Genomic DNA, 72089 nt, shown 5'->3' on the forward strand with positions numbered 1-72089 from the left:
AAATATAGCACCTCACAATTATCTAGATTAAACTCCATCTGCCACTTCTCAGTGAGTTCTGTCGAGTTTCTGAACAATGGTAACTCCCAAGATGTTGGTAGCAGGGGTTTCAGTGATGGTAACACCATTGAATGCTGATTGTAATAAGATCATTCCAATACATGGTATTTTCTGTGTATAAGAAACTTTCACATTATTTTGTTAAAACTACACTGGCAGCCTCATGTGATTATACAACAAAAAGTGCTAGAAAAATTCAACAGGTCTGCTAGTATCTGTGGAGAAAAAAGCAATGTTAATGCTCCTCCAGCTCCACACTGTGTTATCTCTGACTCCAGCATCGGCAGTTCTTACTATCTCAAAGTAAAAGTTATGGTCTGTCAAGCTGGGTTTCACTCTGGGAGTTGACATGTCCATTATTATCATCAATGCTGGGGTCATAATATGAATTGCAAGGAGAAAATACAGGAAGGATCAGAAATAGTTCAAATACAGACTGAGTAAACTCTCTCATACACAAAGCAGCTCAACGGTCTCTCCGCAGAGTAAAGTTGTCAATGTGTCAACAAACCATCTTTCCTGTTGTTTCTTTATCTTTCCTTTTGCATGTAGAAAAGTGAACAAACTGGTGTGCCACAAGGCCTGATAGCTGAAAGAACCTGTTCCCACAACAGAACAGGTAAACAGTCTCCAGTGTGACTACATCAATTAACTTACAGCTTTGAAAGGGAACTGTATCCTTTCCCAGTTTCCAAATTTGTATGGATTATGAATTATGAAGGTGCCCTTTTGTATCTCCATGTCAGATGATCAATTGAAGTCTCAGTGCCATACAAGCACACTTTTATAATCATCTTGTTCATGGTTCTGAAGAAGGGAGATTCACTAGAGTTCATACACCCTCCAATTTTCTTGCAAACCACCGAGACTCCGTTTTTAGTTTCCCCTTTTTTATTAAACATTTACAGGGGAGAATGGACAACTAGTCAGGCTGAGATAAAATCTACCAGATTCAAATACAAATAAGTGCTTTGCATTTCATTCTTATTGTAAATGATAACATTGATCTCATTATTGATCTGCTTTGGTAAACATCCTGCACACACTAACTTGTTATACCACCTTATCACAATTTATTTTACCTACGTCATTTCATGTAAGGTACTAGCTACATTCTTGCGGTATCATTTAACCCCTTTTGTACCAGTTAGGCAGTGACATTATCATTGGGTCTAACCAGTTCGAGATCAGAGTCATACAGCACGGAAACACCCTTCTGTCCAACTTGTTCATGCCAACCAAGTCTCCTAAACTAAACTAGGCCCACTTGCCTGCATTTGGCCCATATCCCTCTAAATCCTTCCTATTCATGTACCTATCCAAATGTCTCTTAAATGTCATAACTCAACCCGCATCTACCACTTTCTCTGGAAGTTCATTCCATACATGAACCACCCTGTGTGTGAAAAGGCTGTCCCTCAGGTCCCTTTAAAATCTTTCTCCTCACCTTAAAAATATGCCCCTAGTTTCCCACTCTAGGGAAAAAAAAATTGCTATTCACCTTATCCATGGCCCTCATGATTTTATAAACTTTTATAAGGTCACCCCTCAACCTCCAATGCTCCAGTGAAAAAAAGTCCCAATCAATTCAGCCTATCCTTTTAACTCAAACCCTCCAGTCCTGGCAACATCCTGGTAAATCTTTTCTGAACTCTGTCCAATTTAATAATATTCTTCCCGAAAGCAGGGTGACCAAACCTGTACACAGTACTCCAAAAATGACCTCACCAATGCCCTGTACAACTGCAACATGACATCCCAACTCCTATACTCAATGGTCTGAGCAATGAAGGCAAGTTTGCTAAATGCCTTAACCACCCTGTCTACCTGTGACACAACTTTCAAAGAACTATGTATCTGAACCCCTAGGCCTCTCTGTTTGACAACACTACCCAGGGCCCTGCCATTAACCACATAAGTCAAGTTGCCTCTTGAGAAATGAATTAGTTCGGGGCTTATTGGATTCTGCTATTGCTGCTGTGAATCAACATCCAGGACTGAACCCTTACTCCACTTGAATTCTGATTTTTTTCAGTTCTCTAACCTTTGGTTACTTTAATGAGCATCTCTCAGGTAGGTCCATCTTACCTCTGGTATCCAGAGAAGGTATTAGTAAAACATCCGGAATTACTAGACCAAAACCCAGGCTGGACATCACTTTCAACTACTGGACTTAGTGGGTGTCCCACATCATCTCTCAACTTACATGTATGAATATAGCATCACCAGCAAAACTGCTGAAATTTAATCTCAGAACGCATATTTAACAGGATCCTGCAGGTTGATGAAGTTCTGTTAAGCTGCAAGTGTACTGCTGTACTGCAATGCATTTTGCCTGTAGCAAAAAGTGACTGAACTATTGTCCAGGTATAACCTTTGTCATTTATGGGTATATTAATGAATCTGACATCCTTGCTAATGTCAGCTGCATTTTGTTAAAAGGGGGTGAATAACATGTGAAGGAGACGTTCCACTCTTCCTAACTCACACTGGGATCCACAGTTGCTATGGTGACTGGTCCCCATTGACATCTCTCCTTGGGTAGGGGTGTTTCATGGCATCTGGGGAGGAATGTTTATCTTGGTGGGCTGGAAAGGGTGGTGTTGATGGTCATGGGCAGGATCTGAAGCATTGCTGCAGATGAAGGAGCCTTTGAAGGGTAGTTCTGAGTACTGGACTGACTGGACTAGAGTCTGCAGCAGCAGAAGGAGGGAGAAGGATCAGGAAACCAAACGATGGAAGCCTGAAGCCACAGTTAGGACAGTTTGTGGACAGTGCGGAATCACCCTGAATCTGAGAATTTGGAATGTGGGCATTGCTGGTAAGGCCAGTTTTTGTTATCCATTCCTATTTGTCCTGAAATTGAATGGCTTGCTAGACCATTTTAGAAGATGGTTTGCTGTGGATCTGGAGTTCTATGTAGGCCAGGCTGGTTAAGTCTGTTATGCCAAGCTTTTATTAACTATTTTATCCCCTCCTGAATTGTTCCTTTCACATACACATTGCTAAAAGGACTTTCTGCTGCCATATTCATAACTATTACATTCATATTTGTACACATATGTCTGAATCCTTCATTAGCAAAACTCCCCGCTCCATTATCAGTGAAAAATTGAATCAGTGTTCCAAGTTGCTCCTTATCTAGTTTTCCATTACCATATCCACAACTTTTTTCTTATCTTTATGTATTATTGTTAACAGACAAAATCTGGTGGTCATATCTGTAAAATATAAAAGGAATTTATTGCTTTGTTCTGCATATTCATGTCCATAGCCACTACTTCATTATAATCTCTTGCTAAGCTTAGACTTACTGTAGACTGGTATTGTAGAATCATACAATACAAAACAGAAGGCTGCAGTAAAAAAAACCCCATCAACTGTCCACAGTAATCCCACTTTCCAGCACTCAACCCATAGCCTTGAATATTATGACATTTCAAGCGCTCATCCAAGTACTTTATAAAGGTTGTAAGGTTTCCGATCTGGCAGTGCATTCAAGATTCTCACTATCCTCTAAGTGAAGCAACTCTTCTTCAAATTCCCCCACAGTGAGATCTGGAGGACAATGGCAAGGCAGCTGGTGAGTCCAGAGCAGAACTCTGGAATTAGCATTGAGGTGATGGTTGATGGAGGGGTGAGCATGGGGATTCAGTACTGGCAGCCATATTGGCAAGACCTGTGGCAGCTTTGGCATTGAGGTGGTTTTGGCTTTGGAATCCTTTGGGTGGCTTTTGCAATGTCTACCCAGGATTGGCGACAAGATTAGTCCTTGGAGCAGCTTCCGTGGAGTCTTGTGGCCTAGTGCGGATTGCTTGCTTCAGCGGAGGCTACTGGCCCGGTATCCCAGCAGCCCAGCTTGACAATCTTGCAGTAGTACTGTCTTTTCCTGAACCTAGGAGTTGGAAACTGAACTAAGATGGACTTTTTCTTAAAAATTAAGATACATTTTTTCTTATCCATGTCTTATGTTATTAATATAGGTGCCATGGTGTGGTGATTTAAACACTTTTCACTGTTCTTTTTTGTTTAAAAAATGCAGGTGGCAAAAAATGACTATTCTATTTCACCTTTGTCAAGCCTGCGTACCAAGAATCAGACCATACCCGTCTTAAAAAAATGCTCCATGTCTCTGCTTCCACCACCTTTCCAGGAAGAGAGTTCTAAAGACTCATGACCTTATGACAGAAAACATTTCAACTCATCTCTGTTTTGAATGCACAGTAAGAGATCCTTTCCACATCTACCATATCAACTCCTCAGGATCTTATAGGTTTCAATCAAATAGCCTCTAACTCTTCTAAACTCCAGCAGAATCATACCGAGCCTGTCTAACTTTTTCTATTAAGACAAGACCCTTGTTCCAGCCATTAGTCTGGTGAGCCTTCTTTAAAAAGTAAGCTATGAATTTAGGAGAAGTGATGGTCTAGTGGTATTATCACTGGACTATTAATCCAGTGACCCAGATAATATTCTGGGGATCTGGATTTGAATTCTGCCACGGCAGATGGTGGAATTTGAATTCAATAAAAAATCTGGCATTAAGAACAAAGGACAAAGAAAATTACAGCAGAGGAACAGGCCCTTCAGCCCTCCAAGCCTGTGCCGATCCAGATCCTCTATCTATACCTGTCGCCTATTTTCCAAGGATCTGTATCCCTCTGCTCCCTGTCCATTCATGTATCTGTCTAGATACATCTTAAATGATGCTATCATGCCCGCCTCTACCACCTCCGCTGGCAACGCGTTCCAGGCACCCACCACCCTCTGCATAAAGAACTTTCCACGCATATCTCCATTAAACTTAACCCATATCACCTTGAAATCGTGACCCCTAGTAATTGAGTCCCCCACTCTGGGAAAAAGCTTCTTGCTATCCACCCTGTCTATACCTCTCATGATTTTGTAGACCTTAATCAGGTTCCCCCTCAACTTCCGTCTTTCTAATGTAAATAATCCTGATCTACTCAACCTCTCTTCATAGCTAGCGCCCTCCATACCAGGCAACATCCTGGCGAACTTCCTCTGCACCCTCTCCAAAGCATCCACATCCTTTTGGTAACGTGGCGACCAAATACGCAGTATTCCAAATGTGGTCGAACCAAAGTCCTATACAACTGTAACATGACCTGCCAACTCTTGTACTCAATACCCTGTCCGATGAATGAAAGCATGCCATATGCCTTCTTGACCATTCCATCCACCTGCGTTGCCACCTTCAGGGTACAATGGACCTGAACACCCAGATCTCTCTGTGTATCAATTTTCCCCAGTGCTTTTCCATTTACTGTATAGTTTGCTCTTGAACTGGATCTTCCAAAATGCATCAGCTCGCATTTGCCTGGATTGCACTCCATCTGCCATTTCTCTGCCCAACTCTCCAATCTATCTATATTCTGCTGCATTCTCCAACAGTCCCATTCACTATGTGCTACTCCACCAATCTTAGTGTCATCTGCAAACTTGCTAATCAGACCATCTATACCTTCCTCCAGATCATTTATGTATATCACAAACAACAGTGGTCCCAACACGGATCCCTGTGGAACACCACTGGTCACAGTTCTTCATTTTGAGAAACTCCCTTCCACTACAACCCTATCTCCTGTTGCCCAGCCAGTTCTCTATCCATCTAGCTAGTACACCGTGGACCGTATGCGACTTCACTTGCTCCATTAACCTACCATGGGGAACCTTATCAAATGCCTTACTGAAGTTTACTTAAGATTCTAACGATGACTGCGAATCCATTGTCGATTGTTGGAAAAACCCATCTGGTTCACTAATGCCCTTTGGGGAAGGAAACTGCTATCCTTACCTGGTCTGGCCTATATGTGACTCTTGACCCACAGCAATGTGATTAACTCTGAACTGCCCTCTGGGCAATTAGGAGTGGGCAATAAATGCTGCCTAGTCAGCAACACACTCATCCTGTTAATGAATAATAAGAAAAAAATTACATCCTTCCATGAATAAAGTGACTGCACATGCTTACAAATGTAGTCTTACCAGTGCCCTGTACAAATTAAGCATAATGTTTCTACTTTTGTATTCAATTCTCTTTGCAATAAACCATAACATTCTATTAACTTTCCTAATTATTTGTTTTACCAGCTCATCAGTCTTTTGTGATTCATGCATAGGAACACACAAGATTTCTCTCCATGTTACAGCTTTCAATCTCTCACTATTTATGTTTTTTTTTAATTTATCCTGCAAAATGGTCAATTTCACATATATCAGATTTGCCAGATCTTTGGCCACTCACTTAACAAAACTCTTTCTTTTCATAGCCTCATGTCCTCTTTACAACTTACTTTGCTATCTACTATTATGTCATGAACAATCATACCTTGAGTCCTTTCATCAGAGTCACTGAGAATAAGTTGAGGTCACAATGCTGATCCCTGAGGCACACCAGTAGTCACACCTTGCCAAGGTGAAAAAGATCCATTTATGCCTACCATCTGCTTCTGTTAGCCAGCCAATCTTCTGTCCATGTCAATATGCTCCTTCTTACACCATGGGCATTTATATTCCACAATAACCTTTGATGTCACACATCATCAAATGTCTTCTGGAAATTTATATACAGTACATCTACTGATTTATCATTACTACATTGTGAGTTCTCACGTGATTTCCCTTTTAGTAACTCATACTGACTCTGCCAAATTACTTTGAACTTAAGTGCCCTGTGATAACATCTTTCATAACAGATTATAGCATTTTCCTTATGCCCCATATTAAGCTAACTGGCTTGTAGTTTCCAGTTTTCTGTCTCCCTCCCTTTATAAATAAACGGAATTTATTTTCTATTTTCTAATCAAATGGAACCTTGCCTGAATCTATAGTTTTGGAGAATTAAAACGAATTCATTGACTATCTCATGAACCACTTCTTATAAGATCCATCACGACCCAGGAACTTGTCAGCCTGCACCTCTAACAATGTACTCAAATACTACTTCTCTGGTAATTATGATTTTACAAGTTCCTCTTTGCCTTCTGCTTTGAGGTATTGCTGCTTCTGGAGTGTTATTTGTATCCCCTATAATGAAGATGAAGCAAAATATCTGTTGAATTCATCTGTAATCTCTGTATTTTTCATTGATTATTAAATATCCATCTCACTTTCTGTAGGACCAATGCTCACTTTCCTTTGTTAAATGTTTTTTGCACTGGGCAGCTTTTCTCAGTATTAATTACAGTGTCTGAATTCAATGTTTTCATAGATTATTAGAAGTTTAATTCTGTTTCAATGATTGTCAGTAATTCCTGTTACTATTGCCATGGCTTTTGAAGACTGAACACACTGACACCTGGGCAAGTAGCCATGGATTTGCTAGGGGCATTTTGGGTGAGACTCATAGGGATGGATGCTGAATGAAATTTGGGAGCTGAGCAATTGTGGTTGGAGAACCAAGATGGGTCTGCTATTAGTCCTGCGCCCACACCGCCAGTCCTCATGAGGTTCATCCTGGTTCACAATGCTGTGCAAATGTATTGTGAAAAGACAAAAATCCTGGACAAATGGATCCGATGTGCATTTAGAAGACGGAAAAGTATCCAGGTTAAGTCTTTTCTGAGCCTAAACAAAAGTCCGGGCACAAATGCACGAGCAGTCAACAGGCTCCTGTGAACTCCTCCATCTGCTATTTAAAACAAATTGGTTAAAGTTTATATTAAAATAGGCATAACACCAGTCTAAAACAGTCACGTCAGGAGTGTCACAAAATATGTTGAAAATCTCATGGAATAATCACCACAGTAATTTTCAAATTGGAAGCTTTAAAAAGTTTCACTTTCAGTCAAGAACAGATGACAGTTTTACACCAATTTCTGATTTAAGAATGTGTTTCTAGCCTTCACTGTTGTTCTTTCTGGCTCTAAACAGAAATATGAAGGAACTTTCCATTCCATGTACAGGAACATTCAGAATGACGGAAGGAAGCAGCTTGGACACATTTCTTACATACCTCAACATTAACTCACAGAAGGTTGTGCCATCCATGAAGACAAACGGGACAGATTAAAGCACTGGCTATCCCGCTTAGTGTGACCCTGAACAGCATTCAGGCTGAGTTCTGCTCCTGTCACAAACCCATGGCCATTTTCATCCAGAAGGACAAGGCCAGCAGATACGTAGGAACACCACCATCTGCAGGTTCCCCTCCAAGCCACTCATCATCCTGAATTGGAAATATTTCGCCATTCCTTCACTGTCACTGGGTCAAAGTCCTGGAATTTCTTCCCAAATGGCATTGTGGGTCAACCTAAAGCACGTGGACTGCAGTGGCTCATGAAGGAAACACATCACCAGCTTCTCAAGGACAACTAAAGACAAGCAATAAATGCTGGCTAGCCAGATACACTTACATCCCAAGAATGAAGAAAAAAATTGCTTGCTGTGAGCTCCAAAGTGATAAAATCAAAAATCTAAAACAATGGCCCTGAAATTAACAAACAGATTAATTTAGTTTAACTTCTTACTTTATTTTAAGATTTAATCTAATCAGATTAAAAAAAAATTCACTAACTTCTGGTGCTGTAGTCTCCTGGACAGGGGCCTCCAATGATGAATCTTTCCAGGAATCCTCGAATTCAACAGCATAGAAGAACATCATAGAAATCATGCACCTTTTTAAACTGCTGAGTGCTGTATTCTGAGTTTTAAGCTTCCAGCAGAGACTTGACAGTTCTGCGAAAAACTAAATAAGTGAGAAAGGTTGGCAGCAGTTGTAGGGTGATAGGTGGGGAATGCTGATAGTTGGGTGAGGGAGTTAGGGTGCCAAGTGAATGTGGGACATAGGTAATATGTAAAATGATGAGTGCTTACAGTAGGTTGGAGTGGTGTCAGGTCAGGTGAGGTGAGAATGTTGAGTGTGGGGTAGGGAGGGTGTTGCCTGGTCTGATACGGTCAGGTCAGGAGTGGGGATTGTAAGGAATCTGAGGGGGTGTCACTGGTAAGAAATTAACAGAGAGTCAAAGTTTCAGCTTTTTCATTTTCTACCTTTGCCTGGATAGCAATTGAGCTGAAGTGAGATAGAACTGTCAGAATTCTCAAACTTTAAGGTTCTCATCAAAGGATTCTAGACACAAGAAAACTGCATTGGAATTTTCAATTTCCTGTACATCTCCTCTAGAGTCACTGATACACAACTTCAGTTTACTCTGCTAAAACTATTTGTCCATCAGAATATCTGGGTCAATGTCTTTAAACAATGTTTCCTAATTTACTCAGAATAGTAAATTCCATGCCAGTTAAACAAATTATCAACATCAGTACGAACAAACACAGTTCAACCCTAGACATGAACAACAGCAACATGAACAGCAGAATCCAACCCTGCAGTCACAGGTGAAGTTGATGGTGTCTCAGCAGATCAGATGACTGAGTGAATCCTTTCCCACAGAGGGAGCAGGTGAAACGCTTCTGCCCACTGTGGGTGCGTTGGTGCTTCAGTAGGTACCTCTTACTTTTAAATCTTTTCTCACATTCAGAACACTGAAAAGGTCTCTGATCAGAATGAACAAGTTCATGTTCAATGAGGTGGGATGACTGAGAAAATCCCTTCCCACACACAGAGCAGGTGAATGGCCTCTCCCCAGTGTGTGTTTGTTGATGTCGCAATAGGTGGGATGAATCAATGAATCCCTTCCCACACACTGAGCAGGTGAACGGCCTCGCCCAAGTGTGAACTCGCTGGTGTGTCAGCAGATCCTTTTTGCTTTTAAATCTTTTTTCACAGTCAGAGCATTGAAATGGTCTCTTATCAGAGTGCGTGAGTTTATGTTCAGTGAGATGGGGTGATTGAGTGAATCCCTTCCCACACACAGAGCAGACAAATGGCCTCTCCCCGGTATGAGCACGTTGGTGGGTCAATAAGGCAGATGACTGAATAAATCCCTTCCCACATATACAGCAGGTAAATGGCCTCTCTCCAGTGTGAATACGCCGATGAGTTTCCAGCTCATAAGGATAACTGAATTCCTTCTCACAATCTCCACATTTACAGGGTTTATTCCCAGTGTGACTGCGCTCATGTCTTGACAGGCTAGATGATTGGCTGAAGCCTCGTCCACACACAGGACACACATATGGTTTCTCTCCATGGTGGACAGCGTTCTTTGCTTCAATGTTCAAAGGCTGATGATGTTCAGGTCCTGATGAATCAAGCGACTCTGTCAGATCTTGATGTGACATTTGGTTTATGCTTTGTCTCAACAAATACTCCTTCTAATAGACTGTAAAATTAATTACAATTGGGGAAAGGGAGCATGAAAGAGAAGTCCCAAAACATTGTAGTAACTTTTGAAACTGAACTTATTAAAATTGACCATTTGTGTGTCTGGTACTAGGACAGTGGCCACCGAAGGTGATGGATTGTCGTCACTACAAGGATTGTAAGGGTCCAAGAAAGCTCATCACCATGCCAAATGATCATGAGGTACTGGTAATATATATTACTCCGACTATTGGTGTGCATATTTCACAAATTCATTATGAATCTATATTCGAAAATAGATTAAGAACTCCCAGAAAAAATATGTACTGCTAGAATTGTTTTTAATATTGTAGACAGGATGTATCTAGCAACCCGGCAATATCAGTTAAAATCTACCTTCCACAAGATTAGCAATTGTTGACCACTTTTTAGTTGAGATAATTTGAAGTTAAAGCCAGTAGCTTTTCCATCATCTCTATTCAATGGAAAAAAAAACATGCAAGAGGACATCTTCCGCATTCAACGCGTCACCTAATTCGAAAACCGGCTCATAAAATTTGCGTTTAAAATACTGCAAATGTTGGAAATCAAAAAGTGAGAATGCTGCAGCTACGCAACAGGCCGGGTAGCATGTGCAAAAAAACAAGATTGAATTGTTTCCAGTCGCCGACCTACCGTGAGGCTGTAATAAAACACACATGGTACTTAGTAATGTCAGTCGCCGTTCCCACAAATCAGCACACCTCATAAACTACTCTATCTAACATGCATCGTCACCAGGCGTTAAGAATGCGCGTGCGCCTCAGGGCTAACCACAAGGCATTCTGGGCAGTTCCTTTGTTGTGAATCACACACAATAGAAAGGGGAGGAAAAACCGAACAGCGGCGGCTTGAATCAAGGAGGCACCGCACCAACTTTTTATTGGTGTTCCCCTGCACTCCCAACTCCTGGTCCGCGACGCACATCCGCCGCGCCGGCCTATTTGATTCGTGGCCTCAGAGCCGCTGACACTCGAGATCCCTAAAGCTCCGCTCGCTCCCGTGCAAGCCCGGTGACACACTGCGCTTGCGCCGTGCTGTTGGGTGTTACTTGAGAGGGGCGGGCCTTAGCGTTTGCGCAGTTTGGACCTTCGGTAATTGATAGGGCGTATTCCCCCGCGCCACGCATTTTGGGTAGGTACAATCGCCATGTTTTGAATACCGCGGAGCAACGTTCATATATAATAATTATAAAAAAGTCGATTAAATTGGACGTCTTCCGCACACAATCAATTGTCACCCAAGTTGTTCGTTCGTTTCGAAGTTAAATATTTTGGTTTACAAATTTATCGATATTTCTTCGGATATAACAAAGTGTGGAGCTCGAGGAACACAGCAGGCCAGGCAGCGTCAGAGGAACAGGAAAGCTGACGTTTCGGGTCGGGACCCATCTTCAGAAATTGCTGCATCTGGCAGTGTAATATTGACGAGTGCTGATCGATTGCCCTGAGAATCAACAGAAAGATAGCTCAAAGCGTCGGCGAGGTAAGGATGAAGCATGTTCTGTAACCGGTCGTAGTGCTTGAGGGGTGGAACATGAGTCCCGGTATCATAAAGAGACAAATGGAGAAAAATCAAAACCTGCAATTTATCTTGAAGCCAAACAACAAGGATAAGGTGAGGAAGGAAAATAGGTAGTTTGAGGGATTTGTAGATAGAAGAGGGGGGAAAGGAGGAAAGCATATTCATGAGAAACCAAAGCCGTCTATTCGGAATTTTGCAATTGGAGTTTAACCTTTGTAAATTGCATGGACAAGTTTCATGGACTCATATTCTGAAATATGGAACATTAAGAGGTGACTTAATTTGGGGGGAGGTTAAGATGATTAAATATGTTGAAAGCGCAAATTAGAGAGAAACTAGCTCCTCTGGTGAGGAAAAGAGAACATCACTTTGAACTTGGAGCTGTTCTAGGATGTTGCCAGGAGGCACTATTTCACATCAAAGGAAATGTAAATGTTGAACAACGTCACCTCGGAAACTGATGAGACTGCGGGTCAATCAGAAATTTCAATGCTGTGTATTTCAGATTTTTGTAAATCAAGATTACTAAGGGTTACAGGACAAAGTGGTTAGATGAATTTAAGATACAAATCAACTATAAATACCTAGGCCAAATGTCTCCCTCCTGTTTTTGTTTCTACTTAGTGTGATGAATTTTGTGAGTTCAACAGGGAATGAGAAAAGCAGGCAGGAAATTTGAATCAAGCACCATGTCAAGATCTGACATAATACTCAATCCATCCAAAACTGAATTTCAGCGGTCATTGAATATAGAAGGAGGAATGCTTGTGGGAAAAAAATTTCAAACATCAGTTTAACATGGAAATCAGACAGACACAGCTCCATGTAAGAGTGTTTTAATAGACTGATTAGAAAAAGTCCCATTCACATCGAAGAGAAACTGTTTGTATACTCATTGCACAGACAAGGCTTCAATTGATCATCCAATCAGGCAAGACAGAAGGACACCAGCATGGAAATGTGGGGCCTGTGAGAAGCGATTCAACCATCCCTCCCAGTTGGAAAATCATTGATGCAGTCATACTGGTGAGAGGCCATTCTCCTGTTACATGTGTGGGAAGCAATTTAGTAAGTCATCTGGCCTTGTGACATGTATTCACACCAAGGAGAGGCCTTTCACCTGCTTCTTGTGTGTAAAAGGTTTCATTGAGTTATCCAAGCTTCAAGCACATCAGCTTCTCACACTGATGAGAGACCTTTTCATATGTCCTAATTGCAAGAATAAGTACAAAAGCAAACAGGACCTATTGACACACCAGTGCACTCACACTGGGAAAAGGCCATTCACTTGCTGTGTGTGTGGAAAGAGTTTCTCTTAGTCATCCAATCTGTTGAGACACCAACTTGTTCACAGTGAAGAGAGACCTTTTAAATGTTCCATCTGTGAGAGGAGCTTTAAAACCACAAAGGATCTACAGACATATCAAGGATAACAAGGTGTAGAGCTGGATGAACACAGCAGGCCAAGCAGCATCAGAGGAGCAGGAAGGCTGATGTTTCGGGCCTAGACCCTTCTTCAGAAATTGGTCCCTCTCAATTGTGAATACCGAAGAAAAGTATTCATTAAGGACCTCTCCTATCTCTTTAGGCTCCGTGCACAAATTCCCTTTACAATCCTTGATCAGCCCTACCCTTTCTCTGGTCATTCCCTTATTCCTCATGTACGTGTAAAAAGCCTTGCAGTTTTCCTTGATCCTATCTGCCAAGGTTTTCTCATGCCCCCTTATAGCTCTTCTAAGCCCTTTCTTCAGCTCCTTCCTGGCTAACTTGTATCCCTCTACAACCTTTTCTGTTCCTCTTTTCCTAAACCTTACATAAGCCTCCTTCTTCCTCTTAACCAGTCGTTCAACCTCTCTCGAGAACCATGGCTCCCTCCTCGACCGCATCTTCTCTGCCTGCTAGGGACAAACATATCGAGCACATGCAGTATGCATTCCTTAACCAATCTCCACATTTCTGTGGTGCTCTTCCCTGACAGCATCTGTTCCCAATTTACGTTACCCAGTTCTTGCCTAACTGAATTGTAATTACCCTTCCCCCAATTGTAAACTTTACCCTGCCGTATGTACCTATCCTTATCCATGACTATCGTGAAAGAAACAGAGTTATGATTGCTATCGCCAACATGCTCTCCTACCAACAGGTCTAACACTTGGGCCCGGTTCGCTGCCAAACACCAAATCCAAAGTGGCCTCTCCTCGTGTTGGTCTATCTACATACTGTATCAGGAATCCTTCCTGAATGCACTGGACAAAATCTGCTCCATCTAAACTATTACAACTAAAATGTTTCCAATCAATATTTGGAAAGTTGAAGTCACCCATGACTACAACCCTGTGACTTCTGCACCTTTCCAGTATCTGCCTCCCAATCTGCTCCTCTACTTCTCTGCAACTATTAGGGGGTCTGTAAAAAAACCCCCAACAAAGTGACTGCTCCTTTCTTGTTCCTGACCTCAACCCAAACTGACTCTGTAGACATATCATTCTCAATTTTCATTCTAATACTTGGGTTTTGTTTCTGTTGACAAATTCCAGTCCAAACAGAGGAGTTATTGTTCTGGATAAACAACTGAAGTTCTACCTTGCAACACCAATTGAGGGGTGAATGATGTCTGATGCCTTGAATTTTATGTTGAAATGAGTGCAGATTATTACTCAATCTCTATATTCCAGGTGTGATGGAATCTGTGGTTTCAAAAGCATGTATTATTTAAATCAGATTCTAACTGGATCTGAAAGGGAAACTGAACCTTCAGATTTCTAGGCACACAAAAATTGAAATTCAGAAAATAAGATACAGAAAATAACCATCAAGCTCAGATCCCAGTGATGGAGTACAGGCAGATTGAAGAAGATGAAGATATTGGCAAATGCAGTTTTTGCAGCTGTTTCTACTCTTTGAAGTTAACATTGATCCACTGCATCAAGAACAACATGAACAGAGTCGAGCAAGATGGTCAAGTCCGTGCCTGCGGATCTTGGGCTGGTTGTGTATTGTTGTGTTAGTTGGGGATCAGACTAAATCCTTGAAAATAAACTAGAATTCTAACAGAGGAAGTTTGTGAATTTGAAGAACTTTGCAGCTGCAACTAGTGGCAAATACACTGAGTGGACTAAATAAAAACTGAAAACTGTGGATGCTGTAAATCAGGAACAAAAACAGAAGTTGCTGGAAAAGCTCAGCAGGTCTGGCAGCATCTGTGAAGAAAAGAAATCAGAGTTAACGTTTCGGGTCCGATGACTCTTTCTCAGAACAGGGTCACTGGATTCAAAACGTTAACACTGAGCGGACTGCCTGGAACGTCTGAGACTTAACTTTGTATATTTTCTGTATAATTTGCCTGAAGGTTAGCGCTTAGTCTATGATGGTTTTTGTTTTCTTGATATGGCAAAACTTGCTATCTTGTCCTTTGGGTTTTTCTACTGAATCATCTGGAAATTCAGTACTTTCACATTATTGGTTTCCACACAGATTGTAATAAAATTGGGAGTTTGTCTGGGAAAGATGCCAGAGGCAGAAAAATGGGTTTTCTAGCATTTTACAGTATTCGAACAAGATTTTATAATTAGTTTTGTTGTTGTCATTAGACAATCAATAGAGATATCTCAGGCCCTTTTGGAAAGAAAGGACTTACATTTTTGTGCCTTGGAACAGTTATCAAAAGATAACTGGAACAACATAGCAGAATAAACTGGCATTTGTCTACAGTCGGGAGCTAAGAAGAAATAGAGACAATTTCAGAATTAGCTCACCCTTTTGAAACTTAAGGGAGAAAAAGATATTCTTGCTAATACCATGTAGATCTAGCTAGACTTCAATAAAAAAAATAAGATAAATAAGGCAGTATAGACATGAACAAGTCTGATTTAGCAAGAGAAAAACTAGAAAATGATAAATTGGAATCACACCAAGAAAACATCAGTGATTTAAAAAGAGAGAGACTCATTAGTTAGTAAGTTTTTCAGGTGACACAAAAATTGGTGGTGGTGTTGATAGTGATCAGAATGGTTTCATACGACAGTCAGATGAACTGGTAAATTGTGCAGTACAATGGCAGAAGGAACTTAATCCTAATAAGTGAGATGTGGTGCATTTTGGGAGGCCTAATAAAAAAAGGATTTACTCAAAAATTGTTAGGACCCTAAGGAGTAATGAGGAACAAAGGGTGTACAAGTCCATAGATCCCTGAAGATGTCAGCACAGGTAGATAGGGTGATGATGAAGCCTAATAGGATGCTTACCTTCATTAGCTGGGGTGTAGAATATAGGAGCAAGGAGGTCTTGTTAAAACTTTATTGGTTGGTTAGGCCATAGATGGAATACTGTGCGCGGTTCTGGTCACCACTCGATCAGAAGGATATGATTGCCCTGGAGAGACTGTAGACGAGATTCACTAGGATGTTGCCTGGATTGGAAAGCTTCAATTTTGAGGACAGACTGGATAGGCTGGATTTGTTTTCTCTGGAACTGAGGGTGTATCTGAGGTATACAAAATTATGAGAGGTAGATTGTGAGATTCTTTTCTCCATGGCAGGTATGTCTAAGACTAGAGGGCATAAGTTTACGGTGAGGTGGTTGTTAAGGTTTAGAGGGGATCTGAGGAAAACATTTTTCATTCAAGGTAGTAGAAATATGGAACGTGCTGCCTGAGAGGGTGGTGGAAGCAGGTACTGTTGCAACATTTAACAAGCATCTGGATGAGCACTTAAAATAGAGTAAAGGGAAGACCTTTCAGAATGGAGATAAGGAGAAACTTCTTCAGCTAGAGAGCGGTGAATATATGGAACTCACTGCCTCAGAAGGCCAGGTCATATTTTAGACAAAGATAGATATATTCTTGATTGTCAAGGGGATCAAGGGTTACGGGGAGAAAGTGGGAGAAAGGTTTCTTAACCCCAATCAGCCATGATTAAATGGCAGAGCAGACTTAATGGGCTGAATGGCCTAATTTCTGCTCCTATGTCTTATGGCCTTAAAATACCAGGGCATTGTAGTCTATGGACTAAATGCAGGTAAATGGTTTGGTATTTGTTTCAGCAGACATGGTAGGCTGAAGGGCCTGTTTGTATGCTGTATGACTCTAACACTCTGGGTTACAGAATTCCGGACATTCACTACCTTCTGGGAGAAGTTTCAGTTTTAAATGAGTGTCCTTTTATTCTGTAACTATTCTGTTCCCTAGTTCCAGATTCCGTAGTAATGAAAAATCTTGATATCTACCCTATCAGGGCCTGTCAAAATTTTCTTTGTTTCAATAATAACTTTCAAAGTTTAACGAATAATGGCTTAATCTGTTTATCTGTTCCTGATAAATTGATTGCATAATCCCACGAATCAGCCCAGTGAAACTGTTTAACTGCCTCCGATGCCAGTTTATCCTTTCTTAAATGTGGGCACCAATACTGTACACAACACTCCAGGTGTAGCCTCACCAAGACTCTGCACAGTTGTAACAAGACTTACTTATTTTTAAACTCCAAACCCCAGCAATAAATTATAAAATTCCATTTCCTTCTTAATTTCTTGATCTGTTAATTGACAATGATTTTAGCACAATGGCAGCGGGTGGGGTGGTAGGTACGGGTGGTGAGAAGCGTATGGGTGTTACCCTGAGTTCAGGAAGCCAATATATAGAAGAGGTTTGGTTAGAGATGAAAAATGATAAAAGAACTTGCGGATATGATGTTCAGGCATATTAACAGTGGTAGGTAAAATGTAAAGGAAGACCTAACAGCACCTCGTCAAAAGGTGTGGCAATGATCATGAGGGACTTTAAACTAAATATATTGGAAATATTAGATGGGTAAAGGTAGCCCAGATGAGTTTGAATGCAGACTACATTGTACTTCATGTTGTGCAATGAGATCGGATGAATTACTGATCTCATAGTGAATATACACCTAGGCAGCAGTGCGCATAACACAACTGAATTTTGAGGGAGCGTTTGAGGGAGAATGGAATGGGTACAAGACTATTAATTAACTTAAATAAGGGGAATTATAAAGACATCAAAGCCTTTTTCATATGTTTACTTGTTTAAATATGTAAGGTGTAAACTTCTGTAAACATTTATATACTGTCTATAAAAACAGCAAAGAATGGTTAAAAGTTTAAGAGAAAAATTAGAATATGAGAGATAGGCAGCTAGAAATTTAAAAACAAAGAGTAAGAGTTTCTATAGATATTCAGAAAAGAATAATATTAATAAAGTAAGTGTTGGTCATATAGAAAGTGAGTCTGGGAAATGAATGTTGGAAAATAAGGAGATGGCAGATTAATTGAATAAACATTTTACATCAGTTTTTACTACGGCGGATATGAGTAACATCCCAAGAGGGAGGAAGAAATCCAAGATAATTACAAAAACAAGGAAAGTGACCATGAGTAAATGTGCAGCAGTGGGCTGATAAATCCTAGGTCTTGATGGACATCATCCTGGCATCTTAAATTAAGTGGCTACTTGATGCATTTGGTTTTATTTTTTCAAAATCCTCTGAATGCAGGGACGGTTCCATGAGACTGGAAAATAGCAAATGAACACTACCTCCAATCAGAAAGAAAGAGAGAAATAGGAAACTACAAGCCAATTAGCTTAACATCTGTCACAGGAATATGCTAGAAGCTATTATTATAGACAATATTGCAGTAGAAAGTTCAAGATAATCAGGCAGTTTCAACAGAATTTTGTGAAAGGGAAATCATATTTAACCAGTATGTTGGAGAGTTTTGTCCACAGCACATTTCTTCTTCAAAGAGGAACTACTGGAAGTACCATACTGAGATTTCCAGAAGGCATTTGATAAGATGCCACATCAAAGGTTATTCCAAAATGGTAAAAACTCGTGGTGTAGGGAATAACCTATTGGCATGGATAAGAAATTTAGCTTACTTACAGGAAACAGAGTATGTGTAAATTACCAATTTTCTGTTTGGCAAGATGCAACAAGTGGTATGCCTCAAGAAAATGACAGAGACTTTGATCAAGTATTTCATATGTCTTCACATTAGAAGGGAGAAAGAATCCAGGAATAGTAGAACATTGACCGGCATAAAGGAAAGAGGAACATAAGACAATCACATTCATTGGAGAAAAAGTACTAGGGAAACAAGTTTGGACTAAAGGCTGCCAAAATCTTCATTCTAGAGTCTTAAAGGAGTTGGTTGCAACAATTCTGGAAAGGTCCAGGTGGATTGGAAAACCACGAATGTAATTTTTTACTTTATTCAAGAAAGGAAGAAGACAGCTAGATTCTTCCCAGCCACTGAACAATGAGCCTTGGTGAGAAAGTTCGGAAAATAGGGTGAGATAAGATGCAAAGGGATTCTCAATATTGAGACCAAAATGTCCCATTTTCCAACCAAGTTTTGAACAATGAGTCATAAAACTACTACTGAGCAGTGTGAGTCTACTTGCCTTCATTTGCATGTATTAGTATGTCATTATTAATTCATCTCACTTTGTTTATTGCAATTTCCTATTCACCTACTAGATAGCAACAAATCCTATCTAGTTTCTAACATAAAAGTCAAAAGTGGTTACTTGGCAGCTCCAACTTGTCACTTCTTCCTCTGGCCGTCCATCTTGGACACCAATCACCAATATCTCAGGACACACTCCATGGGCGGTGACTACCCATAACCCCATCCAAGAAAGTTGGCATCGACATGTACCAGCCCCACTGCAGCCTCATAACACAGCTCTGACTCACTCACAACACAGTTCTTCATCTCAGTACCTTACTATACAGTCCACCATCACCTTTTATTGAAATGCTGCTGCTGGACACTTTGCACTCAGGGACAGACACCCAACTTCAGAATCGGATCAAGGTATATCTCAGGGCTCCTTGCTTTCTCTCTTAGCATTTACTCAATTTGCACCTGCTTGGGTGTTCACAACATCCTTGCCTCATCTTGATTTTTTTGCACTTTTATCTTCAGCTTAAAGGTTCACAGTACTTCCGCCTTCCCTTTTAGCAGAGGCAAAAACCCAGGCGGCTTGTCATTGTTGGCAGCAGTGATCAGTCAAAGGGGTGTACATGTTGCTGTACATCACCATGCTACATCAACCTCACACCTGCACCATGAGCCAGCAGGTCACGTGGCAAACATATATTGTCCGTGCATTGGACACTTTGACCAGGTTATGTATTAAAAGTACTTTACCCAAGTGTTCTTGCTGGTGAGTCAGACAACTTGATTCAACTCCATTTTATTAACAAAATATTCCTTATTAAAACACCATGTGAGCAATTTCCAAATTTCCACAATATTTATTCTCGATCTAGCATTATCTGACTGAAAAAGGATATTACCTGCAATGATCCGTGTGTTTGAGCTGGGCTGTTGGAATCTCCTTCCTCTCCAATGCAGGGCAGGCTTTCTTCCATGAAACTGGGTCTTGCAGGTCAGGGCAGATCTTCTCTTGGATCTTTTTTGGGTTGCTCCATGGTTTTCTGCCACAAATTTTTCTATGATTATTTGCCGAGTCTTCTTTGAATCTTCACTGAGGGGGGTGACGTCCATGTCTGTGTTCTTATCCCCTCATCATGACTTTTGAGAATGTTCTGTGGCCTTTAGCAAATGGAGTCATAAGCTGGGCTCAAATCATCCAATAGGGTTGTGCCAACACTCTTCACTGGTGTAAAGTGCACATACTCAGTCAATCAAGATGCCAATTCCCTTGAACCTTTGTAACTTCTTTGATCTTGGTTTCCACTCTTCTTTGTAGCAGAAAGCTGCTGACTATTGTTTCATTTAATTTGATCAGTTATCTGTCAAGCCTAATTTCTCCGGCTGTGAGTCAATTTAGAATGTCTAATTTTGGGCCCGTGGTCACTTGACTACACACTGCACATGCTTCTGCCAAATGGCCATGTCTCAAAGTCTAAGGGGTGTGGGTCTCAGACAAGTCAAGGGAGGTTCATTTCATTCAGGGGATCTTGGCACAGTAAGTTGGGTGCAGCCTTCAATTTCAGCCCAGGGGCTTAAGCACAGCCAGTTAGCCACTTGAACTGGTCAGGACCAGGCATCCATAATGCTAGTGTGTACTCTGTAGGTCCATACGTTCGCATCTAGCTCGCTGAACCTTGCTGTTCAAGGCAGCGGTCAACTAGTGCATGGAGAAAACCAAATTCTTGCATGCCAGAGGCAACATTCTGCAAACCAGCATTGATGGAGTCCTCCAAATTTTGAGAATTTTCCCAGTGCTCCCAGCAAATGTGCCTGCTTCTCCAGTTTCTACTTGTGCAGTACAATGGAGATCTGAATTGACCACCACACGAGGTCCTCTTCTGCCCTGGGTACCTTGGGCACTGGAATTCCTCCAATTGCCAGCTACCTGGGACATTTGTTCCTCAGCTAGTTGTCATGGCAGTGGTCTTCACACAAGCTGGTGCTCCCAGTTCTATCTGGCTAAAATACCCCTCAAGGTGTCGGTATTTGAGCTGTTGGAGGGTACAGCCTTACCAGTGCATCCTCTGAGGCTTCTTCCTCAGGGGTGGAGGAGGGAATGTCTTGCAGGATCAGCACCTTAGCTGTGGATACTTTGCAGTGTCCACTTACATCTGCAGGAGACAACAGAGTAAAAGTGCCATGAAAATGAGGCAGACGTTTGGACATATTAAGAGAATATTCACAGTGGTGGTAATGGGAGAGAAGGGCAATGTTTCTTGCTTGTTGTTGAGACATGGAGGTTTCAGCATCGCCACATGAGTGGGCATGGTCCTCACTCACCAGGGTTTTCTCCCCAGAGGGGTGAACAGCTGAATATTGAGCACCCCTACCATTCATCTTGGATTTCTCCACCCAGTGTACATTTCATAAATCAATATGATCCATATTATCCTGGAATGAGACAAAGGGAGAGATTAAGTGAGTAGCTCAGTTGCTGGTGCGGGGTGGAGGGGTTGGGGCAGTGGTGAGGTGTCCCGGGTGAGTAGCCAGCTCAGAGGCATGTAGGATTAGGAGGCTGGGGCTTGAGTGGTTGAGACTGAGTGAGGCAAGACCTATGTAATAGTGAGATTGAGAAGACATTGACTTTGTGATATTATTGATTAATCAATAAAGACCCAAGTAATGTTCTGGGGACTGCGTTTGAATCCCACCACATAAGATGGTGAAGTTTGAATTCAATAAAAATCTGAAATTAAGAATCTAATGATGACCATGAAACCACTGTTGATTGTCGGAAAAGCCCATCTGGTTCACTAATGCCCTTTAGGGAAGTAAATCTGCCATTCTTCTCTGCTGTGGCCTACATGTGATTCCAGACCCACATAAACCCACAGATTCTTACTGCCCTGTAGGCAATTAGTATTGGGCAATAAGTCTTCGAAAATCAATTGCATACGGTAAATATGGGCTGCCCATTTGCACACAACATAAAGGAGAAACTTCTTCAGCTAGAGAGTAGTGAATCTATGGAATTCACCGCCACAGAAGGCTGTGGAGGCCAGGTCATTGAGTACATTTAAGACTGAGATAGATAGGTTCTTGATTATCAATGGGATCAAAGGTTACGGGGAGAAAGCAGGAGAATGGGGTTTAGGAACTTATCAGCCATGATTGAATGGCGGAGCAGACTTGATGGGTCGAATGACCTAATTTCTGCTCCTATGTCTTATGGTCTAACATGGAACATTCACAGCCCACTGGTGTAGAGGATTCCAAAGATTTATAATCCTTTTAAGAAATTTCTCCTCATCTCAATTCGAAATCATTAGCACTTTACTTGAGACTGTGCTACTGTTCTGGATTTCCCAGTCCAAAAGAAATAATCTCTCAGTATCTTCCCTGTTAGAATCCTGTATGTTTCAATGAGCTGTATCACTCCAACTATCTTTGTATCATCAGCAAATTTGAATGTAATACAGGCTCACCCTTCATCTACATTATTAAAATGTATCTAAACATTTGAGGCACCAGAAAAGATCCCTACAGCACCTCAGTAGTTGCATTTTGCTAACTTGAAAATAACCCATTTCTGCTTATTCTGTTTCCTATTGGTTGACCAATTCTACGTCAACGTTAGTATATCACCATCAACATGAGGAGCTCTTTACCCATGCCTTTACATGGCACCTTATCAAATGCCTTTTGGATATTCTAATGCACCAAATTTACTGGTTTTCTTTTATCTACCCTGCAATGATTACATCAGTGCTGTATTCAATTCTGGGTGTAACGCTTTAGCATCAATGTCACTGCCTTTGATAGGATGAAAGAGGAGATTAACCAGAATGGTACCACAAATTACAGGCTTCAGTTCTACGGAGAAAGATAGAAGCTGGAGTTGTTCTCCAGCTGAAGGGCAAAGCAAAAAAAAGTTAAGATAACTTATGGTAGAGGTTTTCAAAAACATGAAGAATTTTCATTAATAAAATTAAAATCATTAATGAAGAAACATTAATAATGGAGAAAAAGTGTTTCCACTGGCAGAAGGACTACTAACCAGGTGACTCAGATTTAAGATAATTACCAAAAGATGTTTTTAAAAATCAAATGTATTATGTTCTGGGATGCTTTACCTGAATGTGGGTGGAAACTGCATTGTTGAAGCATAGTATCATTACAGTAAGAAGTCATTCAGAAATCTAGAGCCATAGAGTCATGCAGCATGGAAACAGACCCTTTGGTCCAACTCATCCATGCCAACCAAATTTCCTAAACTAAACTAGTCCCACTTGCCTGCATTTAGCTCATATCCCTCTACACCTTTCCTACTCATGTACCTGTCTAAATGTCTTTTAAATATTGTAACTGTACCTGCATTTACCACTTCCTCTGGCAGTTAATTTTCCATATTCAAAACATCTCTGTGTGAAAAAGTTGTCCCTCAGGTCCCTTTTCAATCTTTCCCCTCTCATCTTAAAAATATGCTTTCTAGCTTTGAACCCGACCTTGTGTGCGTGCTGATTCACTGGAGGAGGTTTTTGCCTAATGCCACTGCTTGGCATTTTACTACAGCCCTGTAAAGACTTCCATTTCAGATAATGATCCAATTTCCTATTCAATGGCATTATTTAACCATCTCAATAACACTTTACAGTGCTGCTTTCCAGATATTAACCACGTACTGCATAAAAATATCTTTCATTATGTCAAGTTCTTTTGAATGCTACCTTAAATTTTTGCCCTCCAGTTTTGATCCTTCCACTACTGGAAATAGTTTTTCCATATGTACTCTGTATAGACCACTCATGATTTTGAATATCTCTACAAAATCTTCTCCAAACATACTTTTCTCCAAGAAGAACAACCCTGGCTTCTGTACTTTTAATTGTGTACTGAAATCAGAAAAGAACTGTTTTTAAAACAAGGATTGCTACATGGTTTGAATGCAAGTAACTTGACACTAATTGTGAATACTATTTGTACAGCTGTGGGTTTCAGCAATGGTTACATGCAAACTGAAGCTGACGGTTTGTGTACAAATGGAGCTTTGGATGGCAACAAGTAGCAGATTGATTTGTCAACGAGTGATCAGTTAGCATAGACGAGACTTCTAACTGGCAACAACTATGCAATGGGTTCTCATGTGGTTAAACAGTTTGGGACTGTGAACAAGATGGAGAGAGGCCTTTGGACCTCCATCAGTTACCACCAGTTTAAGAGCGATCTCTCTCTGCAAATAATCCACCTGAAGCATGATGATGAAAATAATTTTATCTTGTCTTCAGCAGTTGCTGTAAGCTGTGATGATAAGTCAGAGAGTTTTCATAAGTGAACCAGCTACTCTGTACTTCTTGCTAATCAATGGAAGCATCCAGAGAACAACTGAAAAGCAACTTCTGACCAGCAGAAGAATCATAGGAATCATCTCAGCGATCCTTGTGAACTGCTTACCTAGTGATCCCTTTGTTTACTTCCCTGTACTTTTACTGTCTGTATCTGTATGTGAATAAAGGGGAGTTTATAAGGAGATTAGAGTTTTAACTAGTAGAGTCATATGCTGATGGTTCATAACTATTTACCTGTAGCTAGAATCTAATTACTTGTAATAAATAGTAACTTTTGTTCAGTACAGAAACCTAGAGTGTGCTTTGTCAACTGGGTCTGGAAATCAGGTGAATTGGCGAATCTGCATATTTTTTAAAAATCTTAAACTTTTGTGATAACTCTGGGAATAGCGGGTCTTGATTTCCACTGCCCCAGCGAGGCATGACACGATTGAAGAGTAACATTCATGACAGCTTTGGATAAATAAGGAAAGACTATGAAGAAAGATCAAGGGAGTGTGACTCATTTGATAAATACGGTGAAGAAGCTGGGCAGCCATGAAGAGGTGAATGGCACCTTCCAACTGTGGGCCATTTATATCTGTCTCTGCTGGGTAGATGAAACATTCCTTGTTCCAATCCTACTTGGTACATAGTGAGATCATTGGTGCTGCTCCCCTCTCTCATCTGAAATTGGAAAATTGTATCCATTTTGCTTCCAATTTCCAGCTTTTTTTCCCATTCATGTCACTCATCTCTGACTCCTCCCTTCCCTTCCTTGACATTTCTGTTTCCATTTCTGGGGATTGACTCATCACTGATATCCGTTACAAGCCCACCGACTTCCACAGTTACCCTGACTATAAATCATCACATCCTCCTTCCTGTAAGGAGTCCATTCCATTCTCTCAGTTTGTCTGTCTCTGTCACATCAGTTCTGATGATGCCAGCTTCTGTAGGGGAGTCTCCGACACGTCCACCCTTTTTCTCCACCTTGGATGCTCTGCCAAAATGATTGATAGGTCTTGCTGTCATGTCTGACCCATTTCCCATATTTATGCCCTCATCCTTACCCTTCCCTCCCACAGTAACAACAGGGACTCTCCTGTCCTCACTTTCCACCCATGTGCCTCTGCATGCAAAGGAGCATAAGCTGCCAATTCTGCCACTTCCAGTAAGATTTCACCACCAGACATATATTCCCTTCCCCTCTCTTGTCCACATTCCACAGGGACCATTCCCTCCAGGACAGACTCATCCACTCCTCCAACAACTCACCACACCCCAATAGCACCTTCTGGAGAAGCGGTAATTTACCTACAATTTATCTAAGCTGTCGAGAAAAATGACATCAAACTTCCACTTGTGTGCCACCTCACGCACCACTGTGTTCTTATTCCAACATTTCAGTCTCAGGCCTGCTGCAGTGCAGTGCAGGGGAATTTGTGACAAAGGTACACAGAAAGGCCACACACACGCATCAAGTCCTGAATTTCAACAGCAACCACCCCAACATCCACAAACGGAGTTGTGTGATAACACTATTTAAACAAGCGACAACACACTGCAGCAACCCGGAACTACGCCAAAATGAAGAATACCTCTACCAAGTATTTAAGGCCAACAGATACCCGAACAGCTGGGTCTGATTATGCCTATCACACAAACAACAACAGGAATATACAGTATGCCCTGACACACCCATCACGTTACCATACATCAAGAACATATCCAAACTGACCACAAGACTCCTACGACCATTGGGCATCAGAGTTGCACACAAACCTACATCAACCCTATGCCAACTGCTAACTCGAACCAAAGACCCCTTACCCACTATGGACAGAGCCAACGTAATATACAAGATCCCATGCAAAGACTGTGACATACATTACATTGCACAGACAGGAAGGAAACTGGCCACAAGAATACATGAACACCAGCTAGCAACAAAAAGACGTGACCAATACTCACTCGTCTCCATTCACACGGATAAGGAGAACCACCTGTTTGATTGGGACAACATCAAGATCCTAGGACAGGCCAAACAGGGACAAGCACAGGAATTTCTAGAGGCCTGGTTCTCCACCAAGAAGGCCATCAATAAACACGTGGAATTAGACCGTATATATACACCATTGCGAAGAAAAAACGGAAATGAGGTAACCAATTCCAACGGACCCCAGAGTTTAAATACCAGGCGGGAATCGGAGGCTGCACTGATGATGCTACCCAGCAGGGTAATGAAACATGTGTGAATTATTGAACCAGCTCGGTGAACGAACCAACCACAACTGAGTTTAACAATTTCATAGAGTGGACACCTTCCTCCATGTTTGTTACCCATCCCCACACCCCTAGGTCCTGTTATGTGTGGGTTTTTCCAAGCACAGCCATCATATTTTCAACTATTCACAGTTCCCATTAGCATTTATTTTTCCACTGGCTTGTCATCAACTATCCCTTTGTCTGTTTCTTTTTCCCTCCCATCTCTGGGCACCTTCTCGATCTATTCAAATCACTCCATTCTATCTCAACCTCACATAGATACCCCAAAGCATAAATACCACCATTTTCCAGCTGCTTTTGGTTCTGACAAAAGCCACTAGACCCGAAATACTGAGATAACAAGGTGTAGAGTTGGATGAACACAGCAGGCCGAGGAGCAAGAAGGCTGACATTTCGGGCCTAGACCCTTCTTCAGAAATTGGCTTCGCAGTGGGGTTAAAATTGTTTCAGAGATAGTAGGAACTGCAGATGCTGGAGAATCTGAGATAACAAGGTGTAGAGCTAGATGAACACAGCAGGCCAAGCAGCATCAGAGGAGCAGGAAGGCTGATGTTTTGGGCCTAGACGCTTCTTCAGAAATTCATGATGCTGCTTGGCCTGCTGTGTTCATCCAGCTCTACACTTTATTATCTCAGATTCTCCAGCATCTGCAGTTCCTACTATCCCAGACCCAAAATACTCACTGTTTTTCTCTTCGCAGATGCTGCCAGACCTGCTGAATTTCTCCAGCACTTTTTGGTTCAGATTTCCAACATCCTCAGTTCTTTGTTTCATTAGGTTAATACCTGAAGGCAATGGCAAATGGCCCTACCCAGAATGCTCCGCGAGATAGAATAAACTTTTTGCATCAGAGGGCAGTTCTGCGCAAGCGTAAGACTTGCCCACCTCCGAAAACCGCCAAACCGAGTGACGCATGCGCGTTGCGACACCAAGTGGCTGAATGCGAGCGAGTAAATAATCCAGGTGGTCGGCTTTGTGGCCCCGAATCGGAGTCACTGGGTCACCCGGGGAAGGGGAGAACCATTAAAGAGATGGTCCTGTTCCTTCCCGATCCGAGCCGCCGTCTCCCGGTTTCTTCTCCCATTTTCACCGAGTCCGATTTACAACAAAGGGACGGCCCTGAAACCCATGTGCATAGAGCGCGTTGGATAGAGCGATTTCCGAACCATGCGGAATTGTGGGAACGGCAACCGCTATTAGCCCAGCGTTTCGTGTAGTATTACGAACATACTAGAATGGAGATTCTGAAGAAGGGTCTGGACCTGAAACGTCAGCTTTCCTGCTCCTCTGATGCTGGTTGGCCTGCTGTGTTCATCCAGTTCTACACCTTGTTGTCTCAGATTCTCTAGCATCGGCAGTTCCTACTATCTCGGCCAGAAACTGTTGGGTTTAACCCTTAAGTACCTGTGAGTATAATCGCGGCCATAACATTTCAGCTATAACATTGTAAAAGATGGTACATTACGGGGATTATAGGATGCCAAACCTTATTCTCAAAAAGTATTGGTTTAGGTACAAGTATTATTGAAGAGGCTTTTAAACCAATTGTCTATGTACAGGTTTTATAAAATTAGTTTTATCGATTGTGGGTTTTTATGACAACACTCTTTCTTTCAGTCATATTTTTCTCTTACCTTCATGACAGATTCCCATTTCATTTAGCTTTATTTGCACAATTTGCCTTTATAGTTTTGTTCATTTTCACTCCTTTTTGCTGTTTTACATTAATTTTACAGAATACCAGAAGCAAAGCAACAGAGGACAAGAAAACTAGGCCTAACACCACATCAAAACCTGAAAGAGCCCTTGAAATTGTCAGAACATGAATATCATCAGCCTTTAAATGTGGCTAAATATTTGTGCATTCTATCTGTGGAAAAAAACTAAAGTGAGATTGTTCAAATGGAGTACTGTGGAAAGAGCTTTTTATCTAAAAGTACATCACATGACTCGTACCCATTTTCTGTCAGTGCACAAGGCCTCAACTGATTGTCCAACCTGGAGAAACACAAGAACGCTCACACTATGGAGAAACCGTGGAAATGTGAGGACTGTGGGAAGCAATTTAATTACCCCTCAAAGTTAGAAACTCATCGGCGCAGTCACACTGGGGAGAGGCCATTCACGTGTTCTGTATGTGGGAAAGGATTCACTCTGTTGTCAAACCTCCAGACACATCAAAGGGTTCACACCGGGGAGAAACCATTCATCTGCACTGACTGTGGACAGGGTTTCACTACATTATCCAACTTGCTTAAACACCAGCGTATTCACACAGATCAAAGACCTTTTAAATGTTCTGACTGTGAAAAGAGCTTTAAAAGCAGAAATGAACTGTTGACACACCAACGCACTCATACTGGCGAGAAACCATTCCCCTGCTCTCTGTGTGGAAAAGGTTTTACTCAGTTATCACACCTTCTGAGACACCAGCGAGTTCATACTGGGGAGAGGCCATTCAGCTGCTCAGCCTGTGGGAAAGGATTCGCCAATTCATCTGAACTTCTTAGGCATCAGCCAGTTCACACTCGGGAGAGACCGTTCACCTGCTCCGTTTGTGGGAAAGGATTCACTCGATCATTCACCCTGCTGAAACACCAGCGAGTTCACAACTGACATAAGGGATTGGATTCTGGAGTTCTTGCTGTCATTCGTCATTGCCTGGAATGTATTTTACAAAGCTGAATGTAGTGCAGGAACAAAGAGATCTAGAGAGGCAAATTGCACCCCTTCCCCAGGGTGCTTATGTGTTTTTTACATATGGAGGACAGAACTGTGTAAAGCACTCGAATTATAGGATGGCCACGGTTCTAACATAATTTCATTACCTTCAAATACCTATACATATGTAATAAGACAGAATTAATTATCTTGTAATAAATCTTGTAATCTGGTAAAAGTGATCATAACATAATCAAATTTCACATTCATTTTGAAGTTGAGAAATCTGAGTCTAACACTTGGCATTTCCAAGAGTGTGTAGACAGAGTTACTAATAGTGCAGCGGGAAAATAGGTTAAAAGATAAAATGGTATGAAGCAGCGGGAGGTGTTAAGGAAATATTTCAACACCAGGCAAAGATATATTGCATTAAGAAGGAAATACTCTTTGAGAGACAGGCACCACTAAACTAAAGAATTTAATGTAGAATAAAAATAGAAAATGCTGGGGAAACCCAGCAGGTCTGTGGAGAATGAAACAAGAGTAAATGTTCAAGTACATATGAATGTTCTTCAGAACTAAACGGAGGAGCAGAAAGTGATGGGTTTTAAATGGTAGAAAAGGATGGAGATGAGCAAGTGGAACAGTGGTTAGAGGTTGAAGGGATATTGTTGATTACAAATGGAAAAATGAGCGTGTATGATTGTAAAGAAAAGAGAAGTTCTGAGTGGGTGCAAATAGTAGAATATAGGTCAGCTATGCCGAAAGCAAAACCAAGAAAAGCAGGTACTGGGTTGGAATGGGTGGTTCGCAGGCAGAGGAAACAAAATGGAGGACAGAGCTCATGGTCTGAAATTGTTGAACTTGTATTTGAATCCCGAAGGCTGTAATTAGCCTAAATGCAAAATGAGGTGCTGTTCCTCCAACTTGGACTGGGCTTTGCAAGGATACGGGACTCAAACAGAAATGTAATCGTGAGAATAAGATGGTGTTTTAAAATAGCAAGTGACTTGATGGTCAGTGTTATGCTTGTTGACTGAGCAGAGGTGTCCTGCATAGTGATCACCTTGTCTGCTCTTTGTCTTGTCAATGTGGAGGAGACCACATTGTGAGCAGTGAATACAGTACACTGGATTTAAAGAAGTCCAAGGAAATCACTGCCTTACCCGAAAGGAGTATTTGGGACCTTGGACAGTGACGAGAGAAGAGGTAGAAGGGCAAGTGTTACACCAGCAATTGTATGAGAAGGTGCCATTGGAGGGAGATGAGGTTTTCATAGGATGATAGACAAGGATGTCACAGTGGGAATGCTACTTATGGAATATTAACATGGGAGGGTTGTAGCGTTGTGCTGGAGATGGTTAAAATGGTGGAGGGTGATCCCTTGAATATGGAGGCTGGTGGGGTGGGAAGTGATGACAGGGGAACCATATTATTGTTCTGGGAGGAAGGGGAAGGGATGAGGTCAAAGAACAAGTGATGAGTTAAGCATGGTTGAGACCACTGTCCAGCACAGTGGAAGTAGGTCCTCAGTTGAGGAAGAAGGGGGACATACCTGAAGGTAACTTCATCAGAACAGAAAGAGAAACTTTGGTGTGGCCATGGGTATTCACATGAGTTTAAATAGTGCAGGTGAGATCAGGTTCCCCAAAAGTGCACTTTATGCTCCATTTCCTGGACTAATGAAAAGGAAAACTTTCAGAATTGGGGTGGGACTTTTCCATTTTTAGAGGTCCTTGGAGTCTCACCAACTCCATAAACATCTAGCCCTTTATGTCTTCTTGACTACTTACTTCACTACGTATCACACATCATTGAAGCCCCAGTGCTGATCCCTATGGCACTATTATTAGTTACAGCTTGTCAACCTAAACCAAAAATGACCCATTTGTCCCTATTCTCTGCTTTCTGTTATTTAATCAATCTTCCACCCATGTTAATATGTTACTGCCTAAGCCACGAACTTTTAATTTGTGAAGTAATCTTTGAAATGGCACTTTATTGAATGCCTTTTGGAAATCATGGATCTATAAGTTCCCATTTATTCATCTTCTTTGTTATTTTCTAACTAACAAATTAGTAAACGTGACTCCCTTTCAGAATTGAACTGGCCAAGTGTAACAACAAATTATAGTTATCTCACAATGACCTTCACTATTTTGACATGGATTATAATCATGGAAACTTTCTCGGTGATGACAATGTCGTCGACAACAGAGACTAGCTGCAATGCTTCGTTAATAATGCTGATGCTTCATGTTGGTAACATTATAACAAGAATGCATATTTTTATTACTGTATCTGAATAGTTGTGAGTCAAAGGCTAAGAGTAGATCAAGTAGGAAATGAAAACAGAAATAGCATCACTCACAGACTTGAAATGCATTTTGAGGTATTTTGAAATCCAAACTGGAATTTCGTACTAATTCTGATTCAAGAGAAATTCAAGCGTGAATGCTCACGGGTATAATCCTGTTGAATTGATGCCTGCACCATGACAGGTAATGACAGCCACCCTGGTTACCAGCAAAGTAAATTGTCCACTTGGCAGGAGGAAAACATCTTTCTGTTCTTTGTCTTCAGGATGAAATCTTAAACTAAGTCTCTGTCTGCTCTCTCAGGTGACCATTAAATTCTGTGACATGATTTGAAGAACATCTGGTGTTCTGGCCAATGTATCCCAACAAGGTAATTACCATTAAAACAAAAAGTGAAACTTTGAAGAAAGAAGCAAAGTTTAATGCTTTGAATCCAATATGACTAATCTATGGGACCCCAAAGGTCTGTGTTGCTGTTTATGGTTTTTAACCCTGTGCAAATTTTCAAGTTCTTTTCTTACTTCATAGCATTGACCAATAGCCTGCTTAGAAAATGTGTGGCACACTGACCATGTTGTGCTAGGTGCTACATAAATCAAAGCTTTTTCCCTGCGTGATCCATTTAAATGATCACTGACGAAATATTAGATCCCAGTTGGAGTGTTGTTGACCAATGACATTTTAATAAATTAATTAAGATCCTGGGGGATTGGGGTACGTGTGAGATTGTCAGGTCGCCCATGCTTAAAGATATAGGTTCATTGTGAAGTTAGTGTGAAGGAAGAAAGATTTTTCATTATAACACAACTGTAATGAGATCAATGCCTAAATGGCTGCTGGAAGCGTGTGGAAACCATGGAGAACTGTGATGGTTTTTTTGAAGACAAAGTGGACATTGAAAATGCTAAAGAAACAGTGGCAGCCTTGAAATTTTATGTAACTGTTTTCATGTTATGAACATGCCCAGTGCTTGATGATACATTTATTTTAAAAAAAAAGGTTGATCTTAATGTCTCTCTGTCTTTTAAGAATGAAGGATGAGTGGAAACCGACTTCTGAAGTCAATAGAACAAGTTTGTCTGTACTTGATAGAATTTGATGGCACGAGCAGTATGCTACCTGGGCATATACTTGACTGACAACATGAACACTGCTCTTTCAAATTATATTGATGTAATTTTGTTTCTACTTTACCACAGGTTGGGATTTCTCCTTTGGCGATCACTATAGTTACAGGATCAATGCAAGTTGCTTGAAATGAGATTTGAAATGACAATAAATCGATTAATAAGATTGATCACAGACATAAGTACCTAAATGACTGATGATTTGATGTTTGTAATGTGTATAGGTATTCGTTTCAAAGTGTTTGTCAATGTTGTAAAAATTGCATATTCATTTGGTTTGGGTAATTATGTGACAATTGAACATAACTCAGTTGCAATCAATGTGGTATTTACAGGTTTGACTACGACCATTGTACAAAATAATGACCATCCTTTGCACATGTTACACCATTGATGTAGCATAAGACTAAGCTTTGACTGCATCATAATTTGGAACCCTCCTCCTATATCTTTCCAGCAGTCATTGTCAGAGGCAACCTACATTATCTCTCAGTATGGCTGAAAGTTTTCTGTTAATCTTAAGGCTGGATGGCTCATTTTGTCAATGTTTCACACAGTATTTTCCTTCAAATGAGATGCGTCAATTGCACTCAGTCCATGTTAGAGAATCCAAGAGCAAGTGTTCTCCTTGGGTATATAAGTCAGGATGGACATTTTTCATTCATGTGTCTGATTTTGCAAGTATCCACTTTTCAGGTAAGCATTTATTGCTCTGTGTAAGGAACAACATATTTTTCCTTTTGGACTACAAACTCAAATGGAAATTGGACACTGCTATGTAGCTAAAAGATACCAGGTGAGTTCTTTTTTAATTCTGAAACTTTAAGATCAAGTAGGATTGTGTGGTGTACATTTTAGGTGTACAATTAATTTTTTGGAGTAATGAGGTGCATACTTTGTGACAATGGCACCAGCAATCATTGAGTTAAGGAAAAGCTGCCAAACAACAGCCTTTGGTCTAGCTGCAGTTTGTTACAGTGAATGCAGTGGAAGACACATCCAGGAGCCTACAAACAAGGAACATTACTTACCATTTCTCTCTGTAACCGAAAAGACAAAAATTCTACAGACTCTTTAGAGAAAAGAATTCTAATACAAGAAAAGACTTCGGTCCACCTGAACGGCTATTAAAATGAAGATTGACCATTGGCTTTGCAGACAATATTGTGTGACCATCACTGGAAATTATCAAAAGAACTGTGAGAAACAACTCCCTTCTGCTTTGGAGTTTGACTTAGAGCATTTGTCTTTATTTTTCCACCTATAATGTTTCTAGCAAACCATCTGTTTTTTCTGTCTTATTTGTTAATTAATCTGAGTTTTAACGTTTTAAAGCTTGAGCCGCATACTGGCAAATTAGTTATTGTCCTGTGCATCACGAAATCTACTGTGAATTACTTCTGTCCTGAATTGCAGTCCATAATGCAAATCAATTATCTTGGTTGTTTTATTGGATTTGTGATGGATTATGGAAAGTGGGGCTTGATTATAAGTGAGTTATGACGTGATTACTATTGAGAACCTGAATAGGATGACGATATAGCAACTTGAAAATGTGTAAAGCACTGAAATTTTATTTCTAAAACTGTAATATGAGCTTCAATCTTCGTCTATCCTGGGAATGGGGTGGGTTCAGGTCAGATGGAATTTAATCCCACCCAGTTGATTTCAGTCATAAAATAAATTGGGGTGCAAAATGGGCGTCCAGCAGATAAGGTTAAAGTCAGATCTATAATTAGTCTAATGGCTAGACTAAGTAGTGGGTGATAGATAATACAAAATGTGATTACTTTGAAGGATTTGTTAAATACGGGTTTACACTTTACACTCTAATAGTGACATGCTGTCAAATTTCAAGTAATGCTTTGAAAGGAAAGTTGATCTGAAACCATCCTTGGATAATCTTTAAAGAAATCAATTGCCTATAATGCCATAAACAGTATCTTTTTTTCCCAATAAAGTGAGACTTTGAGGCATAATTTACGTGAAATGAGAATCCAGTAAATAGTATTAGTCAGGGCAATGCCCTCTTAATGTACCGCTGTTCAAACAGACGTACTGGATTATATAGTTGCAAATAATGACTAAAGCATCGAACTGCGAGATTTTGGTATTGGTACTAACGTCAGCAATACCTGACCAATGAAGGAATTTTAAAGCGTTTCCATGAGAATGTGCTGATTAAATTCAATATGTCTTGTAGTAAGTCATTTTTCTAAACAGTAACACTTTGCTGTAAAATATTTCTCAATCTAATGGTATCCTGGTGTAGTTTCATTAATATATCTGAAAATTGGTTTATCAGAAAAAAAATCAATCATCTATGAATGAGGAAATAACACCTTACTGAAAATGTCTTTAAACAGCAAAACCCCAAAACTGGATGGATAGCAAAGTCAGTCCCTTTGTTCTCCTGGGTATCTGGAGAATGAAAGGATGGAATATAGCCCCTTTTAGTTGGTACTGGGGGAGACTGACGCAACCCCTACTCCCGGCTGTATTTATTATTTACCAACATCAGTGAGTTTGAGAAATCAGCAAGGACAAGTTCACGTGAAAGAATTGTAGGTTTCTGGAAAAATAATCCCCTGTTTAACCACCGTGCTGATGTTCCCATTTGGCAGGTACACTACACATAAACGTGTGTTAGACTGAACTTACAGATTTGATTTTAGTGGTCAGTTGTTATTTTGCCAAGTATGAATATTCATAGCTTTGTTTATTTGATTTTGAAATTGTAGAAATTGTTGATTCCTGTTGAAATTTTATGTTAGTGTTTTTGTATTGAGCATGCTTTCTCCTTATTGAAGTAATTTTTAAAGCAACATAGTTGATCCTGATAGCTATATTTTAAAGTTACTGCCAACAGAAAGATTTTCTTGATGAAGATAGAATGCATGAAAATTATTAGTATCAAAGTTACAAATGTAAAATGATATAAAGTACATACATATTTAACTTAGCGACATCCTTGTTGGTTAACAGGCGACCTGTGATCAAGCACCCAATACATGCAAAGTACGTCAACTGGCAGATGTGGTCAAGATTGATCCCATGGGTTTCTCAGCAACCCACCCAGATGTTAGTGATGAATTTTGTTAAAACAAGTTTGGAAGAAGAATAATTAGATGTGAAATGTTAACTCCTCTTCTGTCTCCACAGATGCTGCCAGACCTTCATTTTCTGTTTTTATTTCTCATCAAAACTTTTGATTCCTTCACTAGGTAATCAGTTCTTCACTTTCAAAGACACTTCCTCTAAATTTTCTCAAACATCACTCCAAAGTGGACCACTTCAATGACTTTTCTTCCTGATAGTTCAATCACTTCCCCGAGTCCATTTTCCAATGGAATTCCTGATGCTGCATGCCCAGTGTCCCTTATGTACTAGAATGGCGAAGATTTTGGCTACTTTGTATGAGGCTTGTGCTTCAAACTGTTTCCTCAGAGAATGAAGTGTTATAGTGTCCTATTGCTCATCAGATTCAACTGCTGGCTTTCAGACTAGTTTTGACAAATGCAACACATTTCAGTAACACTCTGCAACCTTGGAGAAGGTGCAACAGGTTTATGAAACCCCTGTTTGTTGCCAAGAAGGTGAGATAGGTAAAAGTGATCTGAAGGGCCAAAGATCATCTCAATGTTGGGAGAAGACAGTTGCTCAATGCTATCTGACATCGAGGTCAGGGTGTCAGGGCTCTTCCCTTTTCCATCTTCCTTCCCTTTCTGGTCCCCAGCGTCTGTACACTCCATTTCATTTTCCCTCATGTGCATATTTAGCTTTTAAATGTATCAGTTCTTTTCAGCTTAACTATTCATTTGAATTGTTGACAAATAGAACATACTTGATTAACAAAAGAGATGTAGTCTCCTCAGGGTCTCCTGTTACAGAAATCCCACAGTAAATTCACAATTGTGATCAATGATTATGATGATTTTGACTGAATCACAAATAGATTATGGCACAGAAGAAGGCCATTCAGTTCAATGTTTATCCACTGATATTCTTTTGAAACTATTATGAGATTCGTATGCAGGAAATCCAAGATGAAATCGTTAGCAATTCAATCCATTTTGTAATGTGAGGGTGACCTTAGGAATATTGGACAAATGGTTTCTAAACCTGACATGGCAATAGCATAAGTTTATATATCTGAATAAATACTTTTGATCTTTCTCCAGGTCGTTCATCTGTCCCAATTTATGCGGTCCTTTGGGAACAGGCCATGCTGCCTTGTACCTGTAAAGGGAATGTTCCAGTCTTGGATGTACCAGTATTTTGGGGGCTATCCAACTATGAAAATTTTTACAACTTCGTCCATTGAAACCATTACTTAGTACAAGAATCAAGATCAGAGACAGAACAACTGATGTTGTGACCTTTGACCTCGGAATCAGACCAGAATGAGTATGTGTATCAGATTCTCAAGAAGATAGGCGTGAATTTTCATTGACGTTCATCTCTCTGTAACAAGTTGTCTGTTTCAGGTGTTCTGCATTTAATATTTAACTTTTATGGAAAGGGTAATACACTAGTTATTTTACTGGATCAATAAGGCCTAGACTAATAATCCAGAGAAAATGAGTTCAAATCCCAGCATGGTACCTTTAGAATTTAATCCCGTTTATTTAAATAAAAATCTGGAGACATAGAGCTGATCCAAATAAAAGTGACCAAGCCCTCTTAGGTGGTCTCCCACATTTAAAACTCTGCTATCCATGTCTTAGCTCACAGCTAAAACTCTGCTATCCATGTCTTAGCTCACAGCCAAACCTCTCGATGTGAAACTGAAGCAGTTAACTCACTGTCCATTAGTCTCTGGTTATCGGGATGGTGGATGTGAGGCCCCTGAACCTCTCTGGCAGGCTTTACAAGGCTGCTTCTTGGTGTGTATCCCAGTAATTCCAACATCCTGTGGGAATTTTCTACATTGCTCCCTGTATCTGTGAACCTACATTCATCCTGATAATCAATTCTCTTTACAGTCTTGCACCTTTCCATGTCTATCATTTCCTCAAGCCTGAAAATCTGAACAAACTCTGTGCTTCTTCAATGTTTGCCTCTTGAGAAACTGAAATTTTGATCTGGAAGTTATGCCTTCAGGTGGATGGACACTGACGACTTCTCTCCATAAAACTCTTGCTGCTACACCAGCACTCTGCTCATTTAACTTGTTTGACCAAGCTTTTGCTCACATGCCCTAATCACTCTTAAAGTGGATCCTTGCAAAGTTTTTGTTTTGATAATCACTTCAGTAATGTAACTTGGATGACAAAAGTGCTGTGTAAAGTTAAGTTGTGGCTTAATCTCCACCTGCACTTAACGTTTTCAAATGACTGCCTGTGACCAAGCCAGGAGTGATTTTAATAAATGGAAAGACCATCTTGGTACCTTGGTGAGTACAGGTCCTGTGAAGTGTCCAACTCTCAACCATTGCCCCCGCCTCCCAACATACACTCTATTATTGTGTAGCTCCAAAAACCCATTTGCTAGATGCCCTTGATTCTCAGAATGTTCAGTGTAATTTAAACAGTTTGTGCTCCTGAACAGCTCCTTTTAAATTGTGTTGAATTCTTTTAATGGAACCCAAATCTCCTGTTGGCTTTCCTTCCAGGAAATATAATAAATTGAAATGCACTATTAAATGACAATGATTTTCCAAAAATGCTTAAACTGAAAATACATGAGCCTTTGTGATAACAGCAGCTGAGCATCAGGAGAGAGTGGCTAGAGAACAAAACCTTCTGAGGGATGGGGATATCCAGCACTGACTGAGTTTCCACTACACTGAGCCTGGAATAGGGAGGGGGAGATCAGCCCAGTGTGTGCAGTCATCAGCTGATTCCTGCTAGGGTTTCTGAGCAAATCGCTGTTCACATTGCACAGATCTTTCAGACATGCAGATCTTGAAGAGAGATAAGCTACCAGAGAAAGAGTTGTCACTTTACTAGGAAAAACGTACTGCTATTTCATTTTCTGCATTATATCTCAGCATTACTGCTACAGACTATATCCAAATCCAGTATCAGAAACTTAAAGAACAACCGTTATCTGTGTTATCCATTGGTAACTAATTTCTACTCAATGTCCATTTGATAAGGGATTGGGAACATTTCTAATGAATTTGTTCATTTTAACTTGTTCTCCATATAGAACATGCTGGATGGGACAACTTATTGTCCATCTTTAAGCACAGTAGTCTCTTTAGTGATAGAACTCCCACTGTGGTGAACATGGAAACAGGCAAGAGTAGCAACTATTTGTTTTGTGTTAATTCATGGGATGTGAGCTTCGTTGTTCATGAGAGTATTTAACTATCTATTCCTTAGTGGTGTTGAGTTACCTCCTCAAACCACTGCAGTCTGTGTGGTATAGGCACACCCCACAGTGCCATTACGGAGAGAGTTCCAGGATTTTGGCACAGTGACAGAGAAGGAATAGCAATATACTTCCAAGTTAGGATGGTGAGTGACTTGAAAAGGAACTTGCAGGAGGTAGGGTTCCTAAGAATATGCTGTCCTTGTCCTTCTATGTGGTGAATTCATGACTTTGGAAGGGCTATTGTAAAAGCTTTGATGAGTTGCTGCAGTGTATCTTGTAAATGGTACATACAGTTATTACTGAGCATTTGTGGTGGAGGGAGTGAATGTTGAAGGTGCTGATCAAGCAAGCTACTTTAACCTGGCTGATATTGAGCTCCTTCAGTGTTGTTGAGTCCATCTCCAATCAGGCAAGTGGAGAGTAATCCATCACGCTCCTGACTTATGTCTTGTGGACGGTGAAAAGGTTTTGAGGATTCAGTGTTGAATTATCTGTCACAGCATACTTTGACCTGCATCTAGTCCAGTTTAGTTTCTGGTAAATGGTAACCTCCAGGATGTTGATAGTGGGAAGATTCAGTGATGGTAATGCCATTGAATGTTATTATTGCCAGTGAATGTTTTCGAAACAGAAGTTATACTCTGGTTGTTTTACAAATTGAAATTGCATTGACCTTCACAGCACTCCATCCATTACATCCTGCCATCTTGAAAAATAATCCCTTTATTCCTACTCTGTTCCTTAATCCTCAATCCATGTTAATATATTAAGACAGTGTTCAATGACATATGCATGGCATGTGTCCGCAGAGGACACTGGAAGTGCAAAACAGTGAGGTAGATTCCAGAGACCAGATAGCTACAACATCCCAACCAACCACAAGTGCGTACCAAACAGTGTAAAGGTGATGAAATGTCTTGCCAAGCTACATGGTAAGATGATGTGTCTAAGACTAGAGGGCATAAGTTTAGGGAGAGGAGCAAACGGTGCCTGAGAGGATTGTGAAGCACCTGGATAAAATGCCAAGGCATACTAGTCTATGGTCCAAGTGCAGATAAATGGGATTAATGTAGTTTGGTTTTTATTGGTTGGTATAGATATGGTGGGCTGAAGTGCCTGTTTCTATGCTAATTAATTGTATGATGGGAGAAACAGAACATTGTTACATGATGTCAGCAGACATTCAGCATGGATGAAGACAATCAGAGTGCAACACAACAGAAGCATTTATCATTGTCTGGATTATATGTCTGTGGATGCAGGGACAGTGTAGATTATGTGCAAAACTGGATATTGGTGCAGGTGCAATGATGCTTCACATTCAGTGAAATGAATATATCCACAGAAGTGGCATGTTAAGGTTCAACCAACCACTGCTGAAATTACCACATACAGCATTCCAAGATCTGTTTCTGGAATCTATTACACTTTAAGGCTGCTGCAATAACTTACACTGATCAGCACAGATATTTCATGTTGTGGTCCCTGTAACGGTGACTTGTACCTGGCTATGTAATGTGGCTTGCACCTGAACGTACTAAGTGGCCCATGCCTGCTTACAAGATGGAAGACAGGAGCTAAGCAAAACTAAGCAGCCTGCTCACACAGTGAAGTACAAAGGTACCTTTGAACAGAACTGCTAGAAGGTCAGTAAAGGAACGCTGTACATTTCCATCTGAGACAGTTCTGAAAAAAGGATGCCTTTGGATAGATAAATGACCAATTCTAGCTTTATTAATGAAAGAGTGATTGTCCCAGTAAATGAATACCGTCAAGTGCTAGATTAGGTCCTCAAGCAGCTGCAAGCTAAAGTTAACAGCTAAAGTTATTTTGTAGTAAATAGTTGTCTCTTTGAAGCTACGAACAATATTCAATAGTTTCTAGCTAAAAACGCTCTAATCATAGAAGTTGGTTTCAATACAAAACCAGGATATAATACAAGCCTTAAAAACATTTAAGCTTAGACATAAAGATTAACAAGCCTTAGAAGACACCATCTCTTATGCCCTGAACAAGATAGATTGATCACAACATATAAATTAAAAATGCTGACAGTAGAAGTAGATGTGCAATGTTACACTTATAATTAACTTTATAACAGAAGTTAAACTTATAGCAATTAGTTAAAACTAACTGACATTTTATTTTATATTATGTAATTGGGACAGTGAGAAAATAAAAGGAATAACTAAGTGTGATAAAAGACAGCACCAAAATACAATGGGTAATAGAATTTGAGACATCCTTACAGATAAACAAGCCTGAGAAAGACCCAAAGGAGTATAGCCATTAAACTTTTGGAATGCAAATGAATAGGATGCATAGGAAGATCCCAAAGGCCTAGAGATTACAATGTCTAGCTAATACCATAAGATCATGGGAACCTGGGGCTGTCCATGGAAGTGTCCATCACTGATTAGGTGTCCCACAGGATTGGGTGTTTGAATTAAGGGGAAGGACGATGACTACATTGTATTTGATTACTGTAACACAAAATGTATAAAAAATGCTGTATTTCTTTGAAAAAGCAGAGGGTGTGTCATTGATCTATCTTCTGAAGCCAGATTCGGGAAAGATCCTTTGACCGTCTCCCTGCATAAACCAGTTTCTGCTTGAATAAACATCTTCCACTTGCTTGAATCCTGCCTGCCTCCTGAGTCTTTTTCCGGATTGGGAAAAATGCTCCTACGTTCATGGTATCATATAGAGAAGGATGAAGACCGCAGAGATCCCAATTGTAAACTCCATGCTTACACTGGGAGAAGATTATCTCTGTTTATATGGTTACAATTAAATGTGAGATTTACTGTGACCCTGCAGTACACTACTTGTTCACTGGAGACACCTTCTCCATTTCTTTGGCCGATTGAGCCAGAAAACCCCACCCTCTGTCCCATTATGACTGCGCACATCATTCACTGATCCGTAAGAAACAGCTAATCCCAAACTGGAACAATGTGACTGGGATATCCAAAAGCAATGAAATTATGTGATCCCTGTGTCCTGGAGATTACTCACAATTGTGGGTGGACCTTACAGGATCACAGAGAATATTACAATTTTTTTAAAAAACAAGAGGTTGCATTTAGCTAGTGCCTTTCACACTTCAGGATGTCCCAAAGTGCTTCACAGCCAATGAAGTAGTTTATTTGAAGTTCATTCACTGTTGTAACATAAGAAACACTGCTCCCACCAACATAAATACTACAATGAACTAGATCATCAGTGAGAACGTTGGTGGAAAGATAACGTTGGTTCCACATCACCTGGGAGAACCTCAGCCTACTCTCCTTCAAAATACTGGTTGTGGGATCTCTAACATATGCTTGAAAGGGCAGCAGGATCTTAGTTTAATGTCTCAACCAAAAGACAACACTTCTGGCTGTGCAGCATTCCATTAGTGCTGACCCACCAACTGTGCAGTATTCCTTCGGTACTGATTCTCCAACTGTGCAGCACTCTCTTAGTACTGACCCTTGAACATGCAGCATTCACTCAGTACTGACACTCCGACTGTGCAGCACCTTCATTACTGTCCTCCAACAATGCAGTATTGGCCCTTAAACTGTACAGAATACCCTCAATACTGACCCTTTGACAGTGCACACCCACTCAGCGCTCTCCCTCCATTACGGCAGCACCCTTCAGTAAAGACCCTCAGACAGTGCAGCATTCTATTAGTACGATCCCTCAACATTACTCCTGACAGAATGGCATTCCCACAGTTTTGATCATTTGAGTCCCTTTAATACATGAACTAGTCTCTGGGTTAATTTGCCTCCCTATTTTGCTTCCTGTTACCTGGGGGGGTTATGAATGGTTTTTACTCAAGCAAACATTCTGTATCCAGGGAGGAGAGAAGGCAGGAATTGATGATGGCAGATTCTTCCCAAGCGAAGATTATGGAAACATTCGTGCTGGTGTTGGCAGATGTGATTTGTCAGTGAGTTAATTCTTGATCAGCAGGACTTGTGAAGTTGTTACACAGAAGGGTGTTTAGACTGAACAGTCTCCTTCCAATGTCTTGTCTTCAGCAGCCTTGGATTTGTTACAAATGTGTAATTGCTCTCTCCTTGATGTTGTGCACCAATCGTCTCTGTTTGTAGTTTCCCACATCCATCATTGCCAGCCAGAGAGAGACTGTCTTTTCACCTGGTCTTTGAAGCCTTTGTGACGTGTAGCTTCATCTTGCATAGTTTACCATACTGAAATCCTCATGTGTGATAAATGTCATGTTCAGCGCAACAGGTATTGTAAGGAATTGCAAATTAGTCAGTGGGACTCAAGCAGAACAAATTAATATGTAACTAGAAACAAAGCAGATTGCTCAACAAGAAGTTATTAAAGCATCTGACAAACCTAATGACGTTTTAAAATTTCATTTTAATTTAAATTAAAATTAATTTAAAATTAGTTTCGATAACTACTTTAATCTCTAGGAATGAAGTTCTGGATAGAACAAGATTCAATTGAAGAATCTAGAATCTTTGTGAATAAATACAAAATATTATTAATGATCCCCACAGATTAGTTGAGAGATGTGAATATGGAGATTTGAAGAAAAGTTAAGAGATCAGAGACCACATAGTTGTACGTCTTTCTGATGAGTCTTTGTCAAACTTATTACAGTCAAAAGAAGACGTCACTCTGGAGAAAGTCATTCAGTTGGTATGATAAACAGAAGTGCAGGTGTAGAACAGATCAATTCTCAAAGAAGTGGAAAAAATTTTGTACAGATCATCTATGGAATCTATTTATTTCCTTAAGATCAAGACAACAAAATAAATTAAAGAGAAAATACAGTTGGGTGACAATCACAGGATGTCAGGAATCGCAGCTAATGCTGCAGTACTGTAAAAACTTAAAACACATGAACAGAGTCCTTCTCTGTTTGAAGCAAACTGTTTTAACTGCAAAAAATAGCTCATTATCAGAGGATGTGTAAAATCAGAACACCGACACTGAAAAACCATAAAAATAAAATCTTCACTCATAACATTATTAACAAAATCCCGAGCTATTAAATCACAGAGTTCCATTGATGATAAACCAAATTAATGGTTTTGATTAATGATCCTGATCAAATATTTATACACATAGATATTTATGTCAATGAGCTTCTTATGAATTTAAAATTATATATGGGAGCAAGAGGAGCAATCTTGTCAGATAGAGAACGATAGTTAGCAAAACAATGCATACAACCAAGAGAAATCCAGTTATGTCATCAAGGTGGAATAGAGCTAAATAATAGAAAGTTAACATATTCTATTAACATGTTCTATATTCTATTTGCATAATCAAAATTTTTATTCTTGAGCAGAATAACTTGTATTGATCTGAATCTTGTTCAGAAAATTGAAGAATTTAGTTAACAGAAGGAACTCACCAGATTGCCTCCAAGAATACAAGTATTTAAAATATGATTGATGAGATTTGCTTATGAAACACTTTATGGACAAAGTAAATTGTATACAACATCAGATGCACTCTCTAGAGCAAATATATTAAACAATGAAATGTTAGGTTTACTGAAGAGATTTATTGTACACTTAATCTACTTCAGCACAATGGCCAGCAAGTCAGAATATATTTAATAAATTTGTCAGTAACAGATACAGGATCAGGAATCATCAAACTCCATCAATATTGTACAGTGCAGAGATGAGCCAAACCAGCAACCTGGCTTATAATCATATAAATTACTTTGAAGCCAGAAACACTATTGTCAACAGAGCAAAGAAGGTTGACTCGACTGATACCTGGAATGGAAGTTGAGGTGGGGGCGTGGGTTATTATTTCAAGAAATGTTGGACAGTCTAGGCTTGTATCCATTGAAGTTTAAAACATTGACATAGATGAGAATTTGACAAGATTGGTGCCTAAAGGATGTTTCCCATAATGGGAGAGTCTAGAACCAGAGGAACACAGTTGGAACTCTATTTCTGAGTCGGGTGGATTGACTATTTTTAAGGCAGAAGTAGCTAGATTCTTGGCAAAGAAAGGAGTCAAAGGGTTTCAGGGGTAGGCAGGAATGTGGTGATGAGGGGCTACATGATATTATTGAATGCCGAGGCTGCCTCGTGGACCCAAATAGTCCACTCCTGCTTCCAATATGTATGTCATAGATCTACAATGAGATATTACTTAATCCAGCTTCACTCAGAGAAGCCAGATCATGGTTAAATGGACATCACAAATGGAGAGCAAGGGCTTAGACATTGTGTTTGGCCCAGAATTTCTCAGGAATTTGAAATAATTGCGCAAAGGCAAGTATCCTGTCTCCAAGTAACCCTTTATTTACATGCGCACAGCACATGAGAGCTGACCAAGCAGCTCAGAGCCAGTCCTTGGAATAAGGGAACTCTCTGTATCTCCTGTGCACATCTGTCAGCCAGGGCTCCCTGATTGGCCTGGGTTAACAACCCAATCAAGGATCTCATAGTTAATGAGAGCCACCTGGCCCTCATTCTAACCACTACAGAATGTTATGAAGAAATTTGATCCAAATATTGGTTTTTCAAAGATCATGTGGACCCATCTGAATCTTGTTTTTTAAAATATTTTGTAAAAGAAAAGGCATTGGTTACAACAGTAACAACGTTGCATGTTCAAGGAACAAGGAGCTTGGACGGAGTTATACAGTGTGGAGATTTACTGAGGAGTTATGTGGCCCATTTTGTGAGCAGGATAAGGTTACACTTTTTGTTGAACTCAGTGAGAATTTGCCCTGCCTGAGAAGCAATAATCCATTGCTCTTTCTCTTTCTTTCTTTGCAACTCTTGTCACTAAAGTATATGAGCTGAAAACCCACCAGGAGTCATCTTTACAATGCGTGGAGGATTCCTGGAGGGAACTCATTAGAAGCCAGTCCACCATTCGAAGCAAAGGGAATTCAGTCAAATACAACTGTTCCAGGAAAGAATGACTGAATGACTGAAACTTGTGTGTCTGGAATAGCTTAAGAATCAGAACACCACCTGGGACAATCTGTGACTTATTGTTTCTTCATGAGTTTTAACTATTACTTGGCCAAAGTACTTTAAAGTTAACATTTCTCACTTCTTTTCATTTTTTGTGTCTGCTTTGACTTGTGTCTTTGTGTGTGTGTGTGTCTGTGTGCATGAGAGAGTGTGTGTACATGAGAGAGAGAGAGAGTGTGTGTGTGTGTGTGTGTGTGTGTTACATATTCCAAATTATTTGTTTATCTTTGTTTGCATATGTTAGTTTAAATGTTAACCAGTTACTTGCTGTTGGCTAAAGAAATTTGGATGATTTGTTCATTATATTGAATGTGACACAGTTTGAGACCTATACAATTGGCCATATCTATGTGCAGTGCTAGAAGAGGTAGGTGAGATCCTAAATGAATACTTTATGTTGGTATTCACTGAAAAGAAGAAATTGATGGAGGATGATCTCAGGGAAGGGAGTGCTGAATTTCTAAGCCAATCTGCTATTAAAAAGGAAGAGGTGTTGCATGTCTTAAAAAGTATTAAAGTAGAACCTCATGTTGGTGGTAGGGAAATTATTTGAAAAGATTCTCAGGGACAAGATCTATACATATTTAGAAGGAAATGAACTTTTTAATGATAGAAAGCATTGTTTTGTGCAGGGGAGGACATGCTTCACAGACTTGATCACGTTTTTTGAGGCGGTGATGGAGATGATTGATGAGGGAAAAGCAGTTGATGTAGTCTACATGGATGTCAGTAAAGCCTTTGACAAGTTTTCTCATGGCAGATTGGTACAAAAGGTGAAGTCACACGGTATCGAGGTGAGCTGGCAAGATGGATACAGAAATGCTTAGTCATAGGAGACAGAGGGTAGTGGTGGAAAGATGCTTTTCAGAATGGAGGGTTGTGACTAGTGGTGTTCCACAGGGATTAGTACTGGGACCTTTGCTGTTCATAGTCTACATAAATGAGTTGGAGGAAAATGTGGCTGGCCTGATTGGTAAGTTTGTGGACGATACAAAGATCGGTGGAGTTGTAGATAGTGAGGAGGATTGTCAGAGGATACAGCAAGATATAGATCAGTCGGAGGCATCGGCAGTAAATGGCAGGTGGAGTTTAATCTGCACAAATGTGAGGTGATGCATTTTGGAAGGTCAAGTACAAGTGGAAATTATACAGTGAATGGCAGAATAATTAGGAGTATTGATATGCACAGGGATCTGGGAGTACAGGTCCACAGATCACTGAAGGTGGCAGCGCAGGTAGATAAGGTAATAAAAAAAGGCCTATGGCATGCTTGCCTTCATTGGAAGGGGCATTGAGTGTAAGGAAAGGCAAGTTATGCTTCAGTGTTATTGAACTTTTAGTTAGGCCACACTTAGAATATTGTGTACAGTTCTGATCACCACACTACCAGAAGGATGTGGATGCTTTGGACGGGGTACAGAAAAGGTTAACCAGGATGTTGCCTGGTGTGGGGCTTTTAGCCATGAAGAAAAGTTGGTTAGACTAGGTTTGTTTCACTAGAATGCAGGAGGTTGAGGGGTACAGTTCAATGGTGAAACTGAACATTGAGTCAGAACTATCAAGTTACTTTTGAAAATCAAGGAAGATTTTCAAACTACAGATCCATTGCAATTTTGACTGGTGCTTTCTGGATTATTGGTTTGAACAAAACTCAAAATTTAACTTCCTATTCTACCTAAGCAATTCTTTCTAAGGTTACAAGTCAAAACATCCAAGACAAAGGGAAATCTTACAGAAAGCAACAAACCAGGAATAATAAGAAGATATATCATAGCAAGAATTTACCAAAATTGTGGGAAAATCAAAAGGTATGGATTTGTGATAAAAACTGAGAACGTATTGTTGGTCAGAGCAATAAAATTCAACAAAGACCTTACATAATATGGAAAAGCATAAGGTACTATAAGATGAAGTAATCTTATTTCAATATATGAAGAAATCCAGTTATATATTGGGGCAAACCGGATAGTATCCTAAAATCTGAAAGGAATAGGAAACCTCAAACCTTCAGCAAGACTAACACCCAAGTCAATAACCAAGTAGTACAAGAAATACTATACTTATTCCATGCCAGAAGAAACCACATTCAGGGAAAGTTGTTAACCTCCAAACTGACTGAATTTACAAAGTCAGACACTTACAGGGAAATGGGGTAGTAAGTAATTGTTAACACACAAAGATGAGTGTATGTAATAATAAAATAAAAATTGGGACAAAGCTTTGGGGGGAGATATTGTATGGTCTGGAAGAGTTAGTATCTGGAGAAGTGTGATTAACACAACCCACTGTGATAATGTCATACAGACATGTAGAGTCAATGTGACATAGTCGGTGGGGAGGACTTCTAGAATGAATGGTGACAGTAATAAAAGTGCTCATGTACAGAGAAACTGCAAAGAATCACATTTTGATAAACTAAAAGATTGGTTGTCAGCTATTTCCAAATCCTATAAAATGATAACTGATTTAGACCAAAAATTTGGTTTGGTATCTCTGGATTAGTCAAACTTGTGCAAGCTTGTCAAATGACCACACCAAACAACCAGAGTGAAGTTACGCCATGCTGGAGCATGGAATCACATCTGGCTAAGTCCTCATTTAACATCAAGATCTCCCTGTGAAAGGATGATATAACCCTGCAAGTGCAGCTAAACCCGTGAAAAGTTAACAGGGTCATTGATTGGAGAGGAAGTGAAGTTGATACAAGTGGAAAACTGTGGCAGGAAGTGAAAAGTGGACGTCACTAAGAAGTTACTATCCTGTCGGTTCTGAAATGCAAGGCAAACATCCTGCAAGTTTGACAAGCTGCCATCCCCTTCATTGAGGAAGAGGAGGTCAATAGCTCTCTAACCCCATCTGCAGAAGTTCAGTTAACATGGTTCAAGACAGCTCAATCAGAGAATATTCCCATCTCCAGTCCAACCCTAGCAAAGAGGCTGGGCTGTGTGGCGTTCACTAGAAGTGATGGATGGCTGGAGTGAATCAAAACAAGGCACAGCCTTGTCAAACTTGCGTAAGTGGTGGTGGTGCATTGGTTTTGGCAACAAAGATAGACTGACTGCAAAATAGTCTCACCTACATCTTCAATGAGGATGCACCTTGAGACATTTTAACTCAGATGAACCTGGACAATTTTACCATATTTTCCCAGATTGCTTAAAGATGAAATGTGTTATAGTGGAAAATGAAGCAAGGAATGTACCACTGTAATGATGTATGTCAACATGATGGCATCAAATATCTGCTACCTTTTGTGATAGGAACGTCCAAGAAGCCTGTTTCTTTGTGAATGCCAATATATTACCCATGCAATATGAGGCTAACAAAACTGCCTGAATGACTGCTAGCATTTTTTGAGACATGGATCAGGAACATGGATAAAATGTAGCAATGGAAGTAAATGAAGACATTACATATCATTACATACACAGTCCTGCACATTCTGACACTGCTGATATTGAGCATCAAGCTGAGGTTCTTGCCTTTCAATGTCACAGCCAAGATTTAACCAGTAGATCAGTGCCTGTTTCGAAACATGAAAGCCCATTACCAATGGTAGCTGATCTCTCAGATTATTAAGGCCATCAATAAGCAGCTGAAATGCAACCCAAATGTTCTCCAGTTCATGATGAAAAAAGTTATTGAAGATGGTGACAAAAGCCATAATTCCAAGTGCTTCCACTACACTGGATTCAAAGGGGCTATGACTATACAAGACGAGGAGTAACAAGGAGTGGAGGAGCAGAGTGAGGCTAACCGACCTAATGATGATGCATGGAAGTTCCAGCAGATACAACTAGCGAATTTTATGCTGAGTTGGATGACATTGTACACTGCACAGCAGAACTGACAAATAAGGCATTTGAAGATGCAGTCAGTTCTTTAACTGATGCCCTGTGATTTAACTCATCATGATTTTACTGTATAAAGTTTATAGTAATAAAATACGCTTCTTATCATTTACCTAACCCCACTCTTGTAGTCTTGAATGAAAAAGTAAATTGCCCCTATCCACAATACACCACAACATATTGAGGGTTAAATATTGGCTAGGAGACTGGAAAGAGCTCTCCTGCTCTTCTTTGAAATAGGCACCATGGGATCCTTTACATCCTGCTGACAGGTGGACCACGGTTCTCATGTCATCCGAATGGCAGTGCCTCAGCCAGTGTAATACTCCCTTAGGATTGCACTTGAGAGTCAGTCCAATGATTTGAACTGAAACCTTTGAAGTGAAAATCTATCCTCATAACTGATCTCATCTCTAAAACTGTTCTGTAAATTTCTTCTACATTCTTTTCAATTTTTCTTATGGTGTAGTGCCCAGAATTGTAAACAATACTCCAGCTGAACTCTAATAAGTGGCTTGCATAAGTTCAACATAACTTCCTTACTCTTGTACACTGTAGCTCTATTAATAAAGTCTGGGATACTGTAATAACTGCATCTCTTTATTTCTTTTTTTTTTGTCTGTGGACTAATATGAATAAAAGACTGTTTAAAAAACAAAGGACTATAGATGAATTGCTGCACTTTTAAAAACAAGTTACTGAAACTCATTCTGTGTTGTGCTTACACTGTTGCTTTTTAAACAGTGGGGAGAGGACAGTTAAGGTGCTAATCACTGGGAGATGTATGGAGACTGAGATTCATCTAACAATAGATTGCTGATTGTATTGTACAATTGTGACCAGTTGTGGATGCCAGAAGTTATCAGCCTGACAATACCTCTATGATTGGCTTCTGGATGGATGAACAACTTGAGTTTTTACCATTGAGCAGAGAAACCTCTGAACAGCTGTTGAAGCTGATTCTAAGCCTCTCTTTTTCTCTCTTTCCCTGCAATAAAAGTAACTGAAGCCTCAAGAAAGTCAGTTACTTCCTCCCAGCAGTGTAGTAAGCTGTTGCCTTCAATCAGTTGCTACGAGACTTTATTATTACTAGTGTACCAATTGTTTGGTGTCTCTTGTGAAGGAGGAAAAGAACCTGAAGAAAGTGATTGGAGAATGGATAACCCTGGCAAGCGAAAGGAACATCTCATCAAATCCTGTGGACTAATGCTATTGAACTGTGTTTCCCCAATTTTCCCTTCAATCATAACACCAATGTTTTTTCTTTGTTGATTTCTATCTCTATGTGTTCATCAGGGTGTTTAAAAAAAAGGATTTAAGAGTTTTGACAAACAGATTTGTGTGTTATTAGTTCATAGTCTTGTTTACCTGTGACCAGAATGTGTTTATTTATAATAAACAGTAGCCCTTGTTAAGTACAGGAGCCTAGTCAGTGTTTTCTGTTCACATAATTTTAACACGTAGATTGGGAACTATTTGTACATAAATTAAATCATTAACTTTTATGAATCAATGGCATTTCCCAAGTGGGTTATAACAAAGCTGTATGCTTCATTAAGTACAATCTCCATTTGTCCAGCCACATTCAATGATATTTGCACATATAGACCCAGGTTCTTCTACCTCCTTAAGAATTATGCCCCTTATTGTTATTTCATATTATTCCTGCTGAAATGTGTCACCTCACTTTTCCACACTATCTATTAACTTATCTACATCTTTTTGGAGTTCTACACTGTCTTCCTCATAATGCTTCTATGACTGATAACATTCATGGAACAGGCAGTTCCATAAGTTGCTAGGTGGCAACATTCAATTCAATCCAGCATTACGGAAGGAGTTTATGGCAAGGTTTTCAATTGATCAGTTCAAGGGGTAGAGGGTGGCAATGTTCACTAGGGAGGAGTTAAAAGGCTATTTGAAGGAACTGACAGTCAGTAAATTGTGATAAGTGTGGATAATGGACTCCAGGTTTAATGCAGAGAAGGTCCCGAACTGCACAGATTCTGTGTAGGGGACTGTGAGTTAAGTCCCGAGAATACTTGGGTATCTCAGTGCTTCTAGAAATCAAACCAGCATCTAGGAGGTTTTTGGAAGCTTGGTGTTGCAGTCTGGGATTAGGGAAAGTCTTGTAAATTAAATTGGCTCACAAAAAATGTCAGTATAGCTGCATTGAAAAACTACAAGTAGTGTCTGCTAGATGTAACTTATCAAGGTAGGAGCTCAATGAAAAGCACAAGGAAGGGTTGAGCTTCGTGAAGCTAGCAGTCAGTGAAGAGCTGGAGCTGTTCCTGTGAATAAGTACAGAAGTGCAATTTTTGGAGTCCAGGGAGCTTAGACCATAGGACAGGAAGGTGAACAACTGAAGAAGAACATTGCATATTCTAATTAAGTGCCCTAGATCTCATGCTTATTCTACTTTAAAAATTAATGTTATTGGGCCTTAACCAAATCATACTGAATGTCTGGAATCATCACGTAATATGGTCACCTCATTCAGGATCACAATATAAAATTGGCTGTTATGTCTGGAATCATGACACTGGGTGATGTGGTATTAGTCTTTGGGTTTGGCTGAGGGGAGTAAAACTGAGTGATGAATAGCTAGACCAGTTGTACATTTGGTACCATCAAATGTGATGCTCTGGTGTCTTGGGGCAGGAGAAATTGTGTTGTACTGATGGAATAACAGCTGGGAGATGGTGGTTATATTGCTGCAAACAAGGGTTGTATCACTGTTACATTTATCTCGTGAGAGCAAATCATGGGAGATCTGATTGTGAAAGTGCGTAGGCCTTCTTGCCTGCACCCCAAACTTTAGAATGGTTGCAAAGAGCCTGGTATATTTACAGAGATTCAGAGGTAACATACACTAGAAATCATCTCTGAGAATGGAGCCAGGTTGATGGCAAAAACCAATTTAACAGCTTTAAAGAATCCTCAGAAATCTACGATGATACCTGTTTCCAGCTGTGTGTGTGTTTGAGAAATGACATTGAAATTTGTTTAAAAAATGTCTATTTTGTCTATTTATGAGTAATAGTAGTGATTTGCATTGGTGAAACATACTGCACTCGATCAGATGTGCACTTGCTATGCATGCATACGAAGCAATGGACCAAGTGTTGGAAAATGGGATTAAAATAGTTAGGTTCTTGTTTTGACTGGCAGACTAGATGGGCCAAAGGGCTCTCTTCTGTGCTGTAAACCCCAATAACTGTGTAGTGTCTTTCCATACAGTACTTAGTAATTGCCTCATTTCTTCAGGTTTTTATTGGAATACAAATGAAGTGACTTGTGTTTTATTTGTTCATTTAGCTTCCACCTTTGGTTCCTTTCTTTCAACAAAATATAAAGACCACATATTTTTATTTCCTTTACTTTTGGACTGTGCGCTAGAAAAGGAAGATACTGTTTTAAACTAAGGACTTTGTACAAAGAGATGGCAAAAGATTTTTCATGTTTTCTACAGCACATTATGACTTGTATACAATATTGTTTGTGAAACAGAGAGAGCAAAAGCAGATAGCACGGAGCTGATGAATTCTGAACTGGGGACAACTGCTTCACAACAACATAGGAGCAAATTTAGCTTTGCTTATTATATTCTCTGTCACCCTCTCTCCCCTTCCCCCACCCCAGTGTGACTGTCTGTTCTTTCCAGTCTGGCAGTTAGACACACCATTATTCTGCCTTTCTCACATTCCGATCACATAATCTGAACTATTAACATCATTTCTCCCTCAGCACTCCAACCATCCCCACTCACACCATCTCCACTTTTGCATAAATACTGCCCCCTCCACACTTCACTTCAGCTCTGATGAAGAGCCATGTAGACTCAAAATGTTAGCCTGCTTTCTCTCCATGAGTGCTGCCTGACCCACTGTAATCTCCAGCAATTTTTGTTTGCTTCAACAACAACAATTTGATTGGATCCTGTCCAGGTGACCATGGTTTGTATGAGATTAGTGTAGTAGAAAATATCCAGCCTGCAAAGAGAAAGCATCAAAAAATTCTCTCTCTGTGTCTCTCTCCTGGGTGATGGTACTAGGTATTCTCCAGCAACAACTAGTTGTCTTCCATTCACCTCTGCAAATTCCCTTGTTGGCAGAGAAGAGGGAAAATCACCTTTAGACATCCTCAAATTCCTAATCATTAAATGATAAACAATCTTGTGTAAACAGAAAAGAACAAAAATGAATTGGAAGGAGATGAAAGAAAACAACTCATCGACTCCTGTGGTGCAGACTGGTGCTATTGAAGTATGTTTCCCTGATTTTTTTCCCCTCTTTTTCCACTCCTAATATCCATACCTTGTCTGTCTTTGTGTGGCTGTCTCTGTGTGAAGGGCGAGTTAAAGAAGGGGTATAGCATAAGTTATAGAGTTATAAATTATCAATTCATATTTCCTAATTGCCATTGGTTAAAGACAGTCATTTACTTGTGAAGTACTGAAAACTGGTGACTATTTTGTTTCAACCTCAGTCCATCAGTCAGGTGAATTGGGAACTTCGGATGCATTTTTTTCACACTTGTGACAACTCTGGGACTGGTGGGGCTTGATTTCCAGCACACTATCACAGTAAGTTGTGACAAGAAAAAAGCTCAACCCAGCTTAAAAGTCAGTGATAGAAAGAAAAATAACACAAACTGTTCTGTTCATGAAAACCCTCTCTATAGTTAATGGGCAAAATATTCATTAAGATCCAGACACTTATTTCCCATCACCTTGTTTGTTTCTAATTGATCCTACAATGTCTGTTTATTCCCAAGCTATGTGCATTTCCCAGTTTGTCATGTAATTCTAAGACAGTGCTTTACAGATGTTCTCCTGCCATCTAACCAACACTGACAGAAGTTTCACGGTGATTGTCAGTGCAGGAAATTCGAATGTTGTTGAACATTTCATGAACTCCATCAATTTTGACTACGTTTTCCTTCAATTACAATTCTAAATTTTATCCTTCTCCACTTTTCCACCAGACTTATTTGTCCATGTCCATGAATGCTAACAGGAGGAATGTAAATGTAAATATCCTCTTCAAGCAGCCCATCTAGTGGCTGAAGAACTCTGCGCAGTCACAACATAGATTTTGTCTATCAAGAAGCACAATGGACATAGTGTCCACACAAAGCTAAGTCCAAGAAAAGTGCAGACTGCAGCAGAAATCACCCTATGTAGTCTACTTTGACTTTCATCTTGGTTAATGAAGAGGGAATATGAAGCATCCTCCTTAAATTTGGCTGACCATATTTGGTTCATCTATCTGTTACACGATGGAATGCATACCATAATCCTCACCAGCTAATCCACACAGACTCAATATATGTGCAAATGGAATCAAGGAAGGCTGTGACATTGCACCAATCTTCTTCATCATCTTTCTTGCCATAACACTCCATTCCATATCAGTGAAGCATCTTGCTGTACGGAGCTTATCTACAGAATGAGGGTTAATTATTCAATCTGTGCCACCTCCAGTCCAAAACCAAGACCACCCCAACCTGCGTGTTGTTGAACTGCTGTGTGCAGACAATGCTTATATGTGCATGCATACTTAGAGACTGATGCTTTCACAGTGGCATATGAGAGAATGGGCCTTAGGCTAAACATCTACAAAACAAGGACCTTTATCAGCCTCCTCTCACCTTGCAACACTCCACTCAGCCCACTCCACTATCAAGATCCATGGCAAGATACTGAATAACGTGGATCAATAAGGGTAGACATTGATGATGAACTTCAACTTTGCCTCCAGTGTGACAATACAGCCTTTGACTGACTGACGAACAGAGTATTTGATGACAAAGACCTCAAACCCAATGCCAAGCTCATAGTTTACAGAGCAGCAGCATTACCAGAAATCCTGTATGTATCAGAGACCTGGACAATGTACTGCAGCAGTCACTTCAAATCCCTTGAGAAGTAGCACCAGCAAAGCTACCGCAAAGTCATACAAATTCATTGGCAGGGTATTCAGTCCAGTATCAATGTCCTTTCTCAGGCCAACTTCCCAACTTCCAACTTCAAGGCAATGGATACAATCAATCAACTGGCTGAGCATGCCTGACATAAGACTCCCGAAACAAGTTCTCTGCTCCGAGCTTCAACACGGCAAATGGTCACCAGAAGAAGCACTTCAAGGATGCTGTCAGATCCTTTTTGAAAAAAAATTCAATGCTTCAAGTGACTCATGGAAATCTCTATGTCAGGACGACCCAAGTTGGAGATGAAAGTAAAGGAATCAGCCATTTTGAGCATCTCTGACCTGCTCAGATGGATGCTAAGTGGAAACAGCTGAAGGAACTTGTAAAAATCCAAACAGCCCATTCATCCAGCTTTTCAAACACCACCTGCCCCACCAGAGGGTGTGAGTCCAGCTTTGTATTGTTTAATTGCCTCAGAACCCATAAGTCCAAGAAGAAAGTCATCATGGATCCCAAGGGACTGTCTAAGGAAGAGACAGTAAGATTTATAAAACTGAGGCACACCTTCCCCTCTTAAAAAAAACTGATGGGAAAAATATCAGTGATGTGGCATAATTACATTGCTTCATGTTTGGAAAAACTGGGAGAAAACCATGCAAGTTGAGAAAACAAGCAAGAAAGATGAGGGTTTTTCAAGTTAGTGAATTTGAAGTACCATCCTGTTAAAAATAAAGATGAAGACTGATGTTTAGTCTTGAAATGAAAGGTGCAAAGACTTCTCTATGTTATGTACTAGTGTAAAAGTTTGTAAGTTCAACACCGGGAAGACAAATGGAAGCAGTTTGAGCTGTTGCTCATGATGGATATTAGACTTGAATTAACAACAAGTTGAGGAATCAAGTGAAGAATCCATTTGAAATTAGGACAATTACATCTGTGATATTAAACTGACTTGAATTTGATAGGCTTATTGAACTCAACTGCACGCATATCTTAGCCTTGTCATAATTTTGCACTTTCCTTTAAATTTGGCAAGTTTTCTATGCGCAGTATAATATTAAGTTATCTTCTGGGAAATTGCCTTTGTTTTAAGTTCTCCACAGTGGCTTCAACAATCAATGGACACAAATGCAGATTCGATCCCCAGCCTGTATTAGTTGATGTCAGTAAGTGACAGCAATTGAGTATCAAATCATGACCATTTCTCTTCATGAGAGTGGGCTTCTGACAATGCTCAAGTTTGCACGGGGATATAACAGATATGGAATGGAGACTGTATCAGAAGACTTGTGAGCAAACAGGAAAACAGAGCGATTTCTTGATTATAATTTAACAAGTACTAATTCCAAAGCTTGACTTACAAACCTTTAGGACAAAAAAAACTTGTTAAATAACCTCAGGGCAAATAACTTGACAATATTTCTATTCATGCTTTCTAATGACTGAGAGACCATCTCTTGTACAGTCTTTCTAAATTAAACCTAGCAACGTTGCTAGGTTGAGGGACAAAATCAGGGGAAAGAATATTAGTAATGCAGCAAGTAAAAAAGCACTAATGCAATAATGCAGACACAAATGTAGCAAGAGAGGGACACAAAAAGCATCAAGAGGGAGGCACTAGTGCTTTATGAAGACTAGTCCTTAGACCTAGATAGGATGAACCACAAAGTGTTCTGAACATATACAAACAGCTTTTCCTGGAAAATTGCCTGAACGGCTTCACACGATGGATAATTACCAAAGCAAATGAAAGAAAGATGGGCAGATTTCCTGCAAGGAATCAAAGCCATCCTTTAAACAAAGAATATCATTCATTACTAATGTGCTTTTAAAAGAAATTTCATAGCTCATTGTGGTCAATTGATAAAGGAAATTAAACCCACCTCCTGAGAAAGGGTGTAAAAGGTTTAACATGTTAGAGAGGAAAAAGATCCTCGCAAATTCAGCTTTTACTATAACTTTTGCCTCCAATACTTTTTGCTGACGACAGGAAGAACATCTTAAATAAAGTCAATGAGAGATGGTAAAATAATACTGCTTTTGTTTCTGTTCATGATGCCTTTGGAGTTTTGCCACTTTCTATTGTTGATGTGCTCATTATCTCCAGGTGGTTAGGCTGACAGGAGATTTGCCCCCGGGCCATTGCGCATGTCCATTTTTTGCAGTTGGATAGTTAGATAAAGTTTCCTCTTTCCCTTGCTCCATCCTCCTGCAGTGCATTTCACCATGATCTTTAAAAAAGAAGCTGGGATAAGGAAGAATGTTCTATGAACATATTCAATGTTCTATAATGTGTTCATCAGCCTCACTGCTGGCAAGATTTCATTGAGTCTCCATAGATTATGCCCAAGCTGTGATGGGGAGCAGAGTCTGCAATATTAAATATTGCAGTATTGCAGAGTTGACCACCAACTGTTCCACTGACTGCATTGTTTATCAGAAAAAATGAGCAGTAACTAATTCAGAGGCCTTAGTTGCCAGCATAAAATGTTGAACTGTCTTATTGGCGATATTTTAATCTGATAATTGTTGTTTAGTGTTTACATGAATCATGAGAAGTTTTGAATAATTTAATACGATTCATGATACCAGGAAAACAACGTTTGCGACTTTCTTCGTGAAAACTCAGAACTCTGTTTAGCACTGAATAATGCCAGGGAAAAGCTAGTGAAAGCTGAGGAGGCCACGCCCTTTCGGTTAATTGTCAAGTGGTCCAGTCCTTGCTTTCAAGTAGTCATTTTCAAATTATCACTCATTGTAATCACCTAAGTGCATTAAATACGGTATTTCGATAAAATTAGGGATCATTGTTGCAATACTTTGCCTAATTTCTTTCCCCTCCAGGACTATTCCCCAAGGAGAAGGACATGGATGATGGTAAATTAGGGAGGGGTATGTTGATATTCTAGGGCATGTTGAATTTAAGAAGGAGGAGTGTTGATCTCTTGAAGTACATTAATGTTGATGAGTCCCTAGGGCCTGATGGGATCTATCCCAGGATATTGAGGGAGGCAAGGGAGGAGATTGTTGGCGTCTTGACAGAGATCTTTGTATCCTCTTTTACTATAGCCAATTCCCTGGAGACTGGAGAATAGTCAATGTCATTCCTTTGTTTGAGAAGGGCAACAAGGATAATACAGGAAGTTACAGGCTAGTGAGCCTCACGTTATTGAGAAATTATTGGAGAAAATTCTTAGGGACAGGATTTACTCTCATTTGGAAAAGAATGGATTTATTAGGAATAGTCAGCATGGCTTTTTGTGGGGGATGTCTTGTTTCATAAATCTGATTTAGCTTTTTGAGGAAATTCCAAAGATGATTGAAGAGGGCAAGGTGGTGGATGTTGCTTACATAGACTTTACTAAAGCATTTGACAAGGTCTCTCATGGTAGTCTCGTCCAGAAGATTAAGTCACATGATGAGTTTGGTATGTTGGATACAAAATTGGCTTCGTCATAGAAGACAGAGATTAGTTGTGGGGTGATGTTTTTCTGACTGGAAGTCTGTGGCCAGTGGCATTCCACAAGGATCAGTGCTGGGACCTCTGTTGTTTGTTATAAATATAAATGATTTGGATGAAAATGTAGGTGGTCTGATTAGTAAGTTTGCAGACGACACAAAAATTGGTGGGGTTGCGGATAGTGAGGAGATTGTCAAAGGATACAACAGGATATAGATCAAAGAACAAAGAAAATTACAGCACAGGAACAGGCCCTTCGGCCCTCCAAGTCTGCGCCGATCCAGATCCTCTATCTAAACCTGTCGCCTATTTTCCAATGATCTGTATCCCTCTGCTCCCTGCCTAAAGACAAATGTGAGGTGATGCATTTTGGGAGGTCAAATGCAAGTGGGAAAATATAGTAAATGGAAGAATCTTCAGGAACATTGATATACAGAGAGATCTTGGGCTGCAAGTCCATAACTCCCTGGCACTGGCTGAACAAATGGAAAGGATGGCATGCTTCCCTTCATCAGTCAGGCACTGTATACGAATGTTGGCAAGTCATGTAGCAACTGTACAAAACTTTAGTTAGGTCACAATTGGAGTAATGTGAGTAGTGTTCTGGAAGGACACGGAGGCTTTGGAGAGGGTGGAAAAAACGGTTTACCAGGACGTTACCTCTATTGGACTGCATTAGCTACAAAGAGAGGTTAGAAAAACTTGCATTATTTTCGCTAGAGCATTGGAGGCTGAGGGGCAAACTGACAGAAGTAGATAAAATTATAGAGGCATGGATTGGGTGGATAGTCAAAGCTTTTTTTTCCAGGGTGGAAATGTCAAATACTAGGGGATATAGGTTTAAGGTGAGAGGAACAAGTTTTTTACACAGAGGTACCTAGACTGCGCTGCCAGGGGAGGTGGTAGAAGCAGATATGATAGCAATGTTGAAGAGGTGTTTACATAGATATACAAACAAGCAGGGAATAGAGGGCTATGGAGCATGTGCAGGTAAATGGGTTTAGATTAGAATGGCTTCATGGTCAGCACAGGTGGGTCAATGGGCCTGTTCCTGTGCTTTACTGTTCTAAGTTCTACGTACTGAAGTAACACCATATTCTGTTACTTAGAAGACTGACAACAGGAAGATCCAGTAAGGTTATAGAGTCATAGAATCATGGAGTTGTACAGCACAGAAACAGACTCTTCGGTCCAACTCATCCATGCCAACCAGATATCCTAAATTAATCTAGTCCCATTTACCAGCATTTGGCCCATATCTCTGAAAACCCTACCTATTCATGTACCCATCCAAATGTTGTACTTGTATCAGCCTCCACCACTTCCTCTGGCAGCTCATTCCATACACATACTTCAGGAAATTTAGTAAAATCAGTAGAGATACCACACTGTTAACTAGCCATGATGTGAATGTGTTTCAGGGGTATCAGTCCTAACAAAACAACACCCTCATAGCCTTAGCCTGGTAAAACAAGCTCATGTGGAAAAATAAATTCAATACATACTAAATAATTACCTAAGTAAACCGAGTTAAAGCAATCTAAGTGCACTGATGGTGTTAGCTACTAAACTGGATAAGTGGACTGGATTTTGTATAGACCACAGAAAAGTAAATGTGTAACAAAAATAGATTCATATCCAATTTATAGGGTTAGCAGTGCCTCATTCTTTACTGAGATTGACCTATTCAAAGCCTACTGGTAAGTGCCATTAACACCGAGGCATAAGAGATATTAGCTTTTGTTACACCAAATGAGTTGCATCAATGTACAGTCAAGTTATTCATAGAATCACAGAATTTTACAGTACAGTAGGAGGCCATTTGACCCATCAAGTCTGTTCAGCTCCCAGAAGAGCTACCTAACCAACCCCATTCTCCAGCTCTATCTCTGGAGCCCTCGAAATGCATCACTTTCAAATATATATGCAGCTTTCTTTTGAAACCTCTCATAGAATCTGCCACCACCACCTTCTCAGGAAGAACGCTTGAAATCGTAACAGCACTCTGAATAATGAAGTAAATCCTAGCTCTCCTAGCTCTCCGGTTGGTTTTAAAAATAGCGCAGTTACTTTCTGAAGATTGAATCAACTCTGCCTAATTGTGTAATTTATTTGGATGATGCCTTCATATAGAGCAATGCCTGGGAGAAATATGTAAAACAATTATAAAACTTATTTAAGCATTTACAATATCTGGTTCAGTCATAAGTTTTGCTAAGAATGATTTTGCAAAAGCAAGATCAACCTGCTTAGGACGCACTGTATGGCAAGGGAAGTGTTGTCCAGAACAGTGAAAGTAAACATTCAGATAGAATTCTCTGTTCGTAAAACTAAACAGTAAGTCATAAGATTTCTGGGGATGTGTGTTTATTTATTGGAAATTTGTGCATAACTTCAGCACAATTGCTGTTTTTCTAACAGATTCGTTATGAAACAAGCAAAGGTAATATGGTTAAAGGAGCGAAATGGTTTTTGAGAAGCTGAAGACAATACTAATGAATGAACTAGTGTTGGCTGCCTCTGACTTTACTACACTTTGCTAGTGACTTAGTCTTATTTCAAGATAATGAATCGGGAGTAGAGAAATCAGCTGGGCACTTTTCTCAGAAGCTAAACCAGTATAGGTACTCTACAGTGGAAAAGTCTGTACTTGTTACTGATTCTTAAGCATTTTGGAGTTTATGACCACAAAGAAACGCTAAAATATTCTGACTATAATCCCTTGGCCTTTGTAGCAAACTTTAAACTCGAAATATGAGATTGTTTGATGGACCTTGTTAATTCAACCACATATTGTTTTGGTTTATATTGCTGGAAAAGATAATTTAATCACAGACGCATTATGAAGAATGTAATGATACAAGAATAATTTGAAAAATTTAGAAGAAAGGCATAAGAAATCACATATATTCTTCACAAAGAAAAAGCAAAACTAAATACATGTGACTTTTTTTGTTTTATTGTATAGATGTCACGTTTAGCTTTATGACAAAATTCATTTAGAAATGCTACTTCATCTCCTCAAGGGTGAAGGCATAAAAAGACTATATTTTTTGAACACAAACTAGGAAAGATGGAAGTTTGGACACTGCTCTGTTGCAGAATTTACCAAGTGTGTTTTTTCTCCATAGCTTGAATGTCAGAAGTTGAACTGTATATTCACTTATTAGTTCACAAAGTCTTGTAACTTTTGAAGAAGATTTATTACCTTTGTGAGACAAGCTGACACTAAGTGTCTTTGGGTTGAAAAGCTGCCTAACAACAACTTTGTACTTTTAATTTTCAGTTTGTCACAGAACTGAGTGCGAAGATACACTTAGACTTCCAGAAAGCGTACAAGTCTCTCTCTTTTTCATCAACTGTGAAGGTAAAAAAGTTCAATAACTCCAAAAGGAAGAACTTCTAACTGAAGCAAAAACCTAGGTCCAATCGATAGGTTATCGAATTCAGGATCTATTGTTGCTCTGGAGTGACAACAATGTGATCTCATTGCCAAAAGCGAAGGCAACTACAAGAAAGTCGCCTTATTCCAAGCTTGTAGTTTGGACTCTTAACTCACAGAATTTATTCCTTTTTGCATTCATGATATTTGTGCGGAGCTGTCTGTCTCATCTATCCTACTTATAAGTGAATGTGTTTGCGGGTTTAGGGGGAATATAATTTAAATGATAATTGGTGAGTTTTGTTCTGTCCTAGATAGCAGGCAAATTAACAATCTTGGTGATTCTTTTGGTCATTTTTACATTTGTGACAATTGTGGAATAGTGGGCTTGGTTTCCAGTGCACTCTTCCCACGAGAATCATGACAACTTTGAAAGTTGGAGTAGGCAGGAAAGAGAGCATATGGTTAGAACTTAAACTGTGTATCCACAGAAAGTTGTAACAACAATGAAATGTGTCCATCTACAAGAGCTACCTGCTGTTATGGAGAAAAAAACAGAGGCTGATGTAAACCATCAGTGGAGGGACTGAACAGTTGATGCAAATCACTTCAAAGTTTGAGGAAGAGGCTGCTGAACATGAATTATCATTTATGGCCACAATTAACAGCTGCATCATAAATTCTATTCGCAGATTCTTTTAAAATGACAGCTAGGGGGAGCTCTTTCTAATAGGAAAACCAGGGCTGGATTTTTATGGAGTTACTGCAAATAATTTTAAAATGATGGCACCTCTCATTTTTGGGATTCCTGCCTCCCATTCCTGGTAGCCCCAATGTTTGCTGGTGAGGTCTCATCCTGCACTGTGACATCGCCAGCTCCACTTGGTATTTACAACTCTGGACTTTCAGCAAAGATTGTTAATGAAGTCATCCCCAATGTTGATAGTGATGAGAGCCCTTGTGCGAGTAGGTTAGAAGATAAATCATTTCATGTTCTCAATGTTACTGAACATATTGGTTTGATTCCTCCACTGGAGGAATTTATTTCTATTTGTTTTCTATGTCTGAAGGAGCAGAATATGCAAGTGTTCTGGGCAAAGGTGGGCGTGGGTGTAGTGCTAAGGTGAAATATGTGTGGGGGTTAATGCTGAGCCATGGCAACCTGTGGCTTACAATGATTCTTTGGTTCGGTGTTTAGAGACCATCTAGTTTGATAGCAAATATTACCAGTTGGAATGTAAATCCCAAGTTTTCACATTGCCTGAATGGCTGGACCTGCTACTGCAGTATCTGATTTAGCCGTACAGGTTTTGACCCCGGTAATGATTCAATTTCAGCATGAGATCGAAACAAACAATGAAGACAATGAAGACAAACAAATTCACTCTCCAGGATCTCATTTTAGTTCTATTTAGACAAGTGAAGATAAACTAAGTATTTAGAAAGCTGAGAAGGGATTTGATTGAAATGTATACATTCTAACAGGTCTGGACAGAGTAGGTGTGGGGAGGATATTTTCCTTAGTTGGGGAGTTTTGAAACAGAGAAAACATCGGGTAGGAAATTTAGGTCTGAGGTGAGGAAAGATTTATTCACTCAAAGGGTAGTAAACCTGTGGAATTCTCTACCAGAGAAGGCTGTGGAAGCCAAGTCACTCAATATATTCAAGAAAGAGATAGATAAACTTCTTGATTTTAAAGACATCAAATGGGTATGGGGAGAAAGCGAGAACATGGCATTGAGACAGAGGATTAGCCATGATCATACTGAATGGCAGAGGAGGCTTGAAGGATTGAATGGTCTACAATTGCTCTTAGCTTCTATGGTTAAGTTTCTATGATTATCCTGACTGCTTTGACAGGATGGGTAGCTTGAGGTGAAATGAGTGTTACACTCATCAACCCATCTTCTACCTAAACTGATTATTATTCCTATGTTTTAGAAGCAAAATTGCAAGAAATAGTTGCCACGCTTTGCAAGGTAGAAGAGAGAAATGGTAGCATGGAAGAATGTGGGCCTGCCAAAAAGAAAATGAATAAAGAACACATTAAAAAGAGAATCTCAGAACAGTGGACAGCTGGGTGACAGAGTCACCACATTCAACTTACACAGAAAAGACTGAGTCTGTGCAAATCTGCTCCAAAAGCTGTAATCCTGTTTATAGGTCTGGCTGTTTGATTACATCAGTGAACTGTGCCAATTTGTCCAAGAAAAAGAGTTTTAAATGTGAAATAATGCAGGCTGATGACAGCAGCCTTTTGGTGCCTGTTGGGATCTTTTAGAGGAGGGGCTGTGGGTCCTTGGAGGGGCAGAACCTTCAGTGATTACTTGGCTTTGGTTAATTCACAACCCCAGGCAGTCAATCCCAGGCGAGGATGTGGGGCAATGTTGTCATGGGATATGGGACATTGCAGCCACACCAACGGTGACCAATCACTGGACTGAGCTGGACTGAGGGAAGAGTGACTGAGACGGTGAGGGTGATTGTTAAGTGATGAGGTGGCATGACTCCTGATTGATTGGCTGGTTCTGGACCTGCACAGCATTGTACATCATTTAATTTCTTCAAACAAAAGAGTTTCTGAACCTCTTTGTGTGATTGCTAATTTTATATAAAATAAGAGACAAAGTTCCCCTAATAGGGATGGAAACTGTACATTGTTTGTGAAGACAGAGGATGTTATTTTGGTTCTTAAAGAATGTTTTGTGCCTACTTACACAAAAGAGAGGTAAGACCAGACATTGCAACCAGGGCTGGGGTCTGTGAAAAGTAACTTCCTTATCACCAACATGCCCCTCGCCACCTGCAGCCAAAGGCAGAAAGGTTTGCATTTATGTAGAACGTTTCACAACTTCAAGATGTCCCAAAACATTTTACAGCAATTAAGTACATTTGAAATGATTTTATTGTTGTAGGAAACAGCCAGTTAATTAATAAACACAGAAGAAACGGTCATTAATGTCATTCCTGATTGTGGGATTTTGATTGACTGATAAGACTGTGGTCCAAGACCACTGGGGGAACAACTCTATTCTTTTTCAAATTCATGACGTAGGATCTTTTATGCCCTTCTGAGAGAATGAACAAGACCTTAATTTAACATCTCACTTGACAGATGGAACCAGCCAGCCCTGCAGCAGAAATGGGTTTAATTTGAAGCAGGTGGAAATTTAAGGGCTAAGTGTTTGCATAGCAAAGGCAGTTTGTAAATTGAACAATCATCAGGAAATGTTAAGATTGTCCAGATGAATGCAAGATCAAAACCTTCAACACAATGGGTCTTTTTTTAAGCAATACTCCAGAAAAGATAGAACTTAGAAGTTTTAGAACAAATCGTGTGATGAAATGTAATTATTCAAACAGAGTTAAAGAAAGGATAGATTAACTTTATCAAAATGTTATCTGAGGAAAGCTGACATAATCAGATTGCATAATGGTCTGTGTTTATTCAAATTTAAGTGACTCCTCTCGACCATTGAAATTCATTGGCCAAAATGTTAACAAGACTTACAAAATATGGACTATTTTATTGTATTTTGATTACCCACGAGAATACTTGAAAATACTAATCTCAAAGCTGTGACAGAAAGTAGAACTGATCCACCAACCTGATAATGTTGGTAAGCAAATAATTTTCTGTATCAAAAAGCCTTTGTGTGATACTGATTAGAAAAGTGACCAGAATGAGAAGATTTCCTAAATCAGCTGGATGACCTGTCCCTTGTCTTCAATTACAAACTTGGAAAAAGAGCTTAAAAGGTGAGATGAAGCAATGGCAGAAAGTTAAGGAACAATTTTATAATTCTCAGGGAAGATACAGATCATTGAGAAAATAAATCTGTATGAAACAGAGGCACTATCCCTGATTAATTAAGGAAATTCAGGATAGTATTCAATTGAAAGAAAAAGATACATCACTGTGAAGATTGTGGGTCAAAAGATTGAATGGACTTTGGGAACAAGCAAAATAATGAGGGGCGATCAAGTCTATGAGAGAAAGCTAGCCAGAAATATAAAAACAGATTTAAGAGTTTCTATGGTATTTGAAATGGGAATAAAAGTAATTGAAATGAGTGTTGATCTCAGAAGATGAGTTTCTCTCTTACTGGAGAATTACTAATGTGAAACAAACAAATGGTGGAAACTTTGAACAGGTATCCCAGGAAAACTTGAAAATTGAGAGGCAAAAAGGAGGGAGGATTTTGAAAGAACCACAATCACATGGGTAAACAATAGGAAATAAAGGCTGCTAAGTCCCCTGGACCCAATGGCCTGTATCCAAGGTCTTAAAATAAGAGGCTGCAGAGATAGTAGATACATTGTTTATAATCTTCCAAGATTCCTTAGATTCTGGAAAGATCCTAATGGATAGGAAAACCACAAATATAACACCTCTATTCAAGAAAGGCAGGAGACAGAAGCAGGAGAACATTGGTCAGTTAGCTTGACAGGTGTCAAAAAGAAAATGCTAAATGTGGAAAATTATAATACAATTAGGAAGAATGAAGAGAGATAACAAGGTGTAGAGCTGGATGAACACAGCAGGCCAAGCAGCATCAGAGGAGCAGGAAAGCTTGAACATAGTTTTACTGAAGACAAATTGTTCCATTAATATTACAAAGCTAAACTTTACATGCTTACTGACTGGAAATCACTATTAAATAATTTAAATTTTTAAAAGGGCCAAGCCAGCAAGTTGTTAAGAGGAGCACAGAATGTGTTTTGTGATTTCTGCACAGGCTCAGATCTACCTCAGGTGCCCAGAAAAAAAAAATTAAATGGCCCAGGGCGAGGTACCCTCCCTTGGAATGGACATTCTGAAATGAAATTATTTGTGGAATTCACACATACAATTATCTGTGAATTTACCAAAAAGTAAAATCCATGGACTCCCAGTCTCACTGTCACCGAGTTTGATAGTTTAGGGAGATCTGCAGAGATACTATTTCATCATAGTTATGTCTCAGTAGGTGCTCTTACTTTGAGCAATTTATGTAGAAAATTGAAATATTGATAATATAATTAGAAAAGGCTTCAGATAACAAATCTTATTCAAGGTCAAAAGGCACACATAAGAACATAAGAACTAGGAGCAGGAGTAGGCCGTCTGGCCCTTCGAGCCTGCTCCGCCATTCAATAAGATCATGGCTGATCTTTTCGTGGACTCAGATCCACTTACCCGCGTTCTCACCGTATCCCTTAATTCCTTTATTGTTCAAAAAAAATCTACCTTTTTCTTAAAAACGTTTACTGAAGTAGCATTAACTACTTCACTGGGCAAGGAATTCCACAGATTAACAACCCTCTGGGTGAAGAAATTCCTTCTCAATTCAGTCCTAAATCTGCTCCCTCTAATCTTGAGGCTATGCCCTCTTGTCCTAGCTTCACCTGCCAGTGGAAACATCCTCTCTACTTCTATCTTATCTAATCCCTTCATAATTTTATATGTTTCTATAAGATCCCCCCTCAATCTTCTGAATTCCAATGAATATAATCCCAATCTACTCAGTCTCTCCTCATAAGTCAACCCCCTCAACTCCGGAATCAACCTAGTGAACCTCCTTTGCACCCCCTCCAGTGCCAACACATCCTTTGTCAGGTTCACCTGATAAAGGGGCAGCACTTCAAAAGCTTGTGACTTCAAATAAACCTGTTGGACCATAACCTGATGTCATGTGACATTTGACCTTGTCCACCTTAGTCCAACACCAGCACTTTAAATCAAATCTTATTCACTTCAAGGACCAGAGAGAAACAGAAGGTCCTGAGCGAAAGTTTTCTTTCCCTCTCTCTCCTTCAACCTTGCAAACTTGAACCCTGACTGTTGTTTTACTATTCATGTCAACTGGAGATAACTCACCCAGGTTGTTGTTTCCAGAAAAGCAAATAAATCATTTGTCTACATCTCTTTTGATCTTGATGTTGAAACTGGCTGGAGCCCAGCTTTGATCTGCCTATGAGAACTGCAAAACTCATCCATCTTTATTGAACTTTAGACCGCTGAAAACATTCACTTTGTAACAAATACAAGGTCTTGTGCCTTAGAGGCAACGGCCTGCCTGAACTAGTTGGCCATTGAATCATGAAGGGTTAGGGAAATCGCTCAGGGAATTCTTCCACCACTTCCTCAAAATTCTCAAGAAGGAAAAGGAGCAAAAGCTATTGTAATAGATTTGTACATAGATGTTGGAGCTTCTATTATTTTACCTGGACTGGGTTAAGTGCAACAAATTTTGTTTTTCAAAAGAAACTCCAGAAAATCTCTGTTATTTTCTTCTATAATGACCGCAGATAAAACAGTTAATCACTCACTGTTTTGGCATTCATATCCTCTTAAGAAAACACCTTGTGGTCAAACAAAGTTTAAAGGAAACGTTAAAAGGTTAACAAGTAACGTTTAAAACCATCCAACTCTTCCTCACCAAAGCATAACACAAATTCATTAAGTTCTTTAAAGAACTAATAAGCAAAGTGGTAAAAGAGGAATCTACAGATGTGATGTGCTCAGGTTTCCATAAGGTATTCAATTTGGCGATGTTGAATATTACAGCCATCAAAGGGGAAGGAGGTGGTGCAGTGGTAATGTCACTGGACTAGTAATACAGAGCACTAAGCTAATGTTGTGGGGCCATCAGTATGAAGCCCACTATGGCAGAATTCAATACCTGGAATTAAAGGCTAGCCTAATGGCAACCATTGGTGATTGCCAATAAAACACATCTGGTTCACTAATGTCTCTTAAAGAAGAGAATCAGCCATCCTTACCTAATCTGGCTGAAATGTGACTCCGGACCCACAGCAATGTGGCTGACTTTTAATTGTCCTCTGGGATAAACAGGTTATTTTTGGGTTGTAAACCTGTGAAGTGCCCACAGGGATCAGACCTGGGATGTTAACAATCCACAATCTATATGAACTGCTTGGATGAAAGGACTCAATATATGGTGGCTAAATTTGCTGACGATGCAAAGATAGTCAGAAGAGTAAGTTGTGATGAGGATATAAGGTGCTTGCAAACAGATATAGACAGGTTAAGCGAAGGGGCAAAAAATTGGCAGATAATGTGGAAATGAGCAGTGTAATGTGTTAAAACATGAACTTGTTCACTTTGGCAGGAAGAATAGGAAAGCATTATGTTATTTAAATAACAGAGGATGCAGAGCTCTAGAGTACAAATGGATCAAAGTAACCTGAAGTGCACATGAAGCACAAAAGGTTAGACTGCAAGAACAGCAAGTGATTAGGAAGGCAAATGGAATGATGCCATTTATTGCAAAGGGAAATCTAGTATAAAAATAAGTAAGTCGTCCTATAGCTGTAAGGCCTTAGTAAGTTTACACCTAGAATACTATTTACAATTCTGGTCTCCTTAATTAAGTAAAGATATGATTGTATTATAAATAATTCAGAGGAAGTTCACTCAACTGATTCCTGGAATGAAGGGTTTGTCTAAGGAAGGAAGCTTGAGCAGGTTGGGAGTTTGGAAGAGTGAGAGGTGATCTAGTAGAAGTGTAGAAGATCAAGATGAGTCATGACAGGATGGATGCTGATAGGATGGTTCCCCTTGTGGGAAAGTCTAGGACTAAAGTACACAGTTTTAAAAGAAGGGGTTTCCCATTTAAATTGAAGACTAAGAAGTTTCTCTCACAAGTTTGTTAGTCTGTGGAATTCTCTTTTCCAGACAGCAGAAGAGACTAAATCGTTGAATATGTTCAAGGTGTATTTAGATAGATTTTCAACAAAAAGAAAAAAGGAAGTCGAGGGTTATGGGGATTGGGGTAAGACAAGAAAGTGGAATTGAGGCCACAATCAGATCAGCTAAGACTTTATCCACTGGTGAAGCAGGCCTATTTCTGCTCCTAATTCTTGTGTCCTTGCAACTGATTCCAGATTTTGGGACAGAAGTCTAATAGATTGTCTTCCCATCATTCTGCATGTTGAATAGTTCCAAATTCTCCCACAAAAAATAAAACCACAATAATTGGGAGTTCTTTGTCCTATGCAGTCACTGCTGCTGGGTGTATACTCTTTCCTGGATGTTGTAGCAAGTTCAGAGAGGGGAAACCTTTTGCATTCTGTCTGTCTTTTTCATTGTTGTGTATACTGCAATACCTATTTCCCGGCCTTGATCACTTTGCAAGCATCGCCCTGTAATAGGATCTAAATCTTTTGTCGCTGTTAATTCCTTTATTCTAGTGAATTCTTCATATATTCCAGTAAAGAACCTTATGTGGAATGTGATCTTGATGGACGAGTCTTGGTCAATATGTCTGGAGATATTATAATAATCCAGGATAATATCTTGCAATGAAAGATCTTGAGATAATTTCCACGTATTTTTCACTTTGTTATTGAAACAAGGAAATCCTTTTGACAACGATTTTGATGCAGCAGCCAACTAATCTAGACGTGCTTCATAAGTGGAGGATTCAATCCCAAAGTTCCAAATCTGATTAGCTTCCCAATAATAGCAGATGTTATAGCTTCCACTTTCTTGTGTTGGTTTTCAAAGGAAGGTCGAACTGCAACTGCTACATCACAAGAATAGAATTCATATATAATTGAGAATAGAGAATGTTTATTATTTCCCCATGTCACGGTCAAATACCACTTCATGACAATCAGAATTATTCCCGGAATGTCTCCAAGATCGGCCTCACATGGTGTAACGAAGATATTTTGTGACAGTAAAAATGAGATTGAAAATGACAAGAACTTCAGGTGAAACCTCCTTGCCTAAATTCCAAGTTTCCAGTCTATTTCTTTGGACCGAATTTTATGGAGCTCGGCAGTGGGTAGGAATATGATCTGAAGGTGTGCAGGTTGCCAACTTCTGTCCCCACCTTTGACAAACACTTGATAGGTGGCTAATTAATGGTCACCCACTGGGGAAAACTGGCCAACTGTAGACAGGAAAGGTGGACAACTGGCCGACTAGGAATGGAATGACTGTGTCAAGAGGGGCAGGTCATGAAGCAGAAGACCATCATTATTTCCCAGTTAAAGCCACCCCTGGCATGAACTGTGGCATTTGGCCCAGACATCATCATTTTGAGGCTGAATTTGTTACAAGACTGTTAAACGCATTGAACTATTGCTGCAGGTAACAGCTTGATTTTAAATGTGGAAGATTACTGCCCTCTTAGTGAATCAATCTAGACTCTTTGCCAAGGAGGAAAGGACAACTGAATGC

The 72089-nt window shown here is 39.9% G+C and overlaps 2 protein-coding genes across 6 annotated transcripts; one reads left to right on the forward strand and one right to left on the reverse strand.

Moving 5' to 3' along the window:
• Positions 1-6066: 6066 nt before the first annotated feature.
• On the reverse strand, positions 6067-11410 carry LOC109933331 (zinc finger protein 239-like). 3 transcript variants are annotated; one of them, XR_007265792.1, is made up of 3 exons: positions 10964-11410; positions 8600-10226; positions 6067-7714 (listed from the first exon to the last, which is right to left on the reverse strand). XR_007265792.1 is itself a non-coding variant. In XM_048618335.1 (2 exons), exons 1-2 carry the CDS (start codon positions 11034-11036, stop codon positions 9415-9417), a joined length of 885 nt encoding a protein of 294 aa, XP_048474292.1. In that variant the 5' UTR covers positions 11037-11410; the 3' UTR covers positions 8535-9414. The 3 variants fall into 3 exon arrangements, 2 of the variants coding, with proteins under 2 accessions (XP_048474292.1, XP_048474293.1); XM_048618335.1 differs by lacking the exon at positions 6067-7714 and having other exon boundaries at positions 8535-10226; XM_048618336.1 differs by lacking the exon at positions 6067-7714 and having other exon boundaries at positions 8535-10307; positions 10964-11407.
• Positions 11411-11484: 74 nt separating this feature from the next.
• LOC109933330 (zinc finger protein 664-like) lies at positions 11485-33145 on the forward strand. Of its 3 annotated transcripts, XR_007265793.1 has the most exons (3): positions 27785-28268; positions 28599-32211; positions 33041-33145. XR_007265793.1 is itself a non-coding variant. In XM_048618338.1 (2 exons), exon 2 carries the CDS (start codon positions 28888-28890, stop codon positions 29476-29478), a length of 591 nt encoding a protein of 196 aa, XP_048474295.1. In that variant the 5' UTR covers positions 11485-11812; positions 28599-28887; the 3' UTR covers positions 29479-33145. The 3 variants fall into 3 exon arrangements, 2 of the variants coding, with proteins under 2 accessions (XP_048474295.1, XP_048474294.1); XM_048618338.1 differs by lacking the exon at positions 27785-28268 and adding an exon at positions 11485-11812 and having other exon boundaries at positions 28599-33145; XM_048618337.1 differs by having other exon boundaries at positions 28599-33145.
• Positions 33146-72089: the final 38944 nt, after the last annotated feature.

Source organism: Rhincodon typus, chromosome 39 (genome assembly GCF_021869965.1).
Source record: "Rhincodon typus isolate 14 chromosome 39, sRhiTyp1.1, whole genome shotgun sequence".
Lineage (NCBI taxonomy): Eukaryota > Metazoa > Chordata > Chondrichthyes > Orectolobiformes > Rhincodontidae > Rhincodon > Rhincodon typus.

What these genes read in the sequence shown, in the direction of transcription:
- LOC109933330 (XM_048618338.1), top strand. Translation starts at nt 28,888, where the DNA reads ATGGAGAAACCGTGGAAATGTGAGGACTGTGGGAAGCAATTTAATTAC.
- LOC109933331 (XM_048618335.1), bottom strand. Translation starts at nt 11,036, where the DNA reads ATGAGGTGTGCTGATTTGTGGGAACGGCGACTGACATTACTAAGTACC. An exon ending in TGTTTTATTACAGCCTCACG is followed by an intron (nt 10,227 to 10,963) that starts GTAGGTCGGCGA and finishes TTGATTCATCAG; the next exon opens with GACCTGAACATCATCAGCCT.